At 42.5% G+C, this 72,089-nt stretch overlaps 2 protein-coding genes across 5 annotated transcripts; both read left to right on the top strand.

Moving 5' to 3' along the window:
• The first annotated feature begins 30,300 nt into the window (after positions 1-30,300).
• LOC139422261 (prostaglandin E2 receptor EP1 subtype-like) lies at positions 30,301-48,462 on the top strand. Its single transcript, XM_071173440.1, has 3 exons — positions 30,301-30,359; positions 43,237-44,153; positions 47,342-48,462. The coding sequence occupies exons 2-3, from the start codon at positions 43,281-43,283 to the stop codon at positions 47,612-47,614; spliced, it is 1,146 nt and encodes a 381-aa protein (XP_071029541.1). The 5' UTR covers positions 30,301-30,359; positions 43,237-43,280; the 3' UTR covers positions 47,615-48,462.
• Positions 48,463-52,876: 4,414 nt separating this feature from the next.
• Positions 52,877-71,564, top strand: LOC139421376 (interleukin enhancer-binding factor 3 homolog). Of its 4 annotated transcripts, none has more exons than XM_071172208.1 (19): positions 52,877-52,954; positions 58,066-58,156; positions 58,687-58,907; positions 59,075-59,255; positions 59,515-59,662; positions 61,625-61,716; positions 63,850-63,945; positions 64,177-64,288; positions 64,403-64,500; positions 65,013-65,124; positions 65,207-65,320; positions 65,451-65,656; positions 65,791-65,961; positions 66,079-66,216; positions 66,721-66,861; positions 66,984-67,104; positions 68,485-68,535; positions 70,152-70,550; positions 70,643-71,564. In XM_071172208.1, the coding sequence occupies exons 2-19, from the start codon at positions 58,154-58,156 to the stop codon at positions 70,771-70,773; spliced, it is 2,535 nt and encodes an 844-aa protein (XP_071028309.1). In that variant the 5' UTR covers positions 52,877-52,954; positions 58,066-58,153; the 3' UTR covers positions 70,774-71,564. The 4 variants fall into 4 exon arrangements, with proteins under 4 accessions (XP_071028309.1, XP_071028312.1, XP_071028308.1 ...); XM_071172207.1 differs by having other exon boundaries at positions 52,895-52,954; positions 58,063-58,156; positions 70,643-71,470; XM_071172211.1 differs by lacking the exons at positions 70,152-70,550; positions 70,643-71,564 and adding an exon at positions 69,178-70,013 and having other exon boundaries at positions 52,890-52,954.
• Positions 71,565-72,089: the final 525 nt, after the last annotated feature.

The following is a 72,089-nucleotide window of genomic DNA, read 5'->3' as shown; positions in this document are numbered from 1 at the left end:
CATCCATCTTCCCATCAATTTTAACCATCTTCCCTGTCCCTGCTGAAACAAAGCAGGCCCAAACCATGATGCTGCCACCACCATGTTTGACAGTGGGGATGGTGTGTTCAGCTGTGTTGCTTTTACGCCAAACATAACGTTTTGCATTGTTGCCAAAAAGTTCAATTTTGGTTTCATCTGACCAGAGCACCTTCTTCCACATGTTTGGTGTGTCTCCCAGGTGGCTTGTGGCAAACTTTAAACAACACTTTTTATGGATATCTTTAAGAAATGGCTTTCTTCTTGCCACTCTTCCATAAAGGCCAGATTTGTGCAATATACGACTGATTGTTGTCCTATGGACAGAGTCTCCCACCTCAGCTGTAGATCTCTGCAGTTCATCCAGAGTGATCATGGGCCTCTTGGCTGCATCTCTGATCAGTCTTCTCCTTGTATGAGCTGAAAGTTTAGAGGGACGGCCAGGTCTTGGTAGATTTGCAGTGGTCTGATACTCCTTCCATTTCAATATTATCGCTTTCACAGTGCTCCTTGGGATGTTTAAAGCTTGGGAAATCTTTTTGTATCCAAATCCGGCTTTAAACTTCTTCACAACAGTATCTCGGACCTGCCTGGTGTGTTCCTTGTTCTTCATGATGCTCTCTGCGCTTTTAACGGACCTCTGAGACTATCACAGTGCAGGTGCATTTATACGGAGACTTGATTACACACAGGTGGATTGTATTTATCATCATTAGTCATTTAGGTCAACATTGGATCATTCAGAGATCCTCACTGAACTTCTGGAGAAAGTTTGCTGCACTGAAAGTAAAGGGGCTGAATAATTTTGCACGCCCAATTTTTCAGTTTTTGATTTGTTAAAAAAGTTTGAAATATCCAATAAATGTCGTTCCACTTCATGATTGTGTCCCACTTGTTGTTGATTCTTCACAAAAAAATACAGTTTTATATCTTTATGTTTGAAGCCTGAAATGTGTCAAAAGGTCGCAAAGTTCAAGGGGGCCGAATACTTTCGCAAGGCACTGTATATGTGCATTCTTGAGCAGGGGGACCTTGTGGGCGCTGCAGAATTTCAGTCCTTCACGGCGTAGTGTGTTACCAATTGTTTTCTTGGTGACTATGGTCCCAGCTGCCTTGAGATCATTGACAAGATCCTCCCGTGTAATTCTGGGCTGATTCCTCACCGTCCTTATGATCATTGCAACTCCACGAGGTGAGATCTTGCATGGAGCCCCAGGCCGAGGGAGATTGACAGTTCTTTTGTGTTTCTTCCATTTGCGAATAATCGCACCAACTGTTGTTACCTTCTCACCAAGCTGCTTGGCGATGGTCTTGTAGCCAGTTTCAGCCTTGTGTAGGTCTACAATATTGCCCCTGACATCCTTGGAGAGCTCTTTGGTCTTGGCCATGGTGGAGAGTTTGGAATCTGATTGATTGATTGCTTCTGTGGACAGGTATCTTTTATACAGGTAACAAACTGAGATTAGGAGCACTCCCTTTAAGAGTGTGCTCCTAATCTCAGCTCGTTACCTGTATGAAAGACATCTGGGAGCCAGAAATCTTTCTGATTGAGAGGGGGTCAAATACTTATTTCCCTTATTAAAATGCAAATCAATTTATAACATTTTTGACCTGCGTTTTTCTGGATTTGTTTATGTTATTCTGTCTCTCACTGTTCAAATAAACCTACCATTAAAATTAGAGACGGATCATTTCTTTGTCAGTGGGCAAATGTACAAAATCAGCAGGGGATCAAATACTTTTTTCCCTCACTGTATATGTGCACCACGAAGTCAGAACAGTAGGCTAAATTATGAGGGGGAAAGGGACCAAATTATTAGGGTGAGGCACATGGGCTACTAACAGTTTACCACACTACATACACTTAGTATTACCTTCTTACCTACAGTATACATATCTCCCTGGCATTTTACATAATTTATGCAGCAGCATACAAGACATTTCTGGACTCATCTTGTTGTACTGTGCTCACTTGAAAAGGTCCTTCTTGTGGGCAAATTTTGTCATCAAACTTTGTCATCAAAGTCTGGCATTATCTGGATTTATGATGCTTTTAAGACAACTGGGGACTCTGAAAAAAACAAGGTTGGATCATGACGTCAGTGATCTTCAGGTCAGAACTCTAGAAAGAGGCCTAAGTTCCCTTCGTGGAATTCCGAGTTGGATGACCGTTCAAAACTTGATTTCCCAGTCGGAGGTCATTTTTTTTTAGAGTTCCCAGTTGTCTTGAACTCACTGAGATTCTGAGATTTCCCAGTTCCGAGTTTCCAGGTGTTTTGTATGCAGCAAAATTAATGCTGGATTGATAGCATGGCCAATTTATTCAACCTTTTCTGGCCCATGGTGTTGCATGTGAATGTTTATCCTTTTAAGCTTGGAAAAGAAACACTTAAACCCAGACTTGGACCACACACCTTCTCCACTGAATAGCAGGCTAGTGATTACTTTGCAACACTTGCAGTTAGCCACTGATTCCTTCCAAACCACTCATTGTTAAATTTGCAATTTCCAACTTGTGTAATGTTTATGAACACCGATACATTTTATCTATAATTTCTCTTCATATGACAAGGATAGAAAAGGATTTGCCAGTAGATTTTCAGCTTTATTCATGATGATGGCTGCTTGTCTAGCTTGCTAGCTAAGATTTTGAAAGTATGATCAATCAAAGCTACGGTAGATATAACTTGATTTGACGTAATTTTATCAGTGCACAATGACGTTGAGCCTTCTTGGATGGGCACTTCTAATGTAAATCTATGGCAGCACCCAAGGGGCTTGAATTTTCGAGCTCTTTCTGTAGTTTTTGCGGTGCCGTAGTGTTCCCATGAGTGACAGAACACTGAGCCAATCACGGCACAACTAGAGAACACTACCAACACCTACGCTCTGTATTTCCCCACTGGCTGCCCCACCACCACAGAAAGCACTGAGCTAGACTGGACACCTGCATTCTGGAGCTGCCTTATTCAAGAAAGCAAAAAAGAGACCGTTGTTATGCGGCTTTATTAACTCAATTATTTGTATTTTTAAATGTAACAGTGGGGCTCAAAACAGGTGCTCTACCCCTGTCACGTCATGATCTGTTTCACCTGTCCTTATGCTTGTCTCCACCTCCTCCAGGTGTCGCCCATCTTCCCCATTATCCCCTGGGTACTTATACCTGTGTTCTCTGTTTGTCTATTGCCGGTTCGTCTGTTTGTCAAGTCAACCAGCATTTTGTTTCTCAGCTCCTGCTCTTCCCCAGTCTCTCTTTTCTCGCCCTCATGGTTTTGACCATTTCCTGTCCTGACTCTGAGCCCGCCTGCCTGACCACTCTGCCTGCCCCTGACCCAGCCTGCCGTCTGGTGCCTTTGCAATGGCAGCAGTTTTACGGACGCCCAACCAATTATGCTATTATGTGGGGTTTTTTCAAGTTATTTCGTACTTATTTTGTACATAATGTTTCTGCAACCATATCTTACGACAAAAAAGAGCTTCTGGATATCAGGACAGCGATCCCTCACCTCGGATTAGACAAAGATTTTTTTCTTCAACAAGCAAGTCATTCTCCAAACACCCGACAGGGCCGACTTCCCCGTTATTTGCAAGAGGAAGCGACGCAGGTACAGAGGACAAAGAGCCGGATGCCTGGTCAGGACCCGGAAAAGGCGAGTGGGAAAGCTGTCGTTACCGTCAATACTACTCGCCAACGTGCAATCATTGGACAATAAACTAGACGAGGTAGGATCACAAATATCTTACCAATGGGACATCAAAAACTGTAATATCCTATGTTTCACGGAATCGTGGCTGAATGACGAAATTAATATTCAGCTAGCGGGATACATGCTGCACCGGCAAGATAGAACAGCACACGACAAGACGAGGGAGGGTGGTCTGTGCATATTTCTAAACAACAGCTGGTGCATGAAATCTAAGGAAGTCTCTAGATTTTGCTCGCCTGAAGTAGAGTATATTGTGATAAATTGCAGGCCACACTACTTGCCTAGAGAGTTTTTAGCTATACTTTTTGTGGCTGTTTATTTACCACCACAAACAGATGCTGGCACTAAGACCGCACTCAGTCAGCTGCATAAGGAAATAAGAAAACAGGAAATCACTCACCCAGAGGCGACGCTCCTAGTGGTCGGAGACATTAATGCAGGGAAACTTAAATCAGTTCTACCAAATTTCCATCGACATGTTAAATGTGCAACCAGAGGGAAAAAATTCTAGATCACCTGTACTCCACACACAGAGACGCGAACAAAGCTCTCCCTTGCCCTCCATTTGGTAAATCCGACAACAACTCTATCCTCCTGATTCCTGCTTAGAAGAAAAAATTAAAGCAGGAAGCACCAGTGACACGGTCTATAAAAAAGTGGTCAGATGAAGCAGATGCTAAACTACAGGACTGTTTTGCTATCACAGACTGGAACTTGTTCTGTGATTCTTCCGATGGTACACCACATCAGTCACTGGCTTTATCAATAAGTGCATCGAGGACGTCGTCCCCACAGGGACTGTACGTACATACCCCAACCAGAAGCCATGGATTACAGGCAACATTCGCACTGAGCTAAAGGTTAGCGCTGCCACTTTCAATTTGTGGGACTCTAATCCGGAAGCTTACAAGAATTCCTGCTATGCCCATAGACGAACCATCAAACAAGCAAAGCGTCAATACAGGGCAAAGATTGAATCATACTACACCGGCTCCGACGCTCGTCTTATGTGGCAGGGCTTGAAAACTAATACAGACTACAAAGGGAAGCGCAGCAGCAAGCTGCCCAGTGACACGAGCCTACCAGCCAAGCTAGATCACTTCTATGCTCGCTTCGAGGCAAGCAACACTGAGGCATGCATGAGAGCATCAGCTGTTCTGGATGACTGTGTGATCACACTCTCTGTAGCCGACGTGAGTAAGACCTTTAAACAGGTCAACATACACAAGGCTGCAGGGCCAGACAGATTACCAGGACATGTACTCCGGGCATGTGCTGACCAACTGGAAGGTGTCTTCACTGACATATTCAACATGTCCCTGATTGAGTAATACCTGTAATACCAACATGTTTCAAGCAGACCACCATAGTCCCTGTGTCAAAGAACACAAAGGCAACATGCCTAAATGACTACAGACCCGTAGCACTCACGTCCGTAGCCATGAAGTGCTTTAAAAGGTTGTTAATGGCTCACATCAACACCATTATCCCAGAAACCCTAGACCCACTCCAATTTGCATACCGCCCAAACAGATCCACAGATGATGCAATCTCTATTGCACTCCACACTGCTCTTTTCCACCTGGACAAAAGGAACACTTACTGTATGTGAGAATGCTATTCATTGACTACAGCTCAGCATTCAACACCATAGTACCCTCAAAGCTCATCACTAAGCTAAGGATCCTGGGACTAAACACCTCCCTCTGTAACTGGATCCTGGACTCCCTAACGGGCTGCCCCCAGGTAGCAGCACATCTGCCACGCTGATCCTCAACACTGGAGCTCCCCAGGGGTGCGTGCTCAGTCCCCTCCTGTACTACCTGTTCAACCACGACTGCATGGCCAGGCACGACTCCAACACCAGCCACAGGCACAACCCTGCCATTCAGGACCTCTACACCAGGTGGTGTCAGAGGAAGGCCCTAAAATTGTCAAAGACCCCAGCCACCCCAGTCATAGACTGTTCTCTCTACTTGCACCGGAGTGCCAAGTCTAGGACAAAAAGGCTTCTCAACAGTTTTTACCCCCAAGCCATAGACTCCTGAACAGGTCATCAACTGGCTACCCGGACTATTTGCATTGTGTGCCACCCCCCCAACCCCTCTTTTTACGCTGCTGCTACTCTCTGTTTATCATATATGCATAGTCACTTTAACTATACATTCATGTACATACTACCTCAATTGGGCCAACCAACCAGTGCTCCCGCACATTGGCTAACCGGGCTATCTGCATTGTGTACCACCCACCACCCGCCAACCCCTCTTTTACACTACTGCTACTCTCTGTTCCTCATATATGCATAGTCACATTAACTTTATCTACATATACATACTACCTCAATTAGCCTGACTAACCGTTGTCTGTATGTAACCTCGCTACTTTTATAGCCTCGCTACTTTTATAGCCTCGCTACTGTATATAGCCTCACTACTGTATATAGCTTTTCTTTTTACTGTTGTTTTATTTCTTTACCTACCTATTGTTCACCTAATACTTTTTTGCACTATTGGTTATAGCCTGTAAGTAAGCATTTCACTGTAAGGTCTACACCAGTTATATTCGGCTCACGTGACAAATAAACTTTGATTTGATTTAATTACCGACCCCTGCCTACCATGACTTGTCGTTTGCCTGCCCCTGTTGTTGTAATAAACATTGTTACTTCAACGCAGTCTGCACTTGGGTCTTACCTGAAACGTGACAACCCCACCTGCCCTGAATGACGGGTCGCCACTGCATATTCCTAGTACGCAATGACTACATCAAGCTTGTGACTTTACAAACTTGTTGGATGCACATTTGCAGTTCATTTTGCTTGTGTTTCGGATTATGTTGTGCCCAATAGAAATTAATGGTAAATAATGTATTGGGACATTTTGGAGTCAATTTTATCATAAATAAGAACAGAAAATGGCTGTGTTTGAAATCTGGCTTGTCTACTACTTACTTAAACTGCATGGGCCTACTGTGTACTAGTCATGTTACATAGTATTTAGAACGTACTGTTTAGTAAAAATGAATATAGTGATTAACAAATATCATCTAATGCTCAATTAAGATGATTTCTGCCATTTGTTAATTTTGTAAGTCGTCAATAATCTAAGCCTCTGTTTTGCCCCATAGTTGCACACGTGTCAGCATTGACTGATGAAGTTGAATGAAGGTCCCCAGTCACCCTCTCTAACTTCCCGTCAATCTGTTTTTCTGTGGTAAAAGAAATGCAGAGAAGGAAGGGGTGGTGTGTGAGAAAACAAAAATGACCAATGAGCATTCATGTTTTTGGGGTACTTTGATTCCTCATCTTTCTTCAGCTGGTTCCCAAGCCGGGCTGTGTTCATGGCAAAGGGTACTTTCTTAACAGTCTTTGCAATCCTAACATACTCACCAATTCTCCATTAGCAATGACCTCATATGAGCGGTGTAGTGTGGCCCCATATCACCATTTAAGGTTGGTAAAAAAAAATGGAACTAACCATTTCCAATGTATCATGAATGCATTCATAGGGGTTTATGAATTTTTATGTAGCCACAATCTTTTTTGAATGCTTATAGCAAGTGATAATGCATGAAAAGACTATTGCAACACAAGGTTAGGGATGAATGCCACTATGGAATATTGATTAGAGAGATCGATAAATACATATACTATATTATCTCTGACATTATGAAAAATACGTCATTGAGGCAGGCCCTTGGATGCGTGGCATATACAGTACATACTGCATCTCTCCCATGGGCCTTGATACCTTATAGGTCCTGAGTGGTTGATGTCATAAAACACTATGAGAGATTGTCTATCGCTGGTTCCATAAACCAATGTTATTACTCAACTCTATCAGAGTAGCTACCAGAGCGAGGATGAGCCCCAACTACAGAGAGATGCCTGGGACTGAAGGGACTATTATTCATCACAGCTTTATGCCACAGGCCACTTCTCTCTAGCTGACCTTTAGCAGTTTCCCAGTCTCTTATTCAGAGTTTATTTTCATCCACATTCAAATCCGCTGCTAATGACATTTTCAGCTGATTTACAGTTGAAGTCGGAAGTTTACATACACTTAGGTTGCAGTCGTTAAAACTCGTTTTTCAACCACTCCACAAATGTTTTGTTAACAAACTCGTTTTGGCAAGTCGGTTACAACATCTACTTTGTGCATGACACAAGTAATTTTTCCAACAATTGTTTACAGACAGATTAGTTCACTTATAATCCACTATATCACAATTCAAGTGGGTCAGAAGTTTCATACACTAAATTGACTGTGCCTTTAAACAGTTTGGAAAATTCCAGAAAATGATGTCATGGCTTTAGAAGCTTCTGACAACATTTGAGTCAATTGGAGGTGTACCTGTGGATGTATTTCAAGGCCTACCTTCAAACTCAGTGCCTCTTTGCTTGACATCATTGGAAAATCAAAATAAATTAGCCAATCAGCCAAATTGTAGACCTCCATGAGTCTGGTTCATCCTTGTGAGCCATTTCCAAGCACCTGAAGGTACCACGTTCATCTGTACAAACAATAGTAGGCAAATATAAACACCATGGGACCACGCAGCCGTCATACCGCTCAGGAAGGAGATGCATTCTGTCTCCCAGAGAAGAACGTACTTTGGTGCGAAAAGTGCAAATCAATCCCAGAACAACAGCAAAGGACCTTGTGAAGATGCTGGAGGAAACCAATACAAAAGTATCTATATCAACAGTAAAACGAGTCCTATATCGACATAACCTGAAAGGCCGCTCAGCAAGGAAGAAGCCACTGCTCCAAAACTGCCATAAAAAAGCCAGACTACGGTTTGCAACTGCACATGAGGACAAAGATTGTACTTTTTGGAGAAATGTCCTCTGGTCTGATGAAACAAAAATAGAACTGTTTGGCCATAATGACCATCGTTATGTTTGGAGGAAAAAGTGTGAGGCTTGCAAGCCGAAGAACACCATCCCAACTGTGAAGCACAGGGGTGGCAGAGTCATGTTGTGGGGATGCTTTGCTGCAGGAGGGACTGGTGTACTTCACAAAATAGATGGCATCATGAGGCAGGGAAAATTATGTGGATATATTGAAGCAACATCTCAAGACATCAATCAGGAAGTTAAAGCTTGGTCGCAAACAGGTCTTCCAAATAGACAATGACCCCAAGCATGCTTCCATCGTTGTGGCAAAATGGCTTAAGGACAACAAAGTCAAGGTATTGGAGTGGCCATCACAAAGCCCTGACCTCAATCCTATAGATATTTGTGGGCAGAACTGAAAAAGTGTGTGCGATCAAGGAGGCCTACAAACCTGACTCAGTTACACCAGCTCTGTCAGGAGGAATGGGCCAAAAATCACCCAACTTATTGTGGGAAGCTTGTGGAAGGCTACCCAATACGTTTGACCCAAGTTAAACAATTTAAAGGCAATGCTACCAAATACTAATTGAGTGTATGTAAACGTCTGAACCACTGGGAATGTGATGAAAGAAATAAAAGCTGAAATAAATCATTCTCTCTACTATTATTCTGACATTTCACATTCTTAAAATAAAGTGGTGATCCTAACTTACCTAAAATAGGGAATTTTTACTAGGATTAAATGTCAGGAATTGTGAAAAATGTTGTTTAAATGTATTTGGCTAAGGTGTATGTAAACTTCCGACTTCAACTGTATGTCCTAATGATTGCAGGGTCTTTGCTCTGCGTTACGGATATTTCAAACTCCAGTGAGTCAGTGGAGGGTTGTTCATGACAGGTTTGGTGAAAGACAGGAATGATAATGTTGTCATCTCAATAACTGTGGTTCATTCAGGCACCTCAGACTATATTGGCGACATGCCAAGCAGGCAAGGTGGACAGGGACAGAGTGGAGGGAGGAGATAGGAGGAGAATAATTGATATGCAGGGCACTGTATCATGACTTTTCATATTGGTTCCATCATGATGTTGGCCTGGGGGGGGGGGGTTAATGACAGTCATAAATACCTCTTCCCCCCTTTTTCCTCTCTCTATCCTACTGAGGTTACATTTGCAAAACCCTTGGTTAACATAGAGATTCTGGGAACATCAGTAGGTGGGGGGAAATGAACTATATTCTGGTAATCTGAACAATTGAACATATGCGGGCGGTGGTACTTAACGAATATGATGTCAGTTCGGTTGTCATCTGAGACATTCTCATCAATAATAAGATGACATAAACTCTACAATGGAAAGTCTGCACTTCAGAGTTATCGGATTCACATGGAATTGTTGTTCAATGTAAATATTTGAATATGAAATTATTTGTGATGGGATGAAATGTGATTTTAGCTTCTAAAATGTGAAATTTGGGTTTTCATAAGATAGGGCTGCTCAATCAGTGGCCCGCCCCTGTGAAGGGACATGGGCTATAAAGCTTTTCAAACACGCCCTCCTCTCCCTTCCTATATAAGCCCTTGATGACAATATAACTTCCTGTTCCGAGGATGTAGGACGACGGTCCTATGTCAGAATGGTTCAGATAATAACTACAGAACGAAGCCAACATCAGCATGAGCTTTGGTTGCGAATGGTATGAACTTTGAACTCTTATTCACTACAGAAGTGATGCCTCCTAGCCATTGAGTTAGCAACAGCAGATGCAACGAGGGTTAGGAAGGAACAGACAGAGTATCCCGTCTATCACCCAACAACGTTACTACAACTTATCCAATTGACAACCAGAGACATTCTTCAAAGGACTCGGTTTGGCAACACGGCCTTCCATCTACCACCAACCTACCGAAGCACAGCTTAGAGTAAATATTTATTGCATTTTCCTTTTCCAAATGGGTGGTAATTTAGAATGCATAAGATACTGAATTTACAATAGCACAGCTTGTAATGCTCCGGGTGTCGTGGGTGTGGAGTCAAATGCAGGAGACAGAGAGTTCAATGCTGCGCTTCTTTTAATCGCACCAATGCACCACAGGGTGCTCACAAAAACGTTACGTTCCCAAAACACAGGGAATCAAAATGTACAAATGGGAAACAACGTGCCTATACCACAGAGCCGAAGGTTTACATAGAAATAATCCCGCACAACAACCAGGCGGGCCGGCTGTCTAATAAAGACAAACTAATTAAACATTCACAGGTGCTACCACTCAACATACAAGGAGGGGAAGGAAAAACAATCAGTGGCAGCTAATAGGCCGGTGACGACGACCGCCGAGCGCCACCTGCCCGGGAAAGGGAAACACCCTCGGACTCGTGACACAGCTTCGCCTTTGTTCCTCAGTCTTCCCGCTCCTTCACTTAAACCCACCCCCTTTTCTTTTGTGTAACAAGCTGTCATATCTGTTCCGCCAGGGACGTTTTCCTTTATGACGTAATTTGTAATCAAGTTATGATTTAATTATGTGTATGTGTAATTCTGTGTGATTAGTTAGGTATTTAGTAAATAAATAATTAAACCCAATTTTGTATTGCTGATTCAAATTGTTAGCCATGGTTCGTGCAGATAACCAAGAATTGTCACGTTCTGACCATAATTCTTGTGTGTTTTCCTTGTTTTAGTGTTGGTCAGGACGTGAGCTGGGTGGGCATTCTATGTTGTGTGTCTAGTTTGTCTGTTTCTGTGTTTGGCCTGATATGGTTCTCAATCATAGGCAGGTGTTAGCCATTTTAGGTAGCCTGTTTTGTGTTGGGTTTTGTGGGTGGTTGTCTCCTGTGTCAGTGTTTGTACCACACGGGACTGTTTCGGGTTTTCACGTTTCTTGTTTTTAGTTTATTCATGTATAGTTTCTTTATTAAAGAACCATGAATTATAACCATGCTGCTTTTTGGTCCGCCTCTCTTTCACCAGAAGAAAACCGTTACAAGAATTTACAACTTTCAGATGAGACTGAATTAAGATGACGATTGATATGGACTGCTATTGATGTAAAATATTACTAGGTCTTTAAGAGTTTATTCGGAAGATAACAGCTCTATAAATATTATTTCGTGGTGCCCGACTCTCTAGTTAATTACATTTACATGATTAGCTCAATCAGGTGATATTAATTACGGATAAATTATTTTATAGAATAGCACTTAATCCGGCATAGCCAAAGACACGACAGTTCTAACCATGCACATTGAGATTACTAATATTGGAGAGTTGAGTTTTAAATGTGAGGATATGTATTGACATCTGAGAGCTGCTATCTGTCTTCTGGACAGCCTCAAAGAGAGATTACATTAGGCAGTTTCTGCTTACCGGGGCACATTTATCTATGAAAAATGGATGACAAATTGATCTTGGGGTTAATAAAAGAACATGAAAAACACAAATCTGTATTATAGCCCTGTGTTTTATGGAAATCATATACAGTATAAGTCTGCCTGCACTCCCTGACTGAGCATTGATCATGTATAATGCAATGCATTAGCTACGACATTAAAGAGATTTGGTATTTGGTATTTTATTAGGATCCCCTTTAGCTGTTGCAAAAGCAGCAGCTACCTTTCCTGGGGTCCACACAAAACATGAAACATAATACAGAATGGCATAATGCAGAACATCATTGGACAAGAACAGCTCAAGGACAGAACTAAATGCATTTTTTAAAAGGCACACATAGCCTACATACAGTGCCTTGCGAAGGTATTCGGCCCCCTTGAACTTTGCGACCTTTTGCCACATTTCAGGCTTCAAACATAAAGATATAAAACTGTATTTTTTGTGAAGAATCAACAACAAGTGGGACACAATCATGAAGTGGAACGACATTTATTGGATATTTCAAACTTTTTTAACAAATCAAAAACTGAAAAGTTGGGCGTGCAAAATTATTCAGCCCCTTTACTTTCAGTGCAGCAAACTCTCTCCAGAAGTTCAGTGAGGATCTCTGAATGACCCAATGTTGACCTAAATGACTAATGATGATAAATACAATCCACCTGTGTGTAATCAAGTCTCCGTATAAATGCACCTGCACTGTGATAGTCTCAGAGGTCCGTTAAAAGCGCAGAGAGCATCATGAAGAACAAGGAACACACCAGGCAGGTCCGAGATACTGTTGTGAAGAAGTCTAAAGCCGGATTTGGATACAAAAATATTTCCCAAGCTTTAAACATCCCAAGGAGCACTGTGCAAGCGATAATATTGAAATGGAAGGAGTATCAGACCACTGCAAATCTACCAAGACCTGGCCGTCCCTCTAAACTTTCAGCTCATACAAGGAGAAGACTGATCAGAGATGCAGCCAAGAGGCCCATGATCACTCTGGATGAACTGCAGAGATCTACAGCTGAGGTGGGAGACTCTGTCCATAGGACAACAATCAGTCGTATATTGCACAAATCTGGCCTTTATGGAAGAGTGGCAAGAAGAAAGCCATTTCTTAAAGATATCCATAAAAAGTGTTGTTTAAAGTTTGCCACAAGCCACCTGGGAGACACACCAAAGGTGCTCTGGTCAGATGAAACCAAAATTGAACTTTTTTGGCAACAATGCAAAACGTTATGTTTGGCGTAAAAGCAACACAGCTGAACACACCATCCCCACTGTCAAACATGGTGGTGGCAGCATCATGGTTTGGGCCTGCTTTTCTTCAGCAGGGACAGGGAAGATGGTTAAAATTGATGGGAAGATGGATGGAGCCAAATACAGGACCATTCTGGAAGAAAACCTGATGGAGTCTGCAAAAGACCTGAGACTGGGACGGAGATTTGTCTTCCAACAAGACAATGATCCAAAACATAAAGCAAAATCTACAATGGAATGGTTCAAAAATAAACATATCCAGGTGTTAGAATGGCCAAGTCAAAGTCCAGACCTGAATCCAATCGAGAATCTGTGGAAAGAACTGAAAACTGCTGTTCACAAATGCTCTCCATCCAACCTCACTGAGCTCGAGCTGTTTTGCAAGGAGGAATGGGAAAAGATTTCAGTCTCTCGATGTGCAAAACTGATAGAGACATACCCCAAGCGACTTACAGCTGTAATCGCAGCAAAAGGTGGCGCTACAAAGTATTAACTTAAGGGGGCTGAATAATTTTGCACGCCCAACTTTTCAGTTTTTGATTTGTTAAAAAAGTTTGAAATATCCAATAAATGTCGTTCCACTTCATGATTGTGTCCCACTTGTTGTTGATTCTTCACAAAAAAATACAGTTTTATATCTTTATGTTTGAAGCCTGAAATGTGGCAAAAGGTCGCAAAGTTCAAGGGGGCCGAATACTTTCGCAAGGCACTGTATCAATGCATACACACAAACTATCTAGGTCAAATAGGGGAGAGGCGTTGTGCCGCGAGGTGTTGCTTTATCTGTTTTTTGAAACCAGGTTTGCTGTTTATTTTGAGCAATATGAGATGGAAGGAAGTTCCATGCAATAAATAATACTGTCCGTTTTCTTGAATTTGTTCTGGATTTGGGGACTATGAAAAGACCCCCGGTAGCACGTCTGGTGGGGTAAGTTTGTGTGTCAGACCTGTGTGTAAATTGACTATGTAAACAATTTGGGATTTTCAACACATTAATGTTTCTCATAAAAAAAAGAAGTGATGCAGTCAGTCTCTCCTCAACTCTTAGCCAAGAGAGACTGGCATGCATAGTATTGATATTAGCCCTCTGATTACAATCAAGAGCAAAACGTGCCGCTAAGTTCTGGGCCAAATGCAGCTTAACTAGGCTTTTCCTTGCTGCACTGGACCACATGACTTGGCAACAATCAAGATTAGACAAAACTAAAGCCTGCAGAACTTGCTTTTTGGAGTGTGGTGTCAAAAAAGCAGAACATCTCTTTATTACGTCTAGACCTCTCCCCATCTTTGCAACCATTGAATCTACAGTGGGGAGAACGAGTATTTGATACACTGCCGATTTTGCAGGTTTTCCTACTTACAAAGCAGAGGTCTGTAATTTTTATCATAGGTACACTTCAACTGTGAGAGACGGAATCTAAAAAATCCAAAAATCCAGAAAATCACATTGTATGATTTTTAAGTAATTAATTAGCATTTTATTGCATGACATAAGTATTTGATACATCAGAAAAGCAGAACTTAATATTTGGTACAGAAACCTTTGTTTGCAATTACAGAGATCATATGTTTCCTGTAGTTCTTGACCAGGTTTGCACACACTGCAGCAGGGATTTTGGCTCACTCCTCCATACAGACCTTCTCCAGATCCTTCAGGTGTCGGGGCTGTCACTGGGCAATACGGACTTTCAGCTCCCTCCAAAGATTTTCTATTGGGTTCACGTCTGGAGACTGGCTAGGCCACTCCAGGACCTTGAGATGCTTCTTACGGAGCCACTCCTTAGTTGCCCTGGGTGTGTGTTTTGGTTCGTTGCCATGCTGGAAGACCCAGCCACGACCCATCTTCAATGCTCTTACTGAGGGAAGGAGGTTGTTGGCCAAGATCTCGCGATACATGGCCCCATCCATCCTCCCCTCAATACGGTGCAGTCTTCCTGTCCCCTTTGCAGAAAAGCATCCCCAAAGAATGATGTTTCCACCTCCATGCTTCACGGTTGGGATGGTGTTCTTGGGGTATTACTCATCCTTCTTCTTCCTCCAAACACGGCGAGTGTAGTTTAGACCAAAAAGCTCTATTTTTGTCTCATCAGACCACATGACCTTCTCCCATTCCTCCTCTGAATCATCCAGATGGTCATTGGCAAACTTCAGATGGGCCGGAACATCCTCTGGTTTGAGCAGGGGGACCTTGCGTGCGCTGCAGGATTTTAATCCATGACGGCATAGTGTGTTACTAATGGTTTGCTTTGAGACTGTGGTCCCAGCTTTCTTCAGGTCATTGATCAGGTTCTCCCGTGTAGTTCTGGGCTGATCCCTTACCTTCCTCATGATCATTGATGCCCCACGAGGTGAGATCTTGCATGGAGCCCCAGACCGAGGGTGATTGACCGTCATCTTGAACTTCTTGCGCCAACAGTTGTTGCCTTCTCACCAAGCTGCTTGCCTATTGTCCTGTAGCCCATCCCAGCCTTGTGCAGGTCTACAATTTTAGCCCTGATGTCCTTACACAGCTCTCTGGTCTTGGCCATTGTGGAGAGGTTGGAGTCTGTTTGATTGAGTGTGTGGACAGGTGTCTTTTATACAGGTAACGAGTTCAAACAGGTGCAGTTAATACAGGTAATGAGTGGAGAACAGGAGGGCTTCTTAAAGAAAAACTAACAGGTCTGTGAGAGCCGGAATTCTTACTGGTTGGTAGGTGATCAAATACTTATGTCATGCAATAAAATGCTAATTAATTACTTAAAAATCATACAATGTGATTTTCTGTATTTTTGTTTTAGATTCCGTCTCTCACAGTTGAAGTGTACCTATGATAAAAATGACAGACCTCTACATGCTTTGTAAGTAGGAAAACCTGCAAAATCGTCAGTGTATCAAATACTTGTTCTCCCCACTGTACTGTACATGTTTGACCATGACAGTTTACAATCTAAGGTAACGCCAAGTAATTTAGTCTCCTCAACTTGTTCCTCAGCCACACCATTCATTACCAGATTCAGCTGAGGTCTAGCACTTAAGGAATGATTTGTACCAAATAAAATGCTCTTAGTTTTAGAGATGTTCAGGACCAGTTTATTACTGGCCACCCATTCCAAAACAGACTGCAACTCTTTGTTAAGGGCTCCAGTGACTTCATTAGCTGTGGTTGCTGATGCGTATATGGCTGAATCATCAGCATACGTAGACACACATGCTTTGTTTAATGCCAGTGAGAGATCATTGGTAAAAATAGAAAAAAGTAGAGAGCTGCCCTGCAGTACACCACACTTTACATGTTTGACATTAGAGACGCTTCAATTAAAGAAAACCCTTTGAGTTCTATTAGATAGATAGCTCTAAATCCACGATATGGCAGAGGTTGAAAAGCCATAGCGCTTAAGTTTTATTATGGTCAATAATATCAAAGGCTGCACTGAAATCTAACAGTACAGCTCCCACAATCTTCTTGTTATCAATTTATTTTACCTTTATTTAGCTAGGCAAGTCAGTTAAGAACAAATTCTTATTTACAATGACAGCATAGGAACAGTGGGTTTCTAGGCTGTCAGGGGCAGAACGACAGATTTTTACCTTGTCAGCTCGGGATTCGATCTACCAGCCTTTCGGTTACTGGCCCAATGCTCTAACCACCAATCATCAGTCATTTGTGTCAGTGCAGTACATGTTGAGTGCCCTTCTCTATAAGCATGCTAAAAGTGTGTTTTTAATTTGTTTGCAGAGAAATAGAATTGTATTTGGTCAAACCCAATTTTTTCCAAAAGTTTGCTAAGAGCTGGCAGCAAGCTTATAGGTCTGCTATTAGAACCAGTAAAGGCTGCTTTACCACTCTTGGGTAGCGAAATTACTTTGGCTTCCCTCTAGGCCTGAAGACAAAGACTTTCCTCTAGGCTCAGATTAAAAATATGACAGATAGGAGTGGCTATAGAGACAGCCAACATCCTCAGTAGCTTTCCATCTAAGTTGTCAATACCAGGAGGTTTGTCATTATTGATCGTTAATAATCCCTTTTCCACCTCTCCCACACTAACTTTACAAAATTCAAACTTGCACTTCTTTTCTTTCATTATTTGTTTTTTTATGCATGACTATAATTGCTCACTGTTTGTCGTGGGCATTTCCTGCCTACGTTTGCCCACTTTGCCAATGAAATAATCATTAAATGAAATGGCAACATCAATTTTTGGGGTTTTGTGATGAATAAGCCATCTGATTCGATGAAAGATGGAGTTGAATTTGACTTTCTGCCCATAGTTTCATTTAAAGTACTCCAAAGTTTTTTTTCCATCATTCTTTAAATCATTGATCTTGGCTTCATAATAAAGTTTCTTCTTCTTTTTGTTGAGTTTGGTCACATCATTTATCAATTTGCAGTAATAAGCCAGTTCGATGTACAGACAGACTTATTAGCCACTCCTTTTGCCCCATCTCTTTCAACCATACAGTTTTTCAATTCCTCATCAATCCAAGGAGCCTTAACAGTTCTAACAGTCCATTTCTTAACAGGTGTATGTTTATCAAAAATTTGAAGAAGCAATTTCATAAATTCATCAAGTGCATCGTCTGGATGCTCCTCATTAATCACATCAGACCAACAAATATTTTTAACATCATCCACATGTCACAGCAAAATATTTTGTATGATCTCTTATACACTATTTTAGGCTCAGCTGTTGGAACTTTGGCTTTCCTGGATATAGCCACTATATTGTGACCACTACTTCCAATGGGTACGGTATGGATACAGCTTTAGAACAAAGTTCTACAGTATTAGTAGAAATGTGATCAATACATGTGGATGATCTCCGGTACTTTTGTATACTTTTTAGACCAGGGATGGGGACCTTTGATGGGGGTGGGTGCCATTAAAAAACAGAACTCCTTATGAGGGGCTTGTGGGTCTGCGTACTCACACCAAAACTATTATTGGTCCACGGGCCTACAAAAAGGGGGCCAGTTGCCCATCCCTGTTTTAGACAGTAATTATTGCCCATGTGGGGGAAAATCTAGGGGAAATGGCACAGCACAGCTTCCAGAGAAATAATTGTTTTCAAGCTAGCTTTCGTGGCTAATTGAGGTAAGACAGTAATTCTGCATGTATGAACTACACATTGACATATCCATCCCAAAAAATACTTAGTAGTCACCAAAGTTCTGGAGCATGTCTTGAAAAGACTCCTGTCCTGCTTCAGAGAACAGGATGGAATTTAGCATGGTATAGATCAGAATAATGATTGACATGATAAAGGAAAGGGATCCATTATTTACGGAACATTGCTGTAGAATAGAAAACCAAAAAGGGACCAAACTGGATTTATTAGCGACAGGTACTCTTCTGATAACATTCGCCGTCTTTTTGATATTTTTTGATCAAGTTAAACACAGAAGACCCCTGTTCTGCTGGCTTCACTGGATGCTGAGAAGGCGTTCGACAGGATGGAGTGGAGCTTTCTGTTCTGTCTTAGAAAAGTTCAATATGGGCCCAAACTTTGTTAAATGGATTAAGTCCCTATACTCTCATCCAAATGCCATGGTGACTACTAACGGACTGAACTCTGACAGATTCCCTTTGGGACGGGGCACAAGACAAGGGTGCTCGCTGTCCCCCCTGCTCTACTTGTTGGGGGCGGAGCCTCTGGCAGAGTTGATAAGGAGCAATCCAAGTATTATGGGTGTTTCTGCAGGCGGCCTGCAGCACAAGATTTCACTCTACGCGGATGATGTCTTGTTCTACATATCCAATCCTGAGAAATCCTTCCCATTTTAGACACAATTGCTCAGTATGGCAAGATTTCAGGATATAAAGTACATTTTAACAAATCCACTGTTTGCCCTCTCAATCTTACACTCACCAGCTCTATGAAGGCACTATGTCCGTTCCAATGGAAGATACAAGGGTTTCAATACCATGAGATCTTCGTAACGCCAGATCTGAATAGCCTGTTCAATGAAAATTATCTTCCACTCCTGGATCAAATCAAGAAAGATCTCCAAACCTGGATCTCCCTCCCAATTAGCTTAGTCGGAAGAATTAATGTCATCCGTATGAACATCCTCCCTAGACTGAACTATTTATTTCAGATGCTCCCATGCTATCTCCCAGTTTCCTTTTTCAAAACAACCAAACAAAGCATCACCAAATGTATATGGGGCAATAAAAGACCTAGGATCAATTCTCCACTTTATCAAAACCTGAATCAAAGGGTGGTTTTGCCCTTCCCTCCCTTCAATTGTACTACTGGTCTGTCCAAATCTGCAACATGCTAACATGGGATCACAAACAGACAAGAGTCAACGTGGATTCAGATAGAAGCCCAATCCTGTGGTTCATTGCCCCTAAGCTCAATTATATTAATTAATAACTTTAGTGACGTGGGCAACATAGCCAAAACCTTTGTGATTTACAGCACCCTACTAGCGTGGAGGGACTGTAAGAAATACCTGGGCATTTCCTCCCAAATATGTTCTCACTCGCCTATAGTATGCAACCCAGACTTGTCAAAAGCCCTGAGTGATGCCAACTTTAATATTTGGCATACTCTAGGAATCAGGACCTTTTCAGACCTATTTCATCAGAAAACCACTACACTACATTTCAAAAGCTCTGCATTGAATTCAATGTGCCAAGATCCCATTTTTTTTTTTAAATATCTTCAAATTAGACATGTCATTTCCTCATTTACTTCCAAGAGGAGGTTTAGAGCTCAGCTGAATGAAGTTGAAACCCTTCTTGCAACAGCACAATCCATTAAAGGCAAAATCTCCTATATCTATAGACTCCTTTCTGAGAAAGGAGGCTCCTCCTTTACTCCTTTGAAAATAATCTGGGGAAAGGACCTTGGTCTGACTATCAGTGATGAGTTATGGGCGGAGGTTTGCGACAGAGTATACTGCTCCTCTACTAATGTAAAAATGAAAGACTAATTACAAATTGTTGTATACATTTTATTTCACTCCAATGAGACTCCATAGAATGGAAACAGACATTTCTCCTAACTGTAAAAGATGCACCTCTTAAAGTGGAACCTATATGCATTTATTTTGGAGCTGTAGAGAGATTTCCAGATTTTGGCAATCTATACATACTGCTGCACAGAAAATACTAGATGTACAGTTTGATATGACCCTGTGTCTCTATCTTCTTAATGCCCAGCAGGACTTTGTTATTGATCCTGACAGAGAAAATTTGTTTATGACTATTACATACTTTGCTAAGAAATGTATTATTCTATTGTGGGCCTCTAAAACTATTGTGGGCATCTAATACCAGATTGTTGGCTTTCTCCCTCTTGAAAAGCTCACTTATGACCTCCGCAAGAGACAGCCCAAGTTTGAGACTCTGGTCTCCACTACTCAATTATATTTCAAATTGGACAGAGTGAATGGGGTGATTAGGGAAATGAGAAGATACATGTTGTGTAAGGTGCTGTAAAAACTAATTATTATTATATATATATATACTTTTTTAAATAATTATTTTTTATTATGTTTATTATATTTATATTATTATTATTGTTTTTTTTTCTTGTTTTTTCTAATCTGTCACATCTGTGAATGTGGAATGTGTTTTGTTGGTTGATTGAAAAACAAGAAAACTTAATAAAACTTTAAATTGAAAAAAAAGAAAACCAAAAAGAAGTCCATGCAGTGTAACTAAGTTTATGTTAGATTTTACACCTAAACATACGGTCACCAAGACCTATGCAAGCACAGGCTCTATAAAATGGCCTGACCTTCCCTGGGCAATCACTCCATACAGACGGAATTAATTTAGGCCAAATGCTCTTCCTGCCTTCCGGGGCTCAGTCGAGAGCCTCAGGGACAGAGGTTTCTTTTCAATGTACTAGTTTGGCTGGATAGAAAAGACGTGTAACTTTTCAAAGCAATTATGCAACCCTAAGTACAGGGAAATGGAATTGGCTTCTGAAGAAACAAGCACATGCTCCTAACTCCTGGGCTTCTGTTGATAAGTGGGGGAAATCAGAAGGCTAAACTCAGCGCTCAGCTGCTGATTGCCGTTTTCATAGGCTGTTATTTCTTCCAATATGGGAGATGGGAGGAGGGAGGAAAGACACTTATGTTGGAATTGATGACCCCTTCAACAGTGACTTCTAAACTTCCTGGCACATCTTGTATTAATCATCCTATCCTTAGGTCCTCCCTTCTAACTCTGTTTATCTTTCTCTGTGACTGTGTGCTATCTTGGTGACAGACATAGACACCCTGATGCACATTGCATTTATGAGCTGAATTATCATTCCAACAACTACAGAGTCACTGGATCTTTCTATGAATAGAACTTCAATAGAACTTCAACTTCTTCCCATTACTTCAAGAGAAATATTTTAGTCACCCCTGACTTTCTGACCAGTTCTGCAGATCTAAACAGCACTCATCTCCTGGCATCCCACCCAGACAGTGTTCTCCAGGATCATCCAACCCTTCCCTCTATCACCCCTCTTTTTCAGACCCCACACCCACATTGGCTCCCTGTCTAGGGCCCAGCATGGGAAGGAATTTTTTTGTTGTTGCGTGTGGTAAACCGACGGGTGGTTAGGGGAGCTTCAGTGCAACTGTCAGGAATCTGTGGGGAGGAGGAACAGCAGTCATTTTAGCTTTCTGTTAACTCTGTCTCCAAGAAATGCCTACAGCACCTCCTGCTCAAGCCTATATCACAAGTGGATAATCTGTACAAGTGGATAATTTGTGTCAAAAATGTGTTCTGTGAGATGACAGTATGCACTCGTTTAGATGCACACAAGAAGTTGAAGAGTCTACAGACCTCATGGCCTGAATGGCACAGTGGACGCCCACTAAACTGCAGACTCATCAGGCACAGCAGTATCTTCATCAGATAGTTGAAAATTAGGTGAGAGGAAATCACAGTCATGTCTAGAGATCATATTTGGTCCTGTCCTTTTATCCCAAATCAAGGCGATCCCGTGTCCGTCCGGGTCCAGATTGCATTGACCAAATTCCCCAAAGTGAGTGATTATGAATGGCATGAAGGTCCAGGAGCCAGACATGCAGCTATAAAGTGGCTGGAGTTGAAGGGTCATGATTACTTCTGTTGATTAACCATATATTTTATCTGACACCATAAAGAGATACAGACACCATGAGATACTGCAACCACGGAGGCTCATCTTGCAGTGTCATACTTGACGACCAAACTGCCTGCCTTTCTTCTGCCCTCAGGAAGTGGACATTGTGACACTCAGGAAGTGTTGTCACAACAGTATATTATTGGTTAAAATTGTGACAGTGCAAAAAATGGAATATGAACACACAGACGTAAAGGGTGTGAGATAAATTTGATATTCAATCCCATGCACATTGAAACACATCAATAAAAATACTTTCAAGAACATGTGGCTTAGTTCCAATGCTGCTCCGCTACCAGTTGGATCCCCAGGGCCAGAGATACTGTTGGAAACTTGGGTGTTTCACTAAGCAATAGGACGTGTTCCACCGCTCGGTTGCTGTTTAACGATTGCTGCAGACGAGATGAGATGCCATACTGCGTTGTCGCCAACAACCAGGTGAGTCATTCAGCTCCAAAATCTAAAACATGTGGCCCTGAATTGGCCTTCTGCCTCTCAGTCTGAGGTCTTGAAATGAGGACAAGGCAGCGCTTTAGAAGACAAAATAAGTAATCATGTTAAAAACACAGCCATGTTTATAATGTGTTTCTCTTACAAATGTGGAGAGTTACACAGCTTACATTACAAGTTTACAAGTTGTCTCTGATTTTGGCATGGCATATGAAAATAACTGTGTCAAGAGAGTTGATGTTGTGATAGCATTATGGTCCTGTACATCATACACATCACAGAGGCAAAACTCAAGTCCGCCTCTATTAGAGATTTGAGCCTCATGCCAAAAAATGACCGCACCGCTCAATGGTGAAACAGCAATCTAGGATCTGTGCCTGCAAGACCAAAATCAAAGGGAACGTTTTTTCGTCCAATTTATTTCGAAACCACTTCAAAAGCATTGAAGAACAATCTGAATCACTTTGACCATCCTCTCTTATACGTCTTATATGTTAGCAGGTTGAGGTCCTGAAAGAAACAAGAGAGTTGCACTGCACATATTAATGGTTGGTGAATGGGACAGGGTGAGTGGAGTTAGGTTACAAGGCTTAGACGTGCTGTTGGAGAACCCTGGGGTTATTGGGGCCAAATGGCAATCTTTTCAATCACTAATCATGGTGAGAGATGGAACAATGGCGTCCACTACAAGACAAGGCAGTGGAAAATGTTGTCTGAGGCCAAGTAATACAGACTCCAGCTTAAGTAAATCCTAAACTGCTGGAGTAAAGTTAGTAGGTAAAAGTGGGGGGCTTGTGGCTGAAGACCACAAACATTGAAGCCCGCAATGTTTCAGAGGGTTCTCGCCTTAGGGTCCAATGTCAACAACCAAAAGCACCCAGTGCCGTTCTGAGGGTAACCTCTCAGTGGTGATGGTCCTGGTAAAAATGTGATGCTATTTCTGCCTTCGCTATCAGATCCTGGCCTGCACCAAACGAATCCTCTCCTACCAATCAAAGTGTAGCACTACCAGTGCCCAAGATGCTTTCTTCGCATGTGTGCCAGCGAGTTCATCAAAACCTCGCTGATGCAAAGAAAATTCATTGGGACATAATACAGTATCAGAGCATTTGCTCAGTTGCAGTCAAGGCCCTGTCATAGCAGATTTATCTGGGCTACCACCTAAAGAAAAGTAAGGTAATAGCTGTTAGCCTTTTCCCACCTGTCTTTGGAGTCTCAGCTGTGGAAGTCGTGATTCTGTTGCTCTAGCTGTGTAAATATAACATTTTTGGATATAACATTTCTGCTCCCTCTCCCTTTTCACTACTCTTTCCTCTATGACCACAGAGTTAATACCCTGCCTATAAGGTGTTGATCTTAGCTGCCCTCCAGATTCCATACTGATTTGACCTGTCAGTTTCTGGGCCTGATTAAGCCAAGCAAATAGCCTCACCTGTCTCTGATGTTGGTCTGTGTAGGATGCTGGCTGGCTGTCGGACTCACACAACCTGATGGATTCCCATTGCTTGCTTCATTAGGCTGTCAATCAAGGACAATGTTTTCTCTGTCTGATTTCGTAGTAGCTGAAAGAATATACTGTAGATTAAGATATCTTATATACCATAGACCTCTGCTGTTTTGACATAGGATAGCATATCGAAACCAACCCTCGTTTTTCTGCGGAATTCTGATTTGGTAGAAAGGGAATGCTTAATTGTTGATGAAGGGGACATGGGGTATCTAAGCCATTCCCCTGCTACTCAAAAAGAGCACACATAGTACTGTGTGTAGGACTACGTCTGAGAGTCTTATAGGTTCCCTGTCAGCCCGTGGCACATTATAAAAATATATTGTACTTACTTGCTTATACACAGTAACATCTTCAAAAGGAAGTGTGATACATTGAAATGTAGAATATTTATTGCAGATGCTTTTCAATCCAAGACAAGGCTTAATGTCTTTCCCAGAAAATGTGTTTTAGCCCAATGTTTACAAGGCCAAAGGCTGAATTGACTCTCTGGCAATCTCACACAGGCTTTGAGGACAATACAGTGCCACTGACACGGCCTGCAAACAAAACCTGCGGACTCTCCTTCACCGCAGCCGATGTGAGTAAAACATTTCAACGTGTTAACCCTCGCAAGGCTGCAGGACCAGAAGGCATCCCCAGCCGTGTCCTCAGAGCATGCGCAAACCAGCTGGCTAGTGTGTTTACGGACATATTCAATCAATCCTTATCCCAGTCTGCTGTTCCCACATGCTTCAAGAGGGCCACCCTTGTTCCTGTTCACAAGAAAGCTAAGGTAACTGAGCTAAACGACTACCACCCCGTAGCCCTCACTTCCGTCATCATGAAGTGCTTTGAGAGACTAGTCAAGGACCATATCACCTCCCCCCTACCTGACACCCTAGACCCACTCCAATTTGCTTCCCGCCCAAATAGGTCCACAGACGACTCAATCGCAACCACACTGCACACTGCCCTAACCCATCTGGACAAGAGGAATACCTATGTGAGAATGCTGTTCATCAACTACAGCTCAGCATTTAACACCATAGAACCCTCCAAACTCGTCATCAAGCTTGAGACCCTGGGTCTAGACCCTGCCCTGTGCAACTGGATACTGGACTTCCTGACGGGCCGCCCCCATGTGGTGAGGGTAGGTAACAACATCTCCACCCCGCTGATCCTCAACACTGGGGCCCCACAAGGGTGCGTTCTGAGCCCTCTCCTGTACTCCCTGTTCACCCACGACTGTGTGGCCATGCATGCCTCCAACTCAATCATCAACTTTGCGGACGACACTACAGTGGTAGGCTTGATTACCAACAACGACGAGACGGCCTACAGGGAGGAGGTGAGGGCCCTCGGAGTGTGGTGTCAGGAAAATAACCTCACACTCAATGTCAACAAAACAAAGGAGATGATTGTGGACTTCAGGAAACAGCAGAGGGAGCACCCCCCTATCCACATTGACGGGACAGTAGTGGAGAGGGTAGTAAGTTTTAAGTTCCTTGGCGTACACATCAAGGACAAACTGAATTGGTCCACCCACACAGACAGCGTCGTGAAGAAGGAGCAGCAGCGCCTCCTTAACCTCAGGAGGCTGAAGAAATTCGACTTGTCACCAAAAGCACTCACAAACTTCTACAGATGCACAATTGAGAGCATCCTGTCGGGCTGTATCACCGCCTGGTACTGCAACTGCTACGCCCACAACTGTCAGGCTCTCCAGAGGGTAGTGAGGTCTGCACAACGCATCACCGGGGGCAAACTACCTGCCCTCCAGGACACCTACACCACACGATGTCACAGGAAGGCCATAAAGATCATCAAGGACAACAACCACCCGAGCCACTGCCTGTTCACCCCGCTATCATCCAGAAGGCGAGGTCAGTACAGGTGCATCAAAGCGGGGACCGAGAGACTGAAAAACAGCTTCTATCTCAAGGCCATCAGACTGTTAAACAGCCCCCACTAACATTGAGTGGCTGCTGCCAACACACTGACTCAACTACAGCCACTTTAATCATGGAAATTGATGGAAATTGATGTAAAATATATCACTAGCCACTTTAAACAATGCACTTAATATAATTTTGACATACAGTGGGGCAAAAAGGTATTTAGTCAGCCACCAATTGTGCAAGTTCTCCCACTTAAAAAGATGAGAGAGGCCTGTAATTTTCATCATAGGTACACTTCAACTATGACAGACAAAATGAGAAAGAAAAATCCAGAAAATCACATTGTAGGATTTTTAATGAATTTATTTGCAAATTATGGTGGCCCCATCCGACGATACCCCCAGGCAGGGCCAAACAGGCAGGATATAACCCCACCCACTTTGCAAAAGCACAACCCCCACACCACTAGAGGGATATCTTCAACCATCAACTTACCGTCCTGAGACAAGGCCGAGTATAGCCCACAAAGATCTTCTCCACGGCACAACCCAAGGGGGGCGCCAACCTGGACAGGAAGATCACGTCAGTGACTCAACCCACTCAAGTGACGCACTCCTCCTAGAGACGGCATGGAAGAGCACCAGTAAGCCAGAGACAGAGAATCCCAGTGGAGAGAGGGGAACCGGCCAGGCAGAGACAGCAAGGGAATTTGTTGCTCCATTGCCTTTCCATTCACCTTCACACACCTGGGCCAGGCTACACTCAATCATAGGACCTACTGAAGAGATGAGTCTTCAATAAAGATATAAAGGTTGAGACCGAGTCTACGTCTCTCACATGGGTAGGCAGACCATTCCATAAAAATTGAGCTCTATAGGAGAAAGCCCTACCTCCAGCTGTTTGCTGAGAAATTCTAGGGACAGTAAGGAGGTCTGCCATCTTGTGACCGTAGCATACGTGTATGGCAGGACCAAATCGGAAAGATAGGTAGGAGCAAGCCCATGTAATGCTTTGTAGGTTAGCAGTAAAACCTTGAAATCAGCCCTTGCCTTAACAGGAAGCCAGTGTAGAGAGGCTAGCACTGGAGTAATAAGATCACATATTTTGGTTCTAATCAAGATTCTAGCAGCCGTGTTTAGCACTAACTGAAGCTTATTTAGTGCTCCAGGCTCTGTAGCCGGAAAGTAGAGCTTTGCAGTAGTCTAACCTAGAAGTGACAAAAGCATGGATAAATGTTTCTGCATCATTTTTGGACAGAAACTTTCTGTTTTTTGCAATGTTACATAGATGTAAAAAAGCTATCCTTGAAACAGTCTTGATATGTTCGTCAAAAGAGAGATCAGGGTCCAGAGTAACGCTGATGTCCTTCACAGTTTTATTTGAGACGACTGTACAAGCATCAAGATTAAGTGTAAGATTCAACAGAATAGCTCTTTGTTTCTTGGGACCTAGAACAAGCATCTCTGTTTTGTCTGAGTTTAAAAGTAGAACATTTGCAGCCATCCACTTCCTTATGTCTGAAACATAGGCTTCCAGCGAGGGCAATTTTGGGGCTTCACCATGTTTCATCGAAATGTACAGCTGTGTGTCATCCGCATAGCAGTGAAAGTTAACATTATGTTTCCGAATGACATCATCAAGAGGTAAAATATATTGTTAAAAACAATAGTGGTCCTAAAACGGAACCTTGAGGAACACCGAAATTTACAGTTGATTTGTCAGAGGACAAACCATCCACAAAGACAAACTGATATCTTTCAGACAGATAAGATCTAAACCAGGCCAGAACTTGTCCGTGTAGACCAATTTGGGTTTCCAATCTCTCCAAAAGAATGTGGTGATCGATGGTATCAAAAGCAGCGCTAAGGTCTATGAGCACAAGGACAGATGCAGAGCCTCGGTCTGACGCCATTAAAAGGTCATTTACCACCTTCACAAGTGCAGTCTCAGTGCTATGATGGGGTCTATAACCAGACTGAAGCGTTTTGTATACATTGTTTGTCTTCAGGAAGGCAGTGAGTTTCTGCGCAACAGCTTTTTCTAAAATGTTTGAGAGGAATGGGAGATTCGATATAGGCCGATAGTTTTTTATATTTTCTGGGTCAAGGTTTGGCTTTTTCAAGAGAAGCTTTATTACTGCCACTTTTAGTGAGTTTGGTACACATCCGGTGGATAGAGAGCCGTTTATTATGTTCAACATAGGAGGGCCAAGCACAGGAAGCAGCTCTTTCAATAGTTTATTTGGAATAGGGTCCAGTATGCAGCTTGAAGGTTTAGAGGCCATGATTATTTTCATCAATGTGTCAAGAGATATAGTATTAAAAAACTTGACTGTCTCCCTTGATCCTAGGTCCTGGCAGAGTTGTGTAGACTCAGGACAACTGAGCTTTTGAGGAATATGCAGATTTAAAGAGGGGTCCGTATTTGCTTTGTAATGATCATGATCTTTTCCTCAAAGAAGTTCATGAATTTATCACTGCTGTGAAAGCCGTGAGGTCAGGGCTCTGTGCAGGCCAGTCAAGTTCTTCCACACCGATCTCGACAAACAATTTTGTGCACAGGGTCATTGTCATGCTGAAACAGGAAAGGGCCTTCCCCAAACTGTTGCAACAAAGTTGGAAGCACAGAATAGTCTAGAATGCCATTGTATGGTGCAGCGTTAAGATTTCCCTTCCCTGGACGTAAGGGGTTCTAGCCCGAACCATGAAAAACAGCCCGGGACCATTATTCCTCTTCCACCAAACTTTACAGTTGGCACTATGCATTCAGACAAGTAGCTTTCTCCTGGCATCCGCCAAACCGAGATTCGTCCGTCGGTCTGCCAGATGGTGAAGCGTGATTCATCACTCCAGAGAACGCGTTTCCACTGCTCCAGAGTCCAATGGTGGCGAGTTTTACACCACTTCAGCCGACACTTGGCATTGTGATGGTGATCTTAGGCTTTTGTGTGCAATTTTATACAGCTGTCAGCAACGGGTGTGGTTAAAATAGCTGAATCCACTAATTTGAAGGGGTGCCCACATACTTTTGTATGTATGTGTATGTGATTAATTCTGCCCAATGATATCATCAAAACTTTGAACATTTTAAAACTGGGATTTTCAAACACTATGAGATCCGCAGTGATGCGGGTGTAACAGTATTGCTTCCATCCCTCTCCTCGCCCCTACCTGGGCTTGAACCAGGGACCTTCTGCACACATTGACAACAGCCACCCTTGAAGCATCGTTACCAATCGCTCCACAAATGCTGCGGCCCTTGCAGAGCAAGGGGAACAACTACTTCAAGGTCTCAGAGTGAGACACGTCACCAATTGAAACGCTATTAGCGTGCACCCCGCTAACTAGCTAGCCAATTTCACATCTGTTTCATGGGGAGCAAGAAAATATAAACTAGTTGCAGGTTTTGAAATTCACAGTTTTTTACTTTTAATGCTACCCTGTGATGTCAAAGAGAAAACATTTTTAAAGAGTTTTCTTCCTATCTTTTTAACCACAGATCATAGAAACCCACTGTTTTCACATATGTAGACACTGGTTTGGTGCTGGAGATTATGAATATAAGGTTGAAAAGTGGCGGAATTGCCCTTTAATAATGCTGTTATAACAAAACATTTGTCAAACTCCTGCCATCTGTTTTGTTTGAACACTGTAAGATACTGTACTTTGACATTAGGCTATATTACTTGATCTTAGGATGTTATAGTTACATGTCAACGTGTAAAGTTGGTTGTTAAATAAAAATGGCTGTATTAATAGAATATCTAATTCGTTTCCAATAAGTTATTGGGTAGCACTCCCAGTTCCCTTTCACTGAACTGCTGTAATATGGATACATGCATTCCTCTCGCGGACTCAAGACGCCCCGGGGCTGCGTCGACGCAGTACAAGTCTATAAAGAGGGCTGAGCAACGAAACAAACGTTGAATAGTAAGTAAATGGTTGGCTGTGCAACCTTTTGGAGACTGGGTCTTGATCTTGGTGACGGACTTCTCGTGCGGTTGCTCGTTTTGTTTTCTTTAGGAGAATGAGGCACTCCTCGGGATACATGACTTCACTATCAGCTCAGGTTATCATTGTTGATAATATGTAACATTCTCTTGGATGAATCCCTGAGTTTAAGGAACTTTTGAATGTCATGGTTCACAGTGAAATGATTTAACATCTGAAAACCAAAGGAATACATCTTCATTTGTTTCTATGGATTCACTCTTTGGTCAGGTAATATCATTATTACTTATTTCACACCATTAATTATCTTCTTGTAGCCTATGATGCTGAATTAGCTATGCACATAGATAATAACCGTTTACACAAGCACACAGATCCCTTTTAATTTGGACATGGTAAATCATTCAGGAAATTTACAATGAACAACTATTAGTATTTTTTTTACAAAATGGGTGAAAGTAGGGGGAAATAATTTCTTGCCTGGTCAAAGTCGTTACACACACTGCTCATCTTAATAAGAAGAACCATACATGTTTTTTGTTTTACCAATAATGAGTGCACATGTATTGGGCTGAATTAGTATGATTTCATTTAGATTTTAAACCTGAAATTGTTTTCAACTCTCTCATTCATCAATGTCTTTGGGTGCGTTCGTAAATTGCCTCCAGTGTGTCAGTGGCTATGTGTCGATTGTAAATTCAGAGCGTTGTCAGATTGTCTGTTCATAAATTCAGAGGCTTCGCTCTCGGAGTGTTCAGGGCGCACACTGGACGCTTTGACCGAGGAGTAGGGTTGATCCGAGCGTTCTGACCTCACGACAGCAGTCAAGCACCAAAGCTAACTGGATAAAGTTGGCTAGCTTACTTGCTACTTCCAGACAAAATGAGAGAACACCTCACTCTGACCATTTTACTCGCCCTAGCTGAGTTGATTAACCTGTTTTCACGTTATCTAGAGCGATAGTGACTAACTGTGCTGCTTGCAACATTTAATAGCGTATTTTTTTTTCCTCCGACGTTTACTGACACCGGTCATATTCAACGGGTGTTGCAAGTTTGTAAATTAATCAGTTATTCTGTGCTCTGGCACACAGACGAGAAGGCTCTGAAATCGGAGTAGATAGAGTGCATTTACAAACGCACCCTTTGTTAGACATTTTTGTTTTAGATTAGAAAAGCCAACGGAACAAGGACTGCAAATGCACCCTACAAAACTGTAGTAGCCAATGTCATGTTTGGCAAGGCAGGGGCATACCCTTTGTGTGTGTGTTTCTCATTAACAATGGTAAGGTATCTCTGCTACAAATCAATCCGAAATCATTGCTAGATCGAGTAACTCATGAGAAAACATATTATACAAACTAGGCACAGTATAGGATGTTATGTATACCTAATTTTGGAAGAAGTATTGTGACTCTGTTCTGTTATTCTGCATTGAAGGTTTTGAAGAAGAAGGAAAAGGGTGATTTGATTGGCATCGTGTAGACTACGCCTATGGGTCTGCTATCATGATAGAGCACCTTTCACAGAACGTTTGCTATGTCACTGTCAGACACGGTCAAGACTTGAAGGAGCACCTTTCACAAGAACTGTCTTGACTTGTCCCGCATTCTCAGGTTGCGGGGGACAATGAGGGGGAGGTGTGTGGCATTTGTCTACAATAGGCTTTTTAAAGGACACTAGCTAGGTTTCCATTCAGTTCACGACAATTGGCAACAGAATATTCTAAAATCCGAATAAAAACATTAGACTATGTGCATTTTCCCACCAGAGATGTTTCCATAAAATGAATTTGTTGCGAAAAAAAAGCTGTGCGGGATGACGTAGTGCACATTAAAACAACTTTTGCGGTTAAACACCCATTTACCAAAATAAAAAATACAAGCTAAATGGGTTTCCATCGCATTTTCAACTCTGATGGTTTTGTCCCCCCCCCCCCAAAAAAAATGCTTTATATAGCGAATGTCTTGGTATGTGCGCTCTAGCGAACAGCTCCCAGATAGGCCTATAGTCCGGGTAGACTACCTACATGATGCAATTATTTATGGAGAAGAGCGAGATTATTTTTATTTGTCAAATGATAGCCAAGCACGACCATCATGTCACAAGAATAAGACTATCGATATTTATTGGAAAGGAACATCAAGCTCATCCATCACCTTCCACTTTTACCACCATGTGAAGTTCATCATCTGTAGCCTAATAAACTGCATGCTTTCCCGACCCGATCCCATCCCACCATATCATCGCATGACTCCCGAGTTTTGATATGATGGTTATTTTATCAATATTTGCGCATAAAAGCGTTTCCACAGCCATTTCTTGCATAATTAACTTCACCAACTCAAAAAGTTATCAATTTATCTAGCTTGTTTTGTCCACATTTGGACATTTTATGACACATTTAAGCCATCCGGCATGTCATGACATTTTTTATCCAACATATACAGTGCATTCGGAAAGTATTCAGACAGACCCCTTGACTTTTTTCACATTTTGTTTCATTACAGCCTTATTCTAAAATGGAATAAATCGTTTTCCCCCCTCATCAATCTACACACAATATGTCACGTTCGTCATAACGATAAGACCAAGGCGCAGCGTGATATAAACACATTCCTCTTTAATTAACGAAGAACACTTAAACAAAACGAACGTGCCGCTATGCTAAACCGAGTGCTGACATGCAACGACACATAGACAATAACCCACAAAACCAACATGGAAAAATGGCAACCTAAATAGGATCCCCAATCAGAGACAACAAAAACCAGCTGCCTCTGATTGGGAACCAATTCAGGCCACCATATACCTACATTTACCTAGACATACCAAAACCCCATAGATATACAAAAAAATCCCAGACAGGTCAAAAACACACATACCACCCTCGTCACACCCTGACCTAACCTCAGGGCGTGACAGTCCCCCCCCCCCGCCCAAAGGTGCAGACTCCCGGTCGCAAACTTAAACCTATATGGGAGGGTCTGGGTGGGCATCTAACCTCGGTGGGGGCTCTGGTTCTGGACGCCGCCCCCCTTCTTTACACTGACCCCGGACTGTGGCCCGTGGCTGGAGGTTCCGGTCTGTGAACTGTCGCCGGACGCTCTGGACTGGGTACTGTCGCCGGACGCTCTGGACTGCCGAGGCTCACTATAGGCTTGGTGCATGGTGCCGGCACTGGTGGTACCGGGCTGGGGACACGCACCTCAGGTCGAGTGCGGGGAGTAGGAACAGGGTGTACTAGACCCTGGAGGCGCACTGGAGGCCTGGTGCGTGGTGCCGGCACTGGTGGTACCGACACTGGTGGTACCGGGCTGGTGACACGCACCTCAGGGCAAGTGCGGGGAGCAGGAACAGGGCGTACAGGACTGCCGAGGTGCACTGTAGGCCTGGTGTGTGGTGCCGCCACTGGTAGTACCGGGCTGGGGACACGCACCTCAGGGCGAGTGCGAGAAGCAGGAACAGGACGTACTGGACCCTGGAGGCACACTGGAGGCCTGCTGCAAATGCAGGGCGCTGGCACAGGACACACTGGGCTGTGCAGACTCACCGGAGACACAGTACGCATGGCCGGCGCAGGATATCCTGGTCCAAAGAGGTATACTGAGACCAGGAGCGCTGAGCCGGAACCCTCCTTCCTGGCTGGATGCCCATTCTAGCCCAGCCAATGCGAGGAGCTGGAATAGAGTGCACCGGGCTAGAATAGCGCACTGGAGACACCGTGCGCTCCACCGCATAACACGGTGCCTGACCAGTAACACACTCCCCACAGTAAGCACGAGGAGTAGGCTCAGGTCTCTGACCTGACTCATGCAATCTCCTTGTGTTCCCCCCCAAAAAAGTTATTGGGGCTACCTCTCGGGCTTCCGTGCTAGCCGTGTACCTTCATATCGTCGCTGTTCCTCTATTCTCCGGTATTTATCGTCGTAGTATCGCTGTTCGGCTTTCACTGCCTCTAACTCCTCCTTAGGATGGCGAATACTCCCCCGGCTGTGTCCAGGGTCCTGCTCCATCTAATATCTCCTCCCAGGTCCATTTCCCCATTAAGCGCTGTTCCTCCTTTTCACACTGCTTGGTCCTGGTTTGGTGGTTATTCTGTCATGTTCTTCATAACGATGAGACCAATGCGCAGCTTGATATGAACACATTCCTCTTTAATTAACGAAGAACACTTAAACCAACTAACAAACCGACCGTGCCGCTATGAGAAACCGAGTGCTGACATGCAACGACACATAGACAATAATCCACAAAACCAACATGGAAAATGGCAACATAAATAGGATCCCCAATCAGAGACAACGATAAACAGCTGCCTCTGATTGGGAACCAATTCAGGCCACCATAGACCTACATTTACCTAGACATACCAAAACCCCATAGATATACAAAAAACCCTAGACAGGACAAAAACACACATACCACCCTCGTCACACCCTGACCTAACCAAAATAATAAAGAAAACAATGATAACTAAGGTCAGGGCGTGACACAATACCACATAGAGACAAAGCAAAGACAAGTTTTTAGAAATTGTTGCAAATTTATAAAAAAAGAAGAAAAAAATGCGAAAGGGGAAATATCACATTTACATAAGTATTAAAACCTCTTTGGGCTAGACATGCTGGTAGCTCCCCACCTCGGCAACATCCGTTGAAATTGCAGAGCGCGAAATTCGAAATGCAAAAACCGTAATAACATTCATGAAAATACAAGTATCATACATCATTTAAAAGCTTAACTTCTTGTAAATCCAGCCTCTTTGTCAGATTTCAAAAAGGCTTTACGGCGAAAGCATACCATGCGATTATCTGAGGACAGTCCCCGTGTACAAAAGCATTGAACACATTTTCCAAACCAGCAGAGGGGTCACGAAAGTCAGAAATTGCAATAAAACTACAAAACAAATGGTTGTTTTGTTCGATAAAGTCCTTCTTTATATCCCAAAAAAGTCAGTTTAGTTGGCGGGCTTGATTCAGTAATCCACCTGTTCCCCTCGTTCAAAATGCATACAAAGGAATCCCAAAAGTTACCAATAAACTTCGTCCAAACAAGTCAAACAACGTTTCTAATCAATCCTCAGGTACCCTAATATGTAAATAAACGATAAAATTTAAGACGTAGAATAGTGTGGTCAATACCGGAGATAAATAACGAAGTGAACCCTTATTTCAAAATACTCTCCTGCAACCCGCGTCACCCAATGTGGTGTGGACCTGCTTTTTCTCTAACGTATTTTTCTTTGCCTCTTACTGGAACCTCTCCAACATAAACTAGCCAGCTAACTAGCCAGCTAATCGGTCATCAGCTAACCTTAGCTTGGAAAGCTCTCGCCAGTTTGTACAACGCGATTCAACCAGAGCATACCGGACCTATTTTATTTCTCTCCATATCCCCGGATTCCTATCGCAAGGTCTGAACCCTCTCACCTTCCGACCTTCGCAGCTAATGTCCCCTGAATGCTAGCTGTCTAGAGCACAAGGACTGTTGGCTTACGAGGCCCATCGAACACATTCCGAAGCCACTAGCTAGCAGTCAGCTATCCTTTTCTAGCGGTCATCAGCTACCTTTATCCCGGACAACTCTCGCCAGTCTGTACAGCGTGACTCAAACCAGAGCTAGTTGGACTTATTCTTCTCGATATCTCCAGATTCCTACCGCAAGATCTGAACCTATTTTTATTTTATTTTATTTTTAAACATTTTTATTATGATATTTTTTTATATATATATTTTTCCACCTGGAATTATAGCAGCTAACAACCCCTGAACGCACAGCCTCTAATCTGCGGCCTGCTAGCTATCTTAAGCACATTGGACTGCTGACTTAAGAGGCCCTTCGGACATATTTCTTCAGCCACTATACATATTTTGCCAATTGGCCTGGTTTACCACACGGAGCCCTGCTGATCCGTCCGCTGATGTAACTGCACGAGGGGGGCACAACAGACTTCCCTCCATCGCGTCATCCCTCTAAGGCCTTTCTGTTAGCCTGCTAGCCCTGTGCCGCTAGCTGCTTGAAGCCACGCACTGGACTTGTATGATCACCCGGCTACGCATGCCTTTCCCTAATGTCACCATGCCGTGTCGATTGCTGTTCTGGTTTGTAACTATTGTTTCATTTCCCTGTAGAGCATCTAGCACTGCTCAACACGCCTCGGCTAACAATTTAGTTCCACCCCCCACACACGCAGTGACATCACCTGGTTTAAATGCTATTTCTAGAGACAATATCTCTTTTATTATCACTATATGCACAGGTTTACCCCCACTGTATTCACATCCTACTATACCTTTGTTTGTACATTATGCCTTGAATATATTCTACCGTGCCCAGAAATTTGCTCCTTTTACTCTCTGTTCTGAACGTACTAGGTGTCCAGTTCTGTTAGCCTTTAGCCATACCCTTATCCTACTCCTCCTCTGTTCCTCCGGTGATGTAGAGGTTAATCCAGGCCCTGCAGTGTCTACCTCCACACCCATCCCCCAGGCTCTCTCATTTGTTGACTTCTGCAACCGTAAAAGCCTTGGTTTCATGCATGTTAACATTAGAAGCCTCCTCCCTAAGTTTGTTTTATTCACTGCCCTAGCACACTCCACCAATCCGGATGTACTAGCAGTGTCTGAATCCTGGCTTAGGAAGACAACCAAAAACCTTGAAATTTCCATTCCTAACTATAACATTTTCCGACAAGATAGAACTGCCAAAGGGGGCGGTGTTGCAATTTAGTGCAAAGATAACCTGCAGAGTTCTGTCTTACTATCCAGGTCTGTACCGAAACAATTTGAGCTTCTACTTCTAAAAATGAACCTTTCCAGAAACAAGTCTCTCACCGTTGCCGCTTGCTATTGACCACCCTCTGCCCCCAACTGTGCCCTCGACACCATATGTGATTTGATTGCCCCCCATCTATCTTCTGAGCTCGTGCTGCTAGGTGATCTAAACTGGGACATGCTTAACACCCCGGCCATCCTACAATCTAAGCTTGATGCCCTCAATCTCACACAATTTATCAATGAACCTACCAGATATAACCCCAAATCCGTAAACACCCTCATAGATATCATCCTAACTAACTCAGCCTCCAAATACACCTCTGCTGTTTTCAACCAAGATCTCAGCGATCACTGCCTCATTGCCTGCATCCGTAATGGGTCTGCAAGCAAGTGACCACCCCTCATCACTGTCAAACGCTCCCTAAAACACTTCTGCGAGCAGGCCTCTCTAATCGACCTGGCCGGGGTATCCTGGAACGACATTGACCTCATCCCGACAGTAGAGGATGCCTGGTTATTCTTTAAAAGCGCCTTCCTCACCATCTTAAATAGGCATGCCCCATTCAAAAAATGTAGAACCAGGAATAGATATAGCCCTTGGTTCACTCCAGACCTGTCTGCCCTTGACCAGCACAAAAACATCCTGTGGCGTTCTGCATTAGCATCGAATAGCCCCCGTGATATGCAACTTTTCAGGGAAGTTAGGAACCAATATACACAGGCAGTTATTAGGAAAGCTAAGGCTAGCTTTTTTGAACAGAAATTTGCATCCTTCAGTACAAACTCAAAAAAGTTCTGGGACACTGTAAAGTCCATGGAGAATAAGAGCACCTCATCCCAGCTACCCACTGCTCTGAGGCTAGGAAAAACTGTTACAACCGACAAATCCACTATAATTGAGAATTTCTATAAGCATTTCTCTACGGCTGGCCATGCTTTCCACCTGGCTACCCCTACCCCGGTCAACTGCCCGGCACCCTCCACAGCAACCCGCCCAAGCCCCCACCATTTTTCCTTCACCCATATCCAGATAGCTGATGTTCTGAAAGAGCTGCAAAATCTGGACCCCTACAAATCAGCCGGGCTAGATAATCTGGACCCTCTCTTTCCTAAATTATCTGCCTAAATTATTGCAACCCCTGTTACTAGCCTGTTCAACCTCTCTTTTGTATCGTCTGAGATTCCCAAAGATTGGAAAGCTGCCGCGGTCATCCCCCTCTTCAAAGGGGAGACACTCTAGACACAAACTGCTACAGACCTATATCTATCCTAACCTGCATCTCTAAGGTCTTCGAAAGCCAAGTTAACAAACAGATTACTGACCATTTTCAATCCCATCATACCTTCTCCGCTATTCTGGTTACCTTCTCCGCTAATCTGGTTTCCGAGCTGGTCATGGGTGCACCTCAGCCACGCTCAAGGTCCTTAACGATATCATAACCGCCATCAATAAGAGACATTACTGTGCAGCTGTATTCATCGACCTGGCCAAGGCTTTCGACTCTGTCAATCACCACATTCTTATTGGCAGACTCAACAGCCTTGGTTTCTCAAATGATTGCCTCGCCTGGTTCACCAACTCCTTCTCTGACAGAGCTCAGTGTGTCAAATCGGAGGGCCTGTTGTCCGGACCTCTAGCAGTCTCCATGGGGGTGCCACAGGGTTCAATTATCGGGTCAACTCTCTTCTCTGTATACATCAATGATGTCACTCTTGCTGCTGGTGATTCTCTAATCCACCGCTACGCAGACAACACCATTCTGTATACTTCTGGCCCTTCTTTGGACACTGTGTTAACTAACCTCCAGACGAGCTTCAATGCCATTCAACATCTCACTGGTCACCCCCAAAGCCAATTCCTCCTTTGGTCGCCTTTCCTTCCAGTTCTCTGCTGCCACTGACTGGAACGAACTGCAAAAATCACTGAAGCTGGAGATTCCCATCTCCCTCACTAGCTTTAAGAACCATCTGTCAGAGCAGCTCACAGATCACTGCACCTGTTCATAGCCCATCTGTATACAGCCCATCTATCTACGTTATTCCCATACTGTATTTATTTATTTTGCTCCTTTTGCACCACAGTATCTCTACTTGCACATCCATCTTTTGCACATCTACCATTCCAGCGTTTAATTGCCATATTGTAATTACTTCGCCACCATGGCCTATTTATTGCCTTAACTCCCTTATTTGCACTCACTGTATATAGGCTTTGTCTTCTTTTTTTTACTGTATTTTTGACTGTGTTTTGTTCTTTCCATGTGTAACTCTGTGTTGTTGTATGTGTCGAACTGCTATGCTTTATCTTGGCCAGGTCGCAGTTGCAAATGAGAACTTGTTCTCAACTAGCTTACCTGGTTAAATAAAGGTGAAAAAAAATACTCACAGACATTATTGTAACAGTTTAAGAAACTTCAGAGTGTTTTCTATCCAATACTAGCAATATATGCATATCCTAGCTTCTGGGCCTGAGTAACAGGTAGTTTACTTTGAGCACCTCCGAATGCTGCCTCCTATTCCGAAGAAGTTAAGACTAGAGGTTGACCGATAATGATTTTTCAACGTCTATACCGATACCGATTATTGGAGGACCAAAAAAGCCGATGCTGATTAATTTGCCGATTTTTTAAAACATTTATTTGTAATAATGACAATTACAACAATAATGAATGAACACTTATTTTAACTTAATATAATACATAAATAAAATCAATTTAGCCTCAAGTAAATATTGAAACATGTTCAATTTGGTTTAAATAATGGAAAAACAAAGTGTTGGAGAAGAAAGTAAAAGTGCAATATGTGCTATGTAAGACAGCTAACCTTTCAGTTCCTTGCTCAGAACATGAGAACATATGAAAGCTGGTGGTTCCTTTTAACATGAGTCTTCAATATTCCCAGGTAAGAAGTTTTAGGTTGTAGTTATTATAGGAATTATAGGACTATTTCCCTCTATACCATTTGTATTTCATTAACCTTTGACTATTGGATGTTCTTATTGGCACTTTAGTATTGCCAGTGTAACAGTATAGCTTCTGTCCCTCTCCTCGCTCCTCCCTGGGCTCGAACCAGCAACACAACGACAACAGCCACCATCGAAGCAGCGTTACCCATGCAGAGCAAGGGGAACAACTACTAGAAGGCTCAGAGCGAGTGACGTTTGAAACGCTATTAGTGCTCGATAAACTAGCTAACCATTTCACTTCGGTTACACCAGCCTCATCTCGGGAGTTGATAGGCTTGAAGTCATAAACAGCGCAATGCTTGACACACAACGAAGAGCTGCAGGCAAAACACACGAAAGTGCTGTTTAAATTAATGTTTACGCGCCTGCTTCTGCCTTCCACCGCTCAGTCAGATACTTAGATACTTGTATGCTCAGTCAGATTATATGCAATGCAGGACACGCTAGATAATATCTAGTAATATCATCAACCAACTAGTGATTATGATTGATTGTTTTTTATAAGATAAGTTTAATGCTAGCTAGCAACTTACCTTGGCTGACTGCATTCGCGTAACAGGCAGTCTCCTTGTGGAGAGCAACGAGAGACAGGGAGAGAGAGGCAGGTCGTTATTGCGTTGGACTAGTTAACTGTAAGGTTGCAAGATTGGATCCCCCAAGCTAGCAAGGTGAAAATCTGTTGTTTTGCCCCTGAACAAGGCAGTTAACTCAACGTTCCTAGGCCGTCATTGAAAATAAGAATGTGTTCTTAACTGACTTGCCTAGTTAAATAAAGGTATAAAAAATCAAATTAAAATAAAATATAAAAAAATTAATCGGCAAATCGGTGCCCAAAAATACCGATTTCCGATTGTTATGAAAACTTGAAATCGGCCCTAATTAATCGGCCATTCCGATGAATCGGTCGACGTCTAGTTAAGACCCTCAATGACATTCAGAGACTTGTCCCGAAGCCACTTCTGCATTGTCTTAGCTGTGTGCTTAGGGTCATTGTCCTGCTGGAAGGTGAACCTTCACCCCAGTCTGAGGTCCTAAGCGCTCTGAAGCAGGTTTTCATCAAGGATCTCTCTGTACTTTCCTCTGTTCATCTTTACCTTGATCCTGACTAGTCTCCCAGTCCCTGCCACTGAAAAAAATCCCCACATCATGATGCTGCCACCACCATGCTTCTCCGTAGGGCTGGTGCCAGGTTTCCTCCAGACGCTTGGTATTCAGGCCAAAGGGTTCAATCTTGGTTACACCAGACCAGATCATCTTGTTTATCATGGTCTCCAAGCAGGCTGTCATGTGCTTTTTACTCAGGAGTGACTTCCGTTTGGCCACTCTACCATAAAGGACAGATTGGTGGAGTGCTGCAGTGATGGTTGTCCTTCTGGAAGGTTCTCCCATCTCCAGAGAGGAACTCTGGAGCTCTGTCAGAGTGACCATTGAGTTCTTGGTCACCTCCCTGACCAAGCTCTTCTCCCTCTATTGCTCAGTTTGGCTGGGCGCCAGCTCTAGGAATAGTCTTGGTGGTTCCAAGCTTCTTTAATTTTACAATGATGGAGGCCACTGTCATGACGTTGCCCTCTTTGGGTACAGCGAGCACCATCACCCGCTTTCTGCTCCTTCAACCAGGCTGCTGTGGTCAGTGAGGTCGTATATTCCTAGGGAAGACCCTGCCACATGGCCACACAGTATAGAGATAGAGTGAAGTTTCATAAAGAACAAAGGAATTTCTTCCACCTCACAGAACTTGAGGTCCGAACAACGTTTACGTTCCGGAGAAGGTATAAAATATCGGTGAAGAATCCAGCTACGAACTGGTCCGTTTGTTACAACTTGGGGAAGCTCATGGGAGACGGTGCGGCTACATTACCATAACGCTGTTTATATAATAGCCTCAGATATGAGGTTTACATCTAATTGTTGTATAAGATGAATGAGTGAGTATGATACTGTTTGTAAAATTGTGTAATGTGATTTTGGAATGTTTAATGAAGGAAACTCCAATTCCCTTTTGAGTTGAACTAAATCAGAGGACCGCCCATGAGCCCAGTTAGGGTCAGGCATCCTGGGACAGCACCTTTTCTGCAATTCCGAATAAAACCCCAATCTTGAGAATTCCTCAAGTAGACCATGTTTCTCTCAATCACGGGAGGACAAAAGTTGCAGACCATTGCTGAATCTTTTAACCATACCACGTGGTTAAACTCTTAGACTATCGATACCGACAGAATAAGAACAAGTCTTTGATATTAATTACTAGTCTGCAGCTAGGAATTCGGTATCATTGAACGCGAAGAACGACAACCACCGAAACATCCCTTCTATAACGAATGAATGAATGTCACTCTGAACAACAACTATCTACTGTTTGTTTATGCATTTCTGTGAATTACTTAGTAATAAATACATTATTTAAGACAATTGATGTATGGATGACTCATAGTGAAGACTGGGTTTGTGCAGATAACCAAACATTTACTACGTTTGGAATGAGACTAACGTGAGGTAAAGTAAATAATTCATTAATCAGAAGACTATTGATCAGATATGAAAATATCTTAAAGGTTATATTGGGAAATTATAATTTTGTAATCTGAATATTTTCCCTGGTGCCCCGACTTCCTAGTTAATTACAGTTACATGATTAATCAGTTTGATCGCGTAATACTAATTACAGAAAATCTTTGATAAAAACTAAGTCTTCAATTTAATGATAGTAAAGACACGACACCACTGTATTCTTGGGGACCTTCAATAATACAGACATATATTTTTTGGTACCCTTCCCCAGATCTGTGCCTCGACACAATCCTGTCTCAGAGCTCTACGGACAATTTCTTCGACCTCATGGCTTGTTTTTTTCTCTGACGGGATGTTTCCAAATCATGTCCAATGAAGTTGTAGAAACATCTCAAGGATGATCAATGAAAACAGGGTGCACCTGAGCTCAATTTTGTGTCTCATAGCAAAGGGTCTGAATACTTACGTAAATAAGGTATTTCTGATTTTTGTTTTCAATAAATTAGCAAAAATCGCTTTGTCATTATGAGGTATTGTTAATAGCTTGATGTGGAAAATGTTTTATTTAAGCAATTTTAGAATAAGGCTGTAATGTAACAAAAAGGGGTCTGAATATTTTCCGAATGCACTGTACTTTTCTCGCATAATAAGCTTGGATGGAGACCTGGTTTATGACAGAAAAAAATCGTTACATAATGCAGGATAATATTTATTGTTGTTAGGTAATAACAGAATACTGAATGAGTTTTCGTTTCCCCAGTAAACTTTGTATTTATGCTATGTATAATAGGCTATTGGTTAAGTTTGGTTATGGTAGTACTATATATTAGTGAGGTTAGGAATTCTTCCAGGTCAACTGGTCAGTATATTAATCATAACACCTTTCCTATTTTCAGTGCCTTCTCACTCTGAGGACCCCGATGGCTACCTGAGGCCAGTGATGTTGGCCATGCAGCACTACAACTCCTCAGGCCTGGCTGCCCCCAATCTCCTCCCCAACCAGACCTGGAGGGTGGAGGGTGTGCCAGCCATGGCCTGGAGGGCAAACATCACCACAGAGAGGCCCATGTCTCCCCCCAGTAACCCCACTGCAGCTGGCCTCTCCATGACCCTGGGCATCCTGTCCAACATCGTGGCCCTGGTCATCCTGGCGAAAGCCTATGCCCGTCTGCGCCGCCGCTCCAAGGCCACCTTCCTGCTCTTCGCCAGTTCCCTGGTAGCCACAGACTTTGCCGGCCACATCATCCCCGGTGCACTGGTGTTGAGGCTGTACTCAGCTGGGGCTGCGACTGGGCCCTTAGGTCTCGCTGCCACCGATGCCCCCTGCCAGTTCCTAGGGGGTAGCATGGTGTTCTTCGGCTTGTGCCCATTGTTCCTGGGCTGTGCCATGGCTGCTGAGCGCTGCCTAGGTGTCACACAGCCCCTGCTCCATGCCTCACTGGTCACCACGGCTCGCACCAAGATGGCACTAGCTCTCATCTGGCTGCTGGCTCTGTGTGTGGCCTTTCTGCCCTTCTTCAGGCTGGGGGCCTACACCTACCAGTACCCCGGGACCTGGTGCTTCATCAGTGTCCTGGGAGAGACTCAGGAGACGGACGTGGCCTTTGTCATGCTGTTCTCTGGACTGGGCCTGGCCTCTCTGACTGTGGCCCTGGTGTGTAATACCATCAGTGGGGTCACGCTGGTGCTTGCCAGACTCCGTAAGAAGTGTAAGACCTGCTACCGTCGCTCTGCCAAGTCCCATGACATTGAGATGGTGGCCCAGCTGGTGGGCATTATGATCACTTCTTGCATCTGCTGGAGCCCCCTGCTGGTGAGTTGGAAAAGTTCAGTTCACTGAAGTTCACAATTCTGCATGAATCAGGGTAGGGGTCAAAACTATCTTTATTGTGTTCCATTCGGGAATTAAGGTCTCTTTTCAGTCCTTATCATGGAAATTCAGCGCTACAGCGTGATTGAAAGGCAATGCTCCCACGTTAGCGGCTACTGCATCCACGGTAAACACTTCGTATGTCTGCTCAATCGGGAAATCCCACATGAAAAAAAGACTAGTATACTATGGTATAAATCAGGGCTCTCCAATGCTGTTCCTGGAAAGCTGCCTTCTTGTAGGTTTTTGCTCAAATCCCAATCTAGCGCACCTGATTCTAATAAGTATCTGGTTGATAAACTGAATCAGGTTAGGTACAACTGGGGTTGGAGTGAAAACCTACGGGAGTGTCGCTCTCCAGGAGCAGGGTTGGAGAGCCCTGGTTTAAATACTATAGTATTCACTGTAGTGTTTTTGCCGACTTCCCTGTAGTATTCACTGTAGTGCTTTGCAATATATTAATGTAGTACTTACTATGGTGTTTTTGTTTTATTATTTTTGACATAGAAGTAGAGGCTTTCTCCTTCATGAAACCTACTAAATGAGCACGAATTCCATAACCTGTAAGTCAATCAGCCAGCCTGAAATCTTACCAAATAATTCAACACTTCTGCTATTTTCTATTACATAATATCTTCTATACTTGGCATGTAGGTTTCTCACTTATGGGTGGCACAAATTGGGATATGGGGAGGGGAATGGGCAGGGTATATGCAAATTAAATACTTGTCTTTACTATAATAAAAAAGGTTAGTGTTTGTGTGGACTGTAGTGTTTTTGCAGACATTACTGTAGTATTTACTACAATGTTCTTTTGCGGATCATACTGTAATATTAACTGTAGTATTCTACAGTATACTACAACATTCTATAGTAAGTACTAGACATGATTGAGGGATACTACCATGTGTAGTATAGTATTCTACAGTATACTACAGTTTACTATAGAATTCTATAGTAAACTGTAGTAATTTTTCATGTGGGTTACATTTACATTTCAATTACGCTTCAGCAATACAGATTGAATAGAGCCTGTGGGAAAAGTTACAGGGGAGAAGAGGGGGGATGAATGAGCCAATTGGAAGCTGGGGATGATTACTTGGTCATAATGGTATGAAGGCCAGAATGGAGATGAAGCCAGGACACTGAGAACACCCCAACTCTTAAGATAAGTGCATTGGGATCTTTAGTGACCACAGAGAGTCTGGACACCTGTTTAGTGTCTCACCCAAAAGACGGCACCCTGCACAGGGAAATGTCCCCAATCACTGCCCTGGGATCTTTTTGTTTTTGACTAGAGGAAAGAGTGCCTCTTACTGGCCGTCCAACATCACTTCCAGCAGCATCTGGTCGCCCATCCAGGGACAACCAGGACCGACCCACCCTGTTAAGTTTCAGAGACAAACCAGTAGTGAGATGCAGGGTGGTAAAAGCATAAAATAATATTGTAAAAATGCTCAGCTAACAAAAGTAATTCATCCTCTCGGTAAATCTCCAAGATATTCTGCCCCATAAACTCAAAGGCCTGAAATAATATAGAAAATCTCTGCTAACAATCCAGTACTATTTCATCCTCTTTTTGTACACCTTCTGAAATAGACACTTTCCAGTTCCCAGTCATAAACATTATGATTCAGAATACTGCACCTAAAACAGATGGATAGACATGGTGTACTGCACCAAGGGTATAAATGAATAGTCATGGTGGGCCCTTGCATTGACTAGATGGAATAAATTATTTAAGGTAATGCCATTATGAAGGGCTTGAATAACAGATTTCAGATTGGGTGACATTGAAAATGTTACAGCTTCTCTCCTTTTCCAGTCTTCTGGGAAAGAGGAATATTAGCCAACTAAAATAATTTAATACAAAAACATGGTGATGGTTTGATGATTTTTTAATCAAGGATAAAAAAAAATTACAATTCCAATACTAAGAATTTTGTATAAACTGTTAATATGTTGTAACGGCTTTTCATCGCATTAGAAGAGGAATCGTCAGAAACAAAATGCAGTGGGAAACGTGTTCATCTTTATTTTAAGGAACTGAACACTGAATACAAAAAAGAACAAAAGGAAGACCCGAAACAGTCCTGCAAGGTGACACAAACACTAAACAGAAAAACAACTACCTATGATTCCCAATCAGAGACAACGATAGACAGCTGTCCCTGATTGAGAACCATACCAGGCCGAAACATAGAAATTCAAAAACCTAGACATACAAACATAGAATGCCCACCCAAATCACACCCTGACCAAACAACAATAGAAACATACAAAGCAATCTACATTCAGGTCCAATTTAAAAGTAACCATTCATTTTGACACATAAACTGTGAGAAGTGAAAGAGGACAGACTATAAACCATGCTTCAAATTATGGCAGCCTGTTGCTTGTCATCACTGGGTCTGTGAAAACTTAGAGTAGCCTTGAGCACCCCTCCCCCCCCCCCTTGTTCCCTCTCCCAAAAAGTATGCATTGTTCTTTATTTAGAACATTGTCAAATCAAAATTATAAAGCCCTTCTTACATCAGCTGATATCTCAAAGTGCTGTACAGAAACCCAGCCTAAAACCCCAAACAGCAAGCAATGCAGGTGTAGAAGCATGTTATGTGCATTAAAAGTGTTTATTAATGGATTTCTCACCTGGAAGACATTACGCCCATTAATGTCAGTAGTTGACCTGTTGATTTGCACAATACTGCACAAAAGTTGGGCCCAAATATAATTACTGATGTGTGAACTAAATAAGAACAGCTTAGCATACATGTTTTACTGTTGGGGAGATGTAATAACCGTTACAGAGGCATTGTTTGTGCTTAAAATCTCTTAATAAGCTGTGGCCAATTGTTATAAAAATTGTAAATAAGATTTATAAGGCTACAATTTTGAGCCTGTGATTTCTAACATCAGTAAAGCTATTCATAGGAACACGTTGTGAAGATGCATTTTGACTGCTACCTTTATTCATTTTTTTTGTTAACATGTGGCAATCTACAGTGTCGGGTAATGTATATAAATTGCTAGCAGTGTATGCAGATTGATGCAAATATATATACACCAGCTGAACATATCTATATCCTGCACAACCACTGTAAAACTAACCCAGGTATCTGTGTTACTTGCAGATCTTTGGCCTGATGTCAGTCACATGGTCCTATAGCGGTTCCATAGGCAATGACCAGGACACATACAGGAGGTTGATGGTGATGGGCGTCCGGCTGGCCTCCTGGAACCAGATCCTGGACCCCTGGGTCTACATTTTGCTGCGCCGGGCCGTGCTGAGGAAGATCTATCGCATCACCAAGAGCCGGGCCAGCTTCAAGAACAGCACCTTCCGCCATTGGGACATCAGCTCCTTCCAGAACTCTGAGAAAATAAACACTGTCAACAGGATCTGAGGGAGAAGAAAACACACAGACAGAAAGAGACTGGCATCTTATCATGGTCCTTTGTTGTTCATGGGGCTTTATTTGCCACCCAACTCAACATGCTGGATTGAGGAGAAGACTGAACATCCAGCAGTAGGATCTAACAGCAGTGTTGGTGTATCACACAAAAGGAAATACCTATTGCCTATAAGACCTATATTCCTTTATTGAGAACTGTGTGGGTCTGCCTGACTGTGAAAGTCTATGGGGTTTGGGATTGAAATCATCATCCTCCAGATCTTGGATCTCTTTCAGATTGATTTGATTGGCCAGTAAGACCTGCTTTGACTGTTGTGTGGAGAAGTCTCATCATTTTACGGGAAACAGCCAAGCCAGACTATACTCAAACAAATTAAATGTCATTAATGGATTTATAACAAAACATTCTGACCAAGTAAGGACAGTATGCCTCACCTGGATACTGGAGACATAGCACAGATAAATCTGCCCAAGGAGAAGGGTTTGTTGTAAAAGTGTCTGGTAGGTCACGCAACATGAGTCTTTCTCTGTGTACATAACTGTACATGAAATGAAGCTGCCTATAAGATATCAACAACAAACATCTCAAATTATATATACGTGTTTGTGTGTGTTACTGTCAGTGTTTTTTTGGAGTTCATACTTTGTTTGTTTGTGGAAATGTCAAAGTGCACTTTGACACATCATGAAGTCAGTGGCACTATGCCAAAGCAAAGTAAAGGCTGTGCTTTTACCTGTGCTTGAAGATGTGAAAGACATACAGTATGTGTCAAACTTGTAATGCTATTGACGTGTGAATTGTGTGTGTGTGTGTATTTATTGCTTATATTGTTTCCCCAATTGTCTGGGGACCTAAATGAAGCTAAGTGTTGCAAAAGCTATAGAATTTAATGTTGTCTAATAAAGTTTAAGTTGCCGGTTATCCTTTTTTTACTGAAAAACATATATAATTGTATTTTTCTTTAAAAGAAAATGTATCCCAGCCCCCGTCCCCGCAGGAGGTATTTTGCCTTTCGATAGGCCGTCATTGTAAATAATAATTTGTTCTTAACTGACTTGCATAGTTAAATAAAGGTTAAATAAAAATAAAATAAAATAAACCACAAAATGGCCTTTCAGGGTCATAGCACCATGGTGCTCATCCCAGGAGAGAACAGAGGTGTGGAAAATGTTCTCTGACAGGGGAAGTAGAACAGAAATGATCTCAGTATACTCCATCAATTGCAATGGTTGTAACAAATGTTAATTATTACTGAGTAAAGTGGTCTGTATTGGCTCATATTGATGAACTACCACAAATAATTTCCTGCAATACACACAACGCCTTACAATTACATTAATTTTCTCTGAAGTTTATGGAATTCTATGAATTCTATGAATTTAGGTTTGCTTGTATAGTAGTAGGTAACAGTACAAAAGACAATGACATAAGTACACAAATGGAGTCTTATACCCTGACTACACCGCTCGCGTCTCGTGCGTTGCAAAATACATTTAGGAATCTATGTTATTCAATTATTGCACCCAGACTGCTCACAAGCGTCTGCGTGTCATCTCCTCATTGGTTATACCCACGTGGGTGATTGACAGACGAACTGTTGCCGGTTGTCGTGGTAATACTATGAAAGTTTAGATGCCAATCACTATATAAGTTAAACGATGAAAAAGCCTGGAAGGAGGAGAGATGATTAGAAACAATTTGGTTGACCGTTTTTATGTGTGGATTAATTGTCAGAGTAGAGGACCTTGTGCATTTCAGGTAAAATAACAACTCAATGTTTATATCCCAGGACAAATTAGCTAGCAATAGCAAGCTAGCTAAATAGGACAAATTAGCTAGCAAGTGCAAGCTAAATTGCCATAAATGTTTAATGCTTTTCGATCTGTACCCAAATTCATGTCATTGGTTCAGAGTTTGTTTGATATTTTAACCTGCGTGTCGTGATCGCGTTTGGTGTAGGGGGACAAAATACATTTTTGCATGATGGCACACATGCGCAGCCTGGTTTGGGTTCCATGTTAGATCTTTGCTCATGTCTAAAGTGCAACAGTGCTTTCACAGGATTAGATATGTTGCCGACAGTTACACAAAACGGACAAAAAACAATTACAAACAATGCTTCTTCATGAAAAAAATATAGAACACGTAGTCACTGCATTCAAACATAAACAGTAAATATTTTAGAAACACAAATAGAATGAACAAAAATATAAACGCAACATGTAACATGTTGGTCCCATGTTTCATAAGCGGAAATAAAAGATCACAGAAATGTTCCATATGCACAAAAGGCTTATTTCTCTCAAATTTTGTGCACAAATTTGTTTACATGCCTGTTAGTGAGTCTTTCTATTTCACCAAGATAATACATCCACCTGACAGGTCTGGAAAATCAAGAAGCTGATTAAATAGCATGATCATTCCACATGGGCACCTTGTGCTGGGGACAATAAAAGGCTTCTCTAAAATGTGCAGTTTTGTAACAAAACACAATGCTACAGATATCTCAAGTTTTGAGGGAGCATGCAGTTGGCGTGCTGACTGCAGGAAAGTCCACCAGAACTGTTGCCAGAAAATGTCATGTTTATTTCTCTACAATAGCCAGCCGCCTCCAACTTCATTTTAGAGAATTTGGCAGTATGTCCAACTGGCCTCACAACCGCAGGCCACGTGTATGGCGTCGTGTGGGCGAGCGGTTTGCTAATGTCAATGTTGTGAACTGAGTGCCCCATGTTGGTGGTGGCGTTATAGTATTGGCAGGCATAAGCTACGGACAACCAACACAATTGCATTTTATCGATGGGAATTTGCACAAAGATACCGTGACAAGATCCTGAGGTTCATAGTCATCAAATCAAATTGCATTGGTCACATACAGACCAATAGATGTTATTGCAGGTGTAGCGAAATGCTTGTGTTCCTAGCTCCAACAGTGCAGTAATATCTAACAATTCACAACAATACACACAAATATAAAGTAAAAGAATGGAGTTAAGAAATATATAAATATTAGGACTAGCGATGTCGGAGTGGTATTACCTAAAATACGTTAGAATAGAAAACAGTATATACATATGAAATGAGTAAAGCAGTACGTAAACATTAAAGCAGTTTTGTGCAATTCGTCCGCCGCCATCATCTCATGTTTCAACAAGATAATGCACAGCCCCATGTCGGAAGGATCTGTACACAATTCCTGGAAGCTGCAAATTTCCCAGTTCTTCCATGACCTGCATACTCACCAGACATTGAGCATGTTAAAAGATGCTCTGGATTGACGTGTACTACAGCGTATTCCAGTTCCCGACAATATCCAGCAACTTCTCACAGCCATTGAAGAGGAGAGGGACAACATTCCACAGGCCACAATAAAAACATTTAAAAAAATGCCTATCTGTTTTCCCAGTCATGTGAAATCCATAGATTAGGGCCTTATGAATGTATTTAAATTGACTGATTTCCTTATATGAACTATAACTCAATACAATATTTTAAATTGTTGTATGTTGCATTCATATTTTTGTTCAGGTAACTTTGAGTCACCTTAATGGAGTGCAGATTAAAACATGGTAAATTAAAACACACCTAAAAATCTTGTCATGACTCCTGCATTTTCACAGACCCTTTTTTTATTTATTTTTTATTTCACCTTTATTTAACCAGGTAGGCTAGTTGAGAACAAGTTCTCATTTGCAACTGCGACCTGGCCAAGATAAAGCATAGCAGTATGAGCAGACAACACATAGTTACACATGGAGTAAACAATTAACAAGTCAATAACACAGTAGAAAACAAAGGGGTAGTCTATATACAATGTGTGCAAAAGGCATGAGGAGGTAGGTGAATAATTACAATTTTGCAGATTAACACTGGAGTGATAAATGATCAGATGGTCATGTACAGGTAGAGATATTGGTGTGCAAAAGAGCAGAAAAGTAAATAAATAAGAGCAGTATGGGGATGAGGTAGGTGAAAATGGGTGGGCTATTTACCAATAGACTATGTACAGCTGCAGCGATCGGTTAGCTGCTCAGATAGCTGATGTTTGAAGTTGGTGAGGGAGATAAAAGTCTCCAACTTCAGCGATTTTTGCAATTCGTTCCAGTCACAGGCAGCAGAGTACTGGAACGAAAGGCGGCCAAATGAGGTGTTGGCTTTAGGGATGATCAGTGAGATACACCTGCTGGAGCGCGTGCTACGGATGGGTGTTGCCATCGTGACCAGTGAGCTGAGATAAGGCGGAGCTTTACCTAGCATGGACTTGTAGATGACCTGGAGCCAGTGGGTCTGGCGACGAATATGTAGCGAGGGCCAGCCGACTAGAGCATACAAGTCGCAGTGGTGGGTGGTATAAGGTGCTTTAGTGACAAAACGGATGGCACTGTGATAGACTGCATCCAGTTTGCTGAGTAGAGTGTTGGGAGCCATTTTGTAGATGACATCACCGACATCACCCTAGATTTGCTGCTCTTGTGCAGGGAAATTCATTAACACTTCGATTTTTTTAACACCTCTTTCATTTGAAATGCTAACAGTCCCCATGGTTTAAACCCCCCTTCCCCTCCAAATTTGCCAATTACCCACTGATATGTATAAAGGGCCCTGCAAGAAGGTGGTAAATAAGAGGGCCGTTTGAAAGGTGGTTATATAAACATTGCCTAATATTTTTAACAGGTATTTTAAACTAGGTGGTTCGAGCCCTGAATGCTGATTGGCTGACAGCCGTTGTATATCAGACCGTATACCATGGGTATGACAAAACATTTATTTTTACTGCTCCAATTACGTTGGTAACCAGTTTATAATAGCGATAAGGCACCTCTGGGATTTGATATATGGCCAATATACCACAGCTAAGGGCTGATCTTAAGACTCATCGCGGAGTGCCTGACACAGCCCTTAGCCTTGGTATATTGGCCATATACCACACCTCCTCGGGAATTATTGTTTAAATACACCACATCTTCTGTCTGAAATGTGTGTGTTTGGTCACATACTTTAATGGAATCCCCAGATATCAAATTATAACTATGTTATATCCTGGATAAACAGGGCATGGTGTATTGAGTTAATAATTAAATAATGATTTATAGTAACTATGTAATTTTGGGAAATTGGCTGGTGATTATCTATCCCACAGTACGGTATTGACTCGTGAACTAGCTAGCTAGTACTTTCAGACTAGACATCGAAAGGTGAAACGGGATTGGCTACTTCTTTGGTCACATGCTACTTTCGCCCAATTAGCTTTCAGAAAGTGCTGTTCAGGTGTGTGTGTAGTCATTTCTGCTCCTCAGCGAGGAGAGTTGGAGCGAAGCGTCGCTGAATTGGTAAGTCTAGAAGGATGTTTTATTTTGAGTGTTTTACAACGATGCACATTATATTCAGATTGATTAAATAATCACCACCGTCCATATGAACATGAATTAAGCAACTATATTACCGGTGACACTCATTTGCCGTTGTACGAATTACGTCTCGCAAGCTAACGTTAGCCTAGCAGCAGCCCTCTTTGTTCAGAACGCTCTCTCAGCTCGAACCACAAGCAAGGCAGCACGTCGTAAGGCACTATGCTAGCTACCTAACGTTATATTATGGAGAAAAAAAAATAATTTACGCGAATAGGAATAGAAAGCAAATGCAGGATTTTGTCCATCGTTATGTATGATTGCCTATATAGCTATGGCTAGTCAACGTTGGCTACAATGCAAGGACACGACCATCTTGGGCTAGCCATGCTAGCTAACAGACGCTCATAAAATGTTATCACAATATCATGGCGATCACATATGGCATTTTATATTTAACTATCTATATATACCCACATAGTTAGCAGTCTAATCGTGGTGTGACTAGTGCAGGGGGCATATTCCAGACTGGCGCACTGAATTAAGGTTTGAAATTAAAATGGCGTCTGGGAGGATTCTCTTAGCCAGCAGATCCTACCCACTTGCTTACAGCAACACTGACTAGGGTCAGACAGCGTTCCTGTGTAGATAAAGACACCACAGAGCCCGCGCCAAATATTGCTCTATATGCTGAATTGTCACATTGATCAACTGGTAGTTTTTCAGGAAAACTGTCATTTTCCTCCTCGGGAAGCATAAGCCACAGCAGCCATTTTGGAATATCAGTGTGAGCCAATTGGCTCCTTTGTCGTTCAATAAAATTAAAATCAAGCAGTCATTCAGTCTTCTTGGTGTAACAGTTGGGATAATGGGACAATTTGGTGTACAACCAGTTATCATCCCAGGATTGAGGTGTGTTTAAAGTACTTGAATTTGGTACTCTGAAAAACCACTGGAATACCTTCCAAATCAGATGTTTTCTCAGGTTGGTACTCGTAAAAGTACTTTAATTAAATTGAGAGAACAGAAAATGCTCATATGTTTATGAAATACCAAATGGCAGGCAAATTTAGATCTAATCCTGCCTATTGTGCATAGCAGAATTTTTTTGCTGTCTTTTATTTCAGCTCATGAAACATGGGACCCACAATTTACATATTGCATTTTTATATTTTTGGTCATTATATATTACCCACTTTTTTGTTTGTTTTTATATCCACATCACTGGACCCAACCAGCCCACACTGTAAAGTGCAACAAATACATCAGACTGATATTGCGAGCATTCGTGAATCAGTCCTGAAGAGCTATATGAAGGGGGAAAGACAAAGCACTGCACCCTGCGCTGGCGGCAGTTCAACATTGTGACATTTTCCTCTCCAACAACCTCCAGACCTTTGTTGCCAATCGCCTCATTCACAGGCTCCTGCCGTTCACATGCCGTTTTCCTCACACAGCCATTCCAAATAGCGACACTAAAGCAGCCAGTCAGAAGCAAGACACTTTTCCTTAGCTATTAAGTAGATGCCCAATAATAATAATATATTAGTCATTAAGCTGGAATTGTGGAGTAAATTATGTCAGTAGGCATGTCAAACCCTGCTCATCACTACTCAAGTTACATCAGTACTCACTTACCACCATGTATGTAGTGAAACAACACAGTAGAACTTGTGAGGTGGTGATGAATAGTCGGCTGTTTTTTTCATGAGGTTGTGGCGAGACACCGCTATCTGGTGGTGAAGAATGATTGCATAATATGAACTATTACAAATTGATGGTCATTGAAAATAAATATTAGTGCTTGGAAAAGTACTTAAGTCCTTTTTCATTTGACTGCATCAATAGATAGCGTGCCATGAAAAGGGTACATGCTGAATCAGGGGATGATGGAAAACAATCAACACCCTTTTTGTGTGAATATTGTTAGGATTCTGATTTAAAAAAAAACAAAAACCCCAAAAAAGGTGTGGCTTGTTTTCCATCCTCATAAAGTTATGGTACTTGGCTAGGCCCTGGGTTGGTAGAGCCACGGCAATGTTTTTTTCACAGCTAGTCATGTAGTTAGCTAGCTATCGGGCCTGGATGCCAGTCTCTTTCTGCCATAGCCCCTCTAGTAATGTAATAGTATCTATGTCATAAACCTTCAAAGTGACAGAATAGTACTGGTAATGGCAGCCATTTTGGTCAGGGAGAAATCCAAACCAGTCACTTCTCAGTATTGTTGTCGTCTACTAGAGGTCGACCGATTATGATTTTTCAACGCCGATTATTGGATGACCAAAAAAGCCGATGCCGATTAATCGGCCAATTTTATTTATTTGTAATTACAATTACAACAATAGTGAATGAACACTTATTTTAACTTAATATAATACATCAATAAAATCTATTTAGCCTCATAAATAATGACACGTGTTCAATTTGGTTTAAATAATGCAAAAACAAAGTATTGGGGACGAAAGTAAAAGTGCAATGTGCTAAGGTTTAAGTTCATTGCGCAGAACATGAGAACATATGAAAGCTGGTGGTTCCTTTTAACATGAGTCTTCAATATTTCCAGCTAAGAAGTTGTAGGTATTATAGGACTATTTCCCTCTATACCATTTGTATTTCATTTACCTTTGACTATTGGATGTTCTTATAGGCACTTTAGTATTGCCAGTGTAACCGTAGCTTCCGTCCCTCTCCTCGCTCGAACCAGGAACACAATGACAACAGCCACCATCGAAGCGGCGTTACCCATGCAGAGCAAGGGGAACGACTACTACAAGGCTCAGAGCGAGTGATGTTTGAAACGCTATTAGCGCGCGCTAACTAGCTAGCCATTTCACTTCGGTTACACCAGCCTCATCTTGGGAGTTGATAGGCTTGAAGTTATAAACGGTGCAATGCTTGACGCACAACGAAGAGCTGCTGGCAAAACACACGAAAGTGCTGTTTGAATGAATGTTTACGCGCCTGCTTCTGCCTACCACTGCTCAGTCAGATACTTAGATACCTGTATGCTCAGTCAGATTATATTCAACGTAGGTCACGCTAGAAAATATTATTAAACATGTGTAGTTAACTAGTGATTATGATAAACTTCTCTTATAAAAAAAAAAATCTAGCTAGCAACTTACCTTGGCTTACTGCATTCGCGTAAAAGGCAGTTTCCTTGTGGAGTGCAACGAGAGAGGGGCAGGTCGTTATTGCGTTGGACACGTTAACTGTAAGGTTGCAAGATTGGATCCCCCGGGCTGACACGGTGAAAATCTGTCGTTCTGCCCCTGAACAGGCAGTTAACCCACCGTTCCTAGGCCGTCATTGAAAATAAGAATGTGTTCTAAACTGACTTGCCTAGTTAAATAAAGGTGTAATAAAAAAATCAGCAAAACCGGTGTCCAAAAACACAGATTTCCGATTGTTATGAAAACTTGAAATCGGCCATGCCAAGTAATCGGTTGACCTCTATTGTCTACTTCCATCGCTAGTTGTAGGTGGAACGTTTAAATTTGGAGAATGCTCCTTTAAATCCATTGTTGCTCCATGAGATAATCCAACAATGTGTACGCCGCCATGTTAGAGTATCTTTGTCTTCTCTCATTGAGCAAAACAGGTGAGTGTCATTCAAAGTGACGCTTTATTTCTGCTTTGATCACGACGTGCAGAACTTTGGACATCCACCTACCTGCCTTGAACAATGAGAGACAAAAATACTCTAAGATGGCGGCATATACATTGTTATACCTCTGAGCAAGAATGTATGTAATTTAAAATTGGCACATTTTCTAAATTCAAATGTTTCTTCCGCAAGTAGCGATGGGTTTGGAGAAGACTTTGGTGAATTGTGCATGTTGAAAAATTGCTCCTGCCGTTTTACACTAGCTAAGGTATGGAAGCATTCACATAGCCACCATTACAATGCTAGTTTCCTGAATAGAGGGATTTGACACACCAAATTATCAGTTTGGTTGTGTACCTTGAATGACTTCTCAGCCAGGTTTACAGTCAGAACTGAGTGACTCAAGACGTGGGGTACTGACAGTTTCTAATTGATGTCAACTGCAATGAACCGTTTGTAGATTTTAACTGCAGTGTGCTCATGTGTTAAATACATTTTGGCTTTAGGACTGTGCATGTACTGCAGGTCTGTCTGGTGACTGATACCCTTTGCCTCATCTTTCTGAAATGTACACTGGCTCTGGAATGTTAATTTCAAACTGAAGAACCATGTTTTTTTTAGGTCATTATTGCTCTCGGTGTCATACTGGTATACAGGAGCAGTAGCCCAATTTATCTTCCTTGGTAGAGCTACATTTTAGTCACTAACATATCTGCTCCTGCAGGACTGATTCATAATCAAACTGATTGAATCAGTGTTTTGAAAGTAGATGCTGATAGTGCCCCCAGGGATTGTGCTACAGTTGTGTCCTGGCACTGCTTCAGCCCTGGTCCAACTTCTCCCATCTTTTATTTTTGGGAGGAAGAATGTGACCGGTGTCCTGCTCATCCGTAGGCCTACAATAATGGCACTGCCCATTTTTTAAAAATCAACAATGGTGATATCACACCACCTTTGGCGCTGGGTTTTATACAGGGAAGCTCAAAACAGGAGAAACATTTTAGCGCAACCTTGTCCAATAACGATGCTCATTGAGTCCTATTTTCCCCTCCCCCATTTCGTGCCTACTGAACACAACCCAGGTTTGCAACAGGCTACAGTAGGAACACCCTTGTTACTGCTGTTTCAGCACACTTAGCCTATGGGCAATTCCGTGGTATCTGAAACTCCTGTGTAAATTGTTTAAAGCAGTCAATGTGCATAGTTGTTGGTTTGTTAGAAATCAATGGTTTGTTTGGTATACATTTTAAAGTGAAATTGGAGTTTGTGTAATTCCTTTAGCATGGAATTTCCCTTGTCATGCAAAGCCACCCTCCACTTTAGGGAGGTGCATTCTTAGGTCTGTTCAAAGAAATCCCTATGTTCTGTTACCCTTAAATAACATGTTTTTATTTTAGCAAAAAAAAGGACATCTTCTACTCTAGGGGAATCTGGCATCCTTTTATTGCTTTGCTCATTTTAAGCATGTCCCTTTTGTTCTCAGCAGAACCAAGCAGCAGTGTTGGTGTTCTCTCAGGAAGGACCTGTTCTTGTATCACTGCCATTTACACAGGATCGAAGACTCTAAAGCAACTATGGTACCGCTTTTCTTATACACTCATTTTTAGGAAGGCTATTTTGTGTAAACACTTTCTATTTAGTAGTGAACATTGAGCACTTTAATTTTACTAGCCTCACTCACCATTATAATAATTTGCCTCTGCAAGCAATCAACTGTATTTGTCTGACATAATTGATTGAGAAGATTATTTGTAAGTTAACAAGGACACGGCATACAAGTAGACCTATAAAAAAAATGATTCCATCAAATGTCCATTGTAATTCAGGTTGCTGCCAGTCAAAACTGCCCTGGGCATTTCAAACACATGCTCCTGCTTGCATTTGATTGCACTCCTCTAATTGTACGTGACTCTCACCCAGCAGTAGTCCATGGATGATTATGTAAGGACAGTGAAAGCTGACTAAGTAAAATTACTGTATTTTGAGGATTACAGTGGGGTGAAGGTTATCACAATATGACTGTTTCTTCCTATCAAAGCCACTTACTGACTACAATTGTGACCTGCTGAAGTCAATTCCTTAAAATAATTCCTCTATTCCGGTCCAGCCTCCTCCCCTGCGCCACCGCTCCATGCGTATCTTCATGAACGATGACCGCCATGTGATGGCCAAGCACTCCGCTGTGTACCCCACACAGGAGGAGCTGGAGGGTGTGCAGAACATGGTGTCCCACACGGAGCGCGCCCTCAAGGCTGTCTCTGACTGGCTGGACGAGCAGGAAAAGGTGGTCAAGTCTGCACCAGACGGAACCGAGTCCGATAAAGAAAGGTAAGTGAGTGGAAAATTGTATTCAAAATGGTGCATGGGGTACAAAATGTCAGTTGCGTAGAAATACGTTTTGCACCATCAAGGCTGGAGTGTTGGTGAAGGCAGCATCACTTTCAGCTTTGAATTTCAAAGGTAATTGACCTGGGTACCCATGTCTCCTCTGCCAGTGAGCCCAAGGTGTCGGAACAGGCCACACGGTCCCTGCGTGGGGTGATGAGGGTGGGCCTGGTGGCCAAGGGCTTGCTGCTGAAGGGGGACCTGGACCTGGAGCTGGTCCTTCTGTGTAAGGACAAACCCACCATCACCCTGCTGAAGAACGTGGCAGATAACCTGGCTGTGCAACTCAAGGTGAGTCCATTCACCCTCTAGTGTTTTCTGTGTCTTCATATTCAGTTGGCTTTGTGAAGTTGAATTTGTTCTTTCGAGAATATACTCTCCTGCATCATTTCAGTTGTGGGGTGATGCATTCATTTGAGAGGAATGGTCACAACTGAATTCAGTAGCAAATAGTTTTTTTTTAATGCTTGGGGTACATGACCTTGACTCCTTGGTGGGATAGCCACTACATGGCTATTGTATTAACAATTCCTCCTGTTCTACCTGGCAGACCATCACAGAGGACAAGTATGAGGTCACTCAGGTCATCCGTGAAGCCACCATCGTAATCAAGAGCACCAAGGAGCCTCCCCTGACCCTGACTATCAACATGACGTCCCCCCTGGTCCGCGAGGAGGTGGAGAAACAGGCTGCCGGAGGTAGGCTGCCACACAGGGGCAGATGGTTCACTAGCGCCCCCTTAGGCAGGGAGACTAAACAGGCAGGCAGCCAGTCTAGACAGATATTGTTTATTGGGCCTTCAATGGAGCTAGGGGATATGTGGGAACTGTCATGTAATGAAACCGTGCTATGTTTATAGCTCTTTAGACTCTCGTAGTTCCATGTAATGTGATGTACATTTTTGATGGCCCAATACACAGTATAGAAAGGCTAGTTACTGACTGAAAAGGGTTTTCTATTCCCTATGGAGTCCAGACATTAACTATATGAAGGCTTACTGAGAATAACAAAAAAACAAACACCACTTTGTTTGCATGTTTTATACTGAACACTGAACGGTTTGCATTGCAGCAAAAATGAGTTGCAAAGTGTTGTCAAGTGTTCTGGTTACTAGACCCAGCAGTGGGCTATTGACTGATGTTCATCAGCAGGGAGGACACGGGTTACAGATAACGCCAGGGGCTCTTTGACTCTGCATGGCTGAATGTCACTTCTCCCAGTCACAGTCAAAATCAGGGGACAACTGTGATCAGTCTTTGTAAATCCAATCCATGGGGGTTTGTCCGAAGCAGAGGGAGTCATAAGTTCAATAATAAATACAAGAAATACCTACAGTTCCCTCTGTAATTATTGGCACAGTGAAGCATTTTTTAAATTTATTTTGGCTCTAATTATTTGAGGAAGTTAGATGCACATATCATACCACTCCAAAATACTAACCTCCCCTGTTAGTGTAATTGGGTGGGGTTTGCATATCTTGGGGATATATTTGTGCGTTTAACTTTCTCTCATCATTCACTATTCATTCAGGATTATCCATAATTATGGTAGCATCCATATTAATGTAGAAGTGTTTAGAAATGTATTCTTATTTATAATAAAGTTTACTCCGAAATGACACATTATTTACCATAAATTTCTATTGGGCACAAAATAATCTGAAACGCAACCAAAACTAACAGAAAATGCATCCAACAAATGTCGAGTCACAAGCTTTATGTAGTCATTGCATGCTACGAGTATGGGACCAAATACTAAACTTTGAACTACAAATGAATTTGTACTAAAAGTGCTGTAATTTCTATACGGTTCACCCGGTATAGATGCCCTCAAAGACAAGCTGATGGTCTGCTCTTTAACCTTGTAGTCATTGTTGGATTTCAAATCCAAATGTTTGGAGTATAAAGAAGACAAAATGCTTCACTTTCCCAATTACAGAGGGCACTGTATATAATGAGAAAGGGTACTAGTTGGTGGCGGCCCATGTTCCCTCAGACGTTCTGAACAGGAAGTTGGATGTACCCACCAGGCATCAACCTAGCCTTATCTATAACTGTGTCAACATTGAAGCCCGGTTTGGCTCTTGAAGGCCATCAGTTTTGCTGCAGTGTGGACTTGTTTTGATAATTTTGTGCATCTGATTCTCTCTGTCAAGCCTTCTAGTTTGTCAATTTTTAGGGACGCTGGACCTTTGACCAACTGGACGCTCTCTGTCTCGGAAGGGGCTAAGCAGTACACCCAGTATAGGGGTGAAGGGGAGGGGCTCTACCTCTCATTGTTATAGCAAAGCACTCATAACTGGGCTGAGGCATACGAGTTGACATTGAGTTAACATAATGGACACAACTTCCCTTTTGATAATTCACTCCCACTGTAATCTTACATCATACACATTTTTCTCCATATAGGCCTACTTAGAGTGATCTTAAGAAATCACCCACTTAACAGCAGTTTCTGAAGTGGGTTGAAGTTATATATCTTTAGTGTAATTGCAGTTTCACTGAGAGGTTCAGACCATCAAGTTCTCCAGGTGGGGGGGGTCCCCCCTCCCCTTCCCTGTCCTGCCTGTGGTTTGGGAAAGCTGCCTACTCCCCCTGGCCGTGTGACAGAACCCCCCTTGGTCAAACTGTACCTTGTCTTCTTATTCCACCCGCCAATAGAAACGCTATCAGTCAACGATCCACCGGATGTTCTGGACAGGCAGAAATGCCTTACTGCCTTGGCGTCTCTTCGCCACGCCAAGTGGTTCCAGGTTTGCATCTTGTCTTTATTTGTCTTAAAGTAGTTCAGTTTTTTTCTACATTTGACGCAGTTTCTTTCTTTGGTCGTTTTTTTCTGTTTTTATTTTTAAATGTCCTTTCGAAGTGTATCTATCACCTGTAGTAGACTTCTTACTCTGTGGTTTTATAGCGTTTCCAAGGAAACCTTTGTCATTACCTTGTAGAGATGCTCTGCTGACTTAACAGGTTTGATTGCAGTGTCATTGAAAATGTTCAATGCTGCTTTTAGAAAGGACGTTCAACAATCCCCTCAAAGCAACTGTTGTCTTAAACCACTGCTTAATTTTGATCAGAGATGTGGAACTAACTTGCTACACTCGGGTGCAATATTTCTCAAATATTATCAATCGACAACCCTTTTCTGTACTATCATATTGTGTTGAGGTTGATTCCTCATTGTGGACTATGTTGATTCTTAGTCATCATAGTCATCTCTTGCTCTTAACTGTAAGCGCTCCATCTCTGCAGCCTGTTCTTGTAGAGTGTGTAGGCTCCAATCCCCCATGCTCTGGCTGTTTCAGCTTTCTGTGTGCCACAAAAAAGGAATATTGCACCTTAGTTAGAAAATGTACATTCACTATTCCGTCTTCTGGGGCCTCATTTATAAACCTGGCTTATGACAAAATATGACCCAAAACATGTGTGCACCAAAGTTGGCATTAATTAAAAATACTCTCCTCCCACAAACTTCAGACCATGCATAAGCACAGTTTCTAGGGGTTGAAGTATTACATTGCAAGGTGAAAGTGGTAGCCTTGTGCTAATGGGGAATATGACTCTTACTCACTCACGAATAATGCCAAAATCTGCCATTAGCGAGAAGAGCAAAATCCTTTTTATTTTCTTTGCATTCTAAAATAAAATCCTATTTCACTTACATGATCATTGCAGAGTGAATTCTTCACCTTTTCTGACTCGTGATTTCATAGGCTACTTGCGAAATGGTCTATAGGCCTACAAGTTACTATAGGCTACCATTCTTCCCATCGCTCATTTCATTTGACTTACGTCACAGTAGTAAATAAGCTATCTCATTTAATTGGGCCAATTTATAATGTCATGTTTTTAGTCTGCATCCAACAGGAGAATTTAACAGATGAACAGACAGTTGCTCTACTGAAATGTGTAGGCCTACGGTCATTTTTTTTATTTTAGAGTAGGTATTGTTTCAGAACTTGTGGACATTACTACATATTTAGGTTTGTGGGGAGAAACATTATTGCATTCAACAATCTGTTTACAGGTCCACAACAATTTGCAATTGATTTTGTCATTCAGATACTGCAAAAGAAAACATTCTGCCAACACACGACATCCGATCAAGTTCGCTATTGCTATTTAGATACTGTCTTTGCCTATTTCCAATTCTAGTATACAGCAAATAGGGGCATTATTGTCACCATAAAATGTGAAATATGGGTGTTTTTCAGGTGGACTTATCCTGCTCGTTAACGTGCACACTTGTTTACATTTTTATGACTGGTCTGATTTCTAATGGGGAAAATGCATATGTTTGACATGTGCAAAGTTTATATAAGGCCATTTTTGTCCGTGCGTAGTCTTTTCAGAAATGGTGCAAATATTTACTGTTAAATTCACACAATGGTTATAAATGAGGCCCCTGGTATATACCCCATACAATAACCTTCAGAGCTACTGTAAGGTATCACCACTCATTAAACTAAGCACATTATAAATACTGTCATTGTCCTACATTTTTTCCATGTCAGCATTTGGCTTTACATTGACTCCCCTTCTCCCTCTAATCATTTAACAGAATCACAAGTTGACACATTTGATACGGAGCTGCAAGAAGCACAATTACTCAACAATCACCACCCTGTCATACCTATTACAGCACCACTGATCAAATCTGCTTTTTACTTCACACAAATGGAGTTGTCTATTAAATTCAATAACCACATCTGCAGACAGAACAAATATCACATTCATGCTGCACTTTTCCCATACTGTACCACAATAATGACAAAGCAGAGCCGTTTGTCTGTGTGGCTTTTTGATGTAGCTGCTGCTTCGTGTTTTTGTGAGTTTTTGTTTGACTAAGGCTCCCTCTCCCTCCTCCCCCTCCCTGCTTGTGTCTCCAGGCCAGGGCCAACGGGCTGAGGTCCTGCGTCATCGTCATCCGCATCCTGAGGGACCTGTGCTCCCGCGTCCCCACTTGGGCCCCACTGCATGGATGGGTGAGTCACCAGCAGCATTTTCTGCCAGCTGGTTCGTCTGACTCCTGACATTTGGTTTGAGAAATGTCATTCTAATTACAGTGGTCAGGTTTGATGTGTAAGATGGTCATTTATTTAAGGGGCTTAGTACATCAAACTGCAACAATTTCTTATTTACAGCCTTTTTATCCAATTTGCCAAACATCTGGACAAAATACAAACATTAACATTTCTTCCCTTCACCCCTGCTAGCCAATAGAGCTGCTGTGTGAGAAGGCAATTGGCACAGGGAACCGGCCAATGGGGGCAGGAGAGGCTCTGCGAAGAGTTTTGGAGTGTCTGGCTTCTGGAATCCTCATGGCTGGTGAGTAGTCTCAAAGAACGGAGAGGACATGTCCTCCCACCTCTGCTTAATTAATATAGTAGTAATTCCACATCACAAGCCAAAAGATGTCATAATTTGCCTGTTGGTTTTTAGATGGTGCTGGAATCTGTGATCCATGTGAGAAGGAGCTGACAGATGCTATTGGCCACCTGGACCTCCAGCAGAGGGAGGACCTCACACAGAGTGCCCAGGTGAGTCACATTTACACCAACAGGGCCTACCGAGTGGGGCAGTGGTCTAAGGCACTGCATCGCAGTTGCTAGCTGTACCCCTAGAGATCCTGGTTCGAGTCCAGGTGACCGGGAGACCCAGCTGCGCACAATTGGCCCAGCGTCATCCGGGTTAGGGGAGGATTTGGCCGGCAGGGATGTCCTTGTCCCATCACGCTTTAGCGACTCCTGTGGCAGACCGTGCGTGCACATGCACATCGCCAGGTGTGCTGTGTTTCCTCCGACACATTGCTGCACTGCTTCCGGGTTAAGCAGGCATTGTGTCAAGAAGCAGTGCAGCTTGGTTGGGTCGCGTTTCGGAGGACGAGTCCGCCCGGGAGTTGCAGGGATGAGACAAGATTAACTACCAATTGGATACCACAAAATTGGGGAGAAAAGGGGGTAAAATTGTGTGTTTTCGACACCAACGACAGGGTGTGATTATGGTGGCTGTAGTGAATGGAAAAAATCACCACCTGTTCATCTGTTTTCAGCATGCCTTAAGGCTGTCTGCCTTCGGACAGCTTCACAAAGTGCTAGGGATGGACCCCCTTCCTTCCAAAATGCCCCGGAAACCCAGGAGCGAGACCCCCATTGACTATACAGGTAAGCCAGGCTGCAGACGTGTGCATACAACTTAGTGTCCATATTTTGGAAAGGCTCAGCAGTCCCTGTGTTTTTGTTGCAGTCCAAATCCCCCCCAGTACAACCTACGCCCCACCAATGAAGAGGCCTATTGAGGAGGAGGAAGGAGGGGAGGACAAAAGTCCAAACAAGAAAAAAAAGAAGCTGCAAAAGAAATGTAGGTGTTGCTTAGTTCTTCCTGTTCTTCAGTGTTGTCATGCAAATTCGGCTACTCTTTTTAATTTCCCCCTTGGCTGGACCAAAACAATTTATTAAGTGGCAGTGCTTTTAATCATAATCTTCACTAGCCCCAGATGAGAAGTCGGAGCCTCCCCAGGCCATGAATGCTCTGATGAGGCTGAACCAGCTGAAGCCTGGCCTGCAGTATAAACTCCTCTCCCAAACTGGCCCGGTGCACGTACCAGTCTTCACCATGGCTGTGGAAGTGGACGGCAAGAGCTTTGAAGCCTCAGGCCCATCCAAACGCACTGCCAAGCTTCACGTTGCTGTCAAGGTGAGTGGGTGTATGAGGTAAATGGTGTAGATGTTCTAAGCGTTTGGTGTGTTGTCGTGAAATCAGAAGATTGTAACTATTGTCTGCTGCGCTTCACATTTTCCTTTCCAATCTTTTGCCTGGCCCAATCATAGGTCCTCCAGGATATGGGCCTCCCCACAGGTGTGGAGCTGAAGACTGCTGAGCCAGTGAAGACTGAGGTGGCAACGGCCATTGTGGAGGAGGTGAAACCCTGCATCACTCCCATCGCAATGGACACCGCAGCCACAGGGGCGGACAGCGTGGAGGCCACAGATGGTGCTGAGGTATGGGTCCTCGGAGTAGAACTCAAAACAATGTTTTTGGACACTAGGCTCGGTTTTGACTCCAGTTTATTGTATTGGTCTTGTTTACAGAGAAATGTCTGTTTTTCTTTGTCTTAGAGTGCTCGTCAACAGGGACCAATCCTGACCAAACATGGGAAGAACCCTGTGATGGAGCTAAACGAGAAGCGGCGCGGCCTCAAGTATGAGCTCATCTCAGAGACCGGAGGCAGCCACGACAAACGCTTCGTCATGGAGGTAAGTGTCTCAGGCGTGAACGACGTGCCCATCCACCCTGCAACCAGACTGATACCTTTTAGAATCAAACCGTATATATCCAGCTGCTTCAATGATTGGAGGAGTTTACTTTATTTGCACCAAATCTCAATTTCATGTACATTTTAGGTGTCTTTCTTTTCTTTATTTTTTGCTTGGTTTTGAGAATTTACCCCTGAATCACTATACTGAGAGCTTTGTCGTTTCTAACATTACATTTGGGTGTTTTTGGAGTTTTGTTTATCTGTGGCTCCCATACTGCAGAACGAGCAACAAGAAAGTATATTGGTGAGGTACATTTCTCAAAACAGTGTCTGGACACTTCTATAGCAACTTTATTTGAGATTTAAATTGTATGTTAACTTGACCTTTTTTAAACATTGACAATAACAACATGAGCTTGGCTTTGACACAAATTATTGGTCCCATGCTTTATTCTGTTCTTGCCTGAGTCTATGTATTGACCTGTCTTTCCTCCTGTTCCAGGTGGAGATAGACGAACAGAAGTTCCAAGGGACTGGCTCCAATAAGAAGGTGGCCAAGGCATATGCTGCCTTGGCAGCCCTGGACAAACTCTTCCCAGAGGGCTCTGCGACTGAGGCAGCCAAGAAGAAGAAACTCCCAATGGTAAGATTCCTTCTGCCTTACTGTATATATGTGCTTGCTATTGTTTGTAAAATATATTAACTGAGTAATTATGGTTGCTGCTGACCTGTCTGTCAATTTAGTCCTCGTGTTTTCTCCAACAGCATGGGTTTGGCATGATGGGTGACCCGACTGGTGACCCGGCAGCCACTCCCAGGGGCAGAGGTAGAGGGCGTGGCAGGGGGAGGGGCCGAGGGTTCAATAATGGTGGCAGCTATGGACAAGGTAAAACAGAGCTATATGCTACCTACAGTGCCCTCAAAGTATCCTTTACTTTCTCCACATTTTGTTATAGCCTGAATTTAAAATGTATTAAATGTATTTTTTGTCACTGGCCAACACACATTGCCCTAATGTATAAAAAAAAAAAAAAATTACTACCCCATCTCTGTACCCCGCACATGCAATTATTTGTTAGGTTCCTAAGTATAGCAGTGAATTTCAAACACAGATTCAACCACAAAGACCAGGGAGGTTTTCCAATGACTCGCAAAGAAGGGCACCTATTGGTAGATGGATTTTAAAAAAGCAGACACAATATCTCTTTGAGCATGGTGAAGTTGTTAATTACACTTTGGATGGCGTGTCAATACACCCAGTCACTACCAAGATACAGGGTTTCTTCCCAACTCAGTTGCCAGAGAGGAGGGAAACCGCTCAGGGATTTCACCAAGGCCAATGGTAACTTTAAAATGGGTAGAGTTTAATGGCTGTGATAGGAGTAACTGAGGATGGGTCAAAAGTGTAGTTACTCCACAACACTAACCTAATTGACAGTGAAAAGGAAGCCTGTACAAAGTTTAAAAATATTCCAAAACATGCATCCTGTTTGCAACAAGGCACTAAACTAATACTGCAAAATAATGTGGCAAAGCAATTAACTCTTTGTCCTGAATACAGTGTGTTATGTTTGGGGTAAATCCAATACAGAGTAACACTCCATATTTTCAAACGCAGTGGTGGCTGCATCATGTTATGGATATTCTTGTAATCTTTAAGAACTGGGTTTTTCAGGATAAAAAATAAACTGAGTGGAGCTAAGCACAGACAAAATCCTAGAGAAAAACCTGGTTGACTGCTTTCCCTCAGGCAGTGGGAGGTGATAGCAGGACAATAACCGAACACACAAGGCCAGTTAAGCACAGGAGTTGCTTATCAAGAAGACAATTAAATGTGCAAATATTGGACAATCCAGGTGTGTAAAAGCTCTTAGACTTACCCAGAAAGACTCTCAGCTGTAATTGCTGCCAAAGGTGATTCTAACATGTATTGACCCAGGGGTGTGAATATTTATGTAAATTAGTGTGTGTATATATATATATATTTTTTTTTTTGGGGTCCATGAACATGTTTTTCCTTTGTCATTATGGGTGATTGTGTGTAGACTGTCAGGTCAGAAAAAATATTTTTCATTCGGGCTCTAATACAATAAAATGTGGAGTAAGTCATGGGGTATGAGTACATTCTTAAGGCACTACATGCAATTATTGTGTATTCTGTCCCTTAATTGACTTTATGCTGTAAATACTGTTTTTCAACATTAAATGGTAGGCAACATCTCACGTCAGCTGAGAAATGTAATGGTTGGTTTGCTTAACTCTTCAGGTGGCTATGGAAGTTATGGATATGGGAACAATGGAAACTCTGGCGGCTATAGTGAGTATTGACTTTCCCTTATCCTCATCTTCCAATCCCTGGAATAGTCTTGCGACCCAGTCTGGTTTTCATTTGATATGTCCACCTTTATCATGAGGACACTACAAGAGGGTTTCTCACTCTACTCGCATTGTAAGATAAGCAGAAGTTCAGTGTGGTTTGATCAGAGCACAACATGCTCAGCCATCTTGGTGGAGAGTTAGTGGCATACATCTGGAGGTTTCCAACAATACAAGACCTGGAAATGTTATTTAAAAATCTATAATCAAAGTATATTTTTGTTTTGGAGAGTATGCCATTGAATGTCATCTAAACAAACTACCAAAGAAGGAACTTGAGTGCTCTTATTCCTGGTTCGATTATGATTTTACATTTCTCTGCTTTGTTAAGCCACAGGACTCAATCTATATCACTTTGACAACCCCCCCCCCCCCATATGAGAGACCCCCCTCCAACCAGCAGCCTGTTCTGAGGAAACACCTTGAGCGTGACAGGAGCAGAGAAATCTAAAAGTCCCAACAAACAAAAAAAAGCAGTTTTGAAAACAATTTGACCAAGTCATTGACACATGCCACTTTTTATGGCAAAAAAACAAACCAATCTAATTCAATTTTTCCTTCTCTGCTCTGTCTCATTCTTTAGGTGACTTTGTCTCAGACTGCTATGGCTACCACGAGTTTGCGACATAGATCATCCCAATCTTTTAAATCAAAACAAAATGTAGAGAAAGAGGAGCAAACTATAGTGTTCCTGCAACATGAACTCCAATCACTCCCCTGGGAAAAAAACTCCCTTTGCTTAACCGCTACGACTCATGTCCCAACGCCTAGAGAGATGGGAGGCCAGTGAGTGCTTGTTGCCTTTGGTCACCTTCCATACCCTCTGCCAACCCTGGGACGTACCTGGACACCTGGATATGCCAAAAGCCACAGGCACACTTTCCCAATAGACTGCCTTCCTTGGTGGAATTGAGACCAGAGCATTATGGTTGGCTGATGGATAATGGCCCACTGTGATGACATGCACATTGGAGTGGGTCAGACTGGGGAGATTGATCCCACTGTGGCCATCTGTCTTGAATGTCTACACACAAAAAAAGTTATTTCTTATGATGTGAACGGTCTTATTTCATTTTGCTGTCTGAAAATGTATTATCAATCACCTCATTGTCAATGTTTTTATTTTATTTTGCATTTTGTTATGAGAACATAAGGCTGCTTTGAATATTTGCAGTTTTTTATTAAAATGTCAGAATTGCTAAATTGTGGCTATTGATGCATGATGGTGGTTACATGCTAGTCTTACTTTGAAAATGATAATGTTCACAATGCCCCTCATTTACCTCACACGTGAGGCACCTTTAGGCATGAAAGAACCACAGCGTTGATACTTGCACAAGACTGATTTTGACATTCTGCATTATGATTGTGAAGTAAAAATAGTCTTGTATGTTTTTAAAAAATAAATGTGATATCCCATACAATAATGTGGTACTACAATTTTAGTGAAACGCTTCACTTTCTTGAAAATGCAATGTATTAATCTTCACAAGCATGGGTGTGACAGCAGTAGAACTCTACAAAACCCCCTCTTAATTTCATGCCTCTTTCTTTTAGATTATTACAATAGTGGAGCAAATGGTGGAGCTGCGGCTGCTGGCACCGTTACTGAAGTCGCTGCGGCCAGCACTACAGGCGTGACAGCTACAGGAACCTATGGTTCATACTACCAGAATGATGGGGGCTACTCCACCCCATCTCCAGCTCCCAAAGCCCCTGTCAAAAAGGAGGCCAAGTCGACCTTCCCTGGACCGCCAGGCGTTGGTGGGGGGGCCCAAGGGGCCTACCAGACCACCCCTGGCCAGAGTGCCTATAACCAGTATGGCCAGGGCTATGGGCAAGGCAATAAGACCTTCAATCAAAACCAGGCAGGAGCAGGAGTTTATCCTTACAGCACTGCCTACCCCAGCCAGGTGACGGGCAGCACTGTTGCCAGCCAAGACTACAGTTACGACGGTAAGATGGATTTTCGGCACAGGGGATCACAAGTTCAACGTAACCTAAGCTGTTTTATCAAGAGTTTCACTAATCAACTTCCTCTTCCATAGGTTACGGAAATCAGTCAAATTACAACGCACAGGCAGGAGCCAACCAGAGCTATGGTGCAAATCCAGCGCCATACCACAACCCAGTAGGATACGGCAGGGGAGACCCCACCGTGAACTACCAGTACAGATAGACTGAATCCGCCCTCTGCATACCCCCAACTGAGCCCCACAGTACCACCCCACAACCCTGTCACAAGCGTTCTCCAAAGAAGCGATGGTGGCTGTCCTGTGATCCATGGTTTTTCCATGTCTACGTGCATTTGGTTATTTTTTTATTTAAAGTAATAAACTGGACTTATTATTTGTCAGCTCCCCACGGCTGTATCAAATGGTCTATTTCATCAGTTTGGTCAGTGTTCAAGCTTGTATTTTATTTGTATGCACTCCACCAATTTCCCCTCCCCCATATCACCACCACTACCACCCAAAAAGAGGGAATGACACACCACTTTCTTTTTTTTTAGCCCAGCTATGATTTTATTTCTGTCCATACATACAGTTAACTATGTTGACCACTAGTTGTTTTTGGCTGAGGATTTGTTTAAATTTTCATTTTACAATACAATGGGCCTGGAGAACTGCTTGCTTGTTGACGTATTTGCTTGTAATTTTAGACATTTATTTTTCAATGTTTTAGTTGACGTATTTCTGTAGTTTTAACTCCAACAAATAATTTGGGAAATGACTAGGAAGACATTTTTAAATGTCAATTACATTTCTGGTCAAAGTAGATTTGGTGGTTGGGATGATTTTATTTTTTCTCAGAACCGTGTATAAGAAAGTGTGGTGTTTGTATCAATAAAGGACTTTTATTTTGGAGGAAAGCAACTTGTGTGTCGACCAAGCATTTCACTTCATGAAAGAGGCTCTCTACTAACCTTATGTTCCCTCCCAGATATCTGAAAATAAATTTTGAAGTCAATATTGTGCAATGAAATGTTACATTTGTCCTTTTGGAGACGCTCCAATCCAGAGTGATTTACTACATTCATCTTAAAATGGCTAGGTGGGACAACCACATTTTTCCTCAAGGTATAGCTTAGCTACAGCAAAATGAGTTAGCTGTCAAATTATAATCCGTAACAATTTTTGGATTACCCAAACTAATTTATTTTGAATACATTCATTACTTAGATTCCTTTCCCCATAAAAGGTATTGGAAGACAAATGTATGTTCCCAATTGAACCACATCAATGTTAGTTTACATTTACATAGCTGGCCATATATGGATGTTAAATTGTACTTTATGGGTTGGCTATGTATGCTTCTAATCTAACCCATCGCTTTCTACTACATATAATAGGATTATATCCTTACATTAAAAACCAAAGTCAGAATTCCAGTTATTCTAATAAAGGTCATACCCCTTGATCTTCAAGAATAGGACTTGGAAATATGGAAGTATAGATTAGCCAAATTGTTTTACTGGAGCATAACCCAAAACTA

This window comes from Oncorhynchus clarkii, chromosome 12, assembly GCF_045791955.1.
Source record: "Oncorhynchus clarkii lewisi isolate Uvic-CL-2024 chromosome 12, UVic_Ocla_1.0, whole genome shotgun sequence".
Classification (NCBI taxonomy): Eukaryota; Metazoa; Chordata; class Actinopteri; order Salmoniformes; family Salmonidae; genus Oncorhynchus; species Oncorhynchus clarkii.
This window is presented reverse-complemented; position numbering and strand designations above follow the sequence as displayed.

Coding starts and splice junctions, on each gene's coding strand:
- LOC139422261 (XM_071173440.1), top strand. CDS start 43,281: ATGTTGGCCATGCAGCACTACAACTCCTCAGGCCTGGCTGCCCCCAAT. Junction 44,154..47,341: donor TCTGCTGGAGCCCCCTGCTG/GTGAGTTGGAAA, acceptor TGTTACTTGCAG/ATCTTTGGCCTGATGTCAGT.
- LOC139421376 (XM_071172208.1), top strand. Junction 58,908..59,074: donor ACCGAGTCCGATAAAGAAAG/GTAAGTGAGTGG, acceptor CTCCTCTGCCAG/TGAGCCCAAGGTGTCGGAAC. Junction 65,657..65,790: donor AGCTTCACGTTGCTGTCAAG/GTGAGTGGGTGT, acceptor GCCCAATCATAG/GTCCTCCAGGATATGGGCCT.